At 35.7% G+C, this 72,089-nt stretch overlaps 1 protein-coding gene and 1 long non-coding RNA gene across 2 annotated transcripts; both read left to right on the top strand.

Annotated features, from left to right (window-relative positions):
* Window positions 1-3,823: 3,823 nt before the first annotated feature.
* On the top strand, window positions 3,824-7,745 carry LOC120089190 (uncharacterized). The gene has a single exon (XM_039046602.2). It carries the CDS (start codon window positions 4,224-4,226, stop codon window positions 7,422-7,424), a length of 3,201 nt encoding a protein of 1,066 aa, XP_038902530.2. The 5' UTR covers window positions 3,824-4,223; the 3' UTR covers window positions 7,425-7,745.
* A 49,431-nt stretch (window positions 7,746-57,176) lies between these two features.
* Window positions 57,177-58,726, top strand: LOC150033061 (uncharacterized). Its single transcript, XR_016523960.1, has 2 exons — window positions 57,177-57,485; window positions 58,342-58,726. It is a non-coding gene; the product is annotated as an uncharacterized LOC150033061 (long non-coding RNA).
* Window positions 58,727-72,089: the final 13,363 nt, after the last annotated feature.

Here is a 72,089-nt window from a genome sequence, read left to right as displayed (position 1 = left end):
AATGGTCCTAGTGCCATAAACATGTACTTGAAGTACTGGCCATCTTCAAGCTCAATTTCAAAAATGGTCCCAAAATTTTCTGTCCTTAACACTTCCACATAAGCATGCAGCAAAGTGTACGATTCCTCAGAAATCCTACTCGCAAGACCGAAAGCAGTTTTTCCCGCACACCACACCTTATCGTAGCTTATATTCACCCCATATTTTTGTCGTGTGTCCTCAATTATATCGCACAATTTCTCGATACGACCAACCCTAAACTTTTCCTTAATTAATTGGCCTACAACAAATGCACTGGCCTGTCAAATGGTCATGATTCAAAACTTTAATGGAACACGTATGCACAACCGTAACTTTTGTAATCTTGAATATGTCACATCCCTCCATGTTCATTACACGGACTGTCCACTTACATGTATCGTGGATACACCACACATAATATAGTTTTTATTTGATTTTCGAACATGCATCTCAAAAATTTCCTTGATGGCTAGTATTAACATCCACATCTTCACATCATTCTTAGAGAAGAATATTTGCCCTACATCTACATTCATACCAGAAAAAGACTTTAGCTACATGACCAAGTCACTCCGAACATTGCTCTCAGATGGTCTACCTGTTGAAGAGCCACACTCAGTTGTTGTATCAAGCTTTCACGGCATATTGCCACACAATGATCAAAATCATTACGAAGGATTGGAGTTTCTTGTCGTGTATCGAAATTAGCAAGCTGGCTTGGAGTTCGATGAAGTTCACTTGTCGCATTGTTCCCATACTGATCAACAATATTTCCGATCCCAATGTCATTCCCAAAATCCCCAACAATGTCATGATAATCATTTTCCACAACTATGTCAAACACATCATTATGAACTCAGTTTTTACTAGTATACTGGTATGTCGTTTGTGAATCCCATGGGTTGATGTCGTCTTTTTCCATAGATATAATAGATGAAAATATTTTAGGCTCAAACAAAGGTTCATGTTCTATCTCAACGTCATATGCATTTCTGTCTTTGTATATCTTCTCAACACTGAATATTTGAGGTCTATTACGATCTAGCTCAAGAAGCAGACACTTACTTCGTCACTGTCCATTAGACATACTATAGGACCATCTAAGTCAAACTTATACGAACCCTCATTACAATGTTAAACTCTGAAGAATTAACTATTGCAATTTCATAAACTCGATCCCTTCATTCAGCATGCCTCAATACCTTCGATGCCACGATGCCCTTCAAATGACTTAACCTTGTTTACTGTCATTCCATTTTCACTGTGTCAAATGAATAATTGCTTCTCATAAATCCTTCGAAATAATACAAAAAAAAGACCATTTAAATCAAATCTCACTCCCGTTCCTCGTTTCCACCCCCATCTCGTTCCTCGTTTCTATTTCTTGATCCTGTTCCCTGTTTCCATCACTTGATCCCAGCCCCCATTCCTATCCCTCATCTGTTCCTCACCTGTTACCATATTTCATCTTGTTAGTGGTTGTCTATCTTGTTACATATCTCGACACTCACTCATTTTTATTAATAGCATGTCACATACATCGTTTACGTCTTATAAAATGTGATATATCTTATAAATTAAAAAAAAAATCAACTACAAAACAAAGCATATGAAGTTCTGCATTTACTTACTTGTGTGCAACAACTTATATTTGGTGATTCAATATAATGTTGATTCTCTATTTGTTGGGGATGCTAGTTGCAGCTTGGTCGGACGTATGGGTTATTCACAAAATTTGGAGATAATGCTTCTTTGTTAAAAATGTATAAAAAAAATATTTTGTGTTCTCCGAACTTCGAACAATGCTTCTTAAACAAGTTTAACTAAGTAATTGGGAACGAGAATCGAGATCGTGATTAAGAAAGAGGATCGAGAATGGAGGGAGTATCGGGAACAGGAATCAAGATCGATTTTAATGAACTGACATGTAGTCTGACGTGAATCGGGATTGGGGAATGGGAATCAAGAACGAAAAACAGGATTTGGAAGCGTGGAGTTGGACTGCTAATCGAGATCAAGGATCGATAGAAGAGAATAGGAAACATGATCGAGAATCGAGGCTAGGACGTTGGGGGGCCAATCGAGCACATCTTCGAGGGCAGTTGGGTAATTTCACATGCGACTTATTTAAGCAAAAGACCAAATTCTAGTGATTTCCTCAATGCGGGCCATTTTTCAGTTGGATACCCCAAAATTTAAGTTGATGAACTTTTGATAGTTCAAGAGTAAAAATGGAACTTTTGAAATTGATGAACTCAAGTGAAATCCACCAAAATTTAAGGGTTTTTTTTTAAAAAAAAAACAATTTCACTCAACATTTTGAGAAAGATCAATTCTAAATCCAAGTGAAGTAAGTTATTAAATAATACATGGTCAATTAAATATAGAAGAAAAGTTATTTTTTTCATCTTTAGGTTGGACCTAATTTCAATTTGGTCCATAACTCAAAAAAGTTTTAATTTGAAGTTTGAATTTAATTTTCATTTGATCTCTAAGTTTCAAGATCTACACTTTAATCTTGGTGTTAAATGTTCATTTATTAATCTAAAAAAATAAATTAATTATAAATAATTTATTCTTCTTAAAAAATAGAAACAAAAATTAAATTTTCCCAAAATATTATTAGATTTTAAATAGTAAATAAATAAATACACAAAAATCATTCCAAGAAACTCATTCTTACCACTATATACCATCAATATTTATTTAGAGAACAAAAGTGTTGGCTTCATGCAAGAAAAATCCATATATTACTGACAAATATTAAAACTACGTTCACATAATTTTATCAAGAGTTCATCCAAAAAAAAAAATAAAGAAGAAGAAAAATGTATAAAGAAAAAGGGTAATTATTTCAAATAGTAAAATTGCTAAAATATTTTTAAATATAGCAAAATGTTACTGTCTATTAATGATAGACATGCATCGATCGATAGACACTGGTAGATATCTATCCACGTTTATCACTAATACTGATAAATGTCTATCAGAGTCTATAATTGTCTATCACTAATAGACAATGATATTTTATTATATTGTAAATAAGCCGTATCATTTTTTTATATTTGAAAATCGCTCAAAAAGAAATAGATAAGTTTTTTGAGTTAATATATTTTCATAAAAAGATAACAAATGTGTTGGTATATGAACAAACAAAATAAACTGCGTAAGTTGAAGGAATAGAAGAACAATATAGTTTAAAAGAACAAACAAAACAAAACCAAAGCATAAGTTAAGACAGGTATGCTACAAGAGACAATGCCTCAAAATAAAAAATCTTAATTTTTCTTTAAAAAAAATATTATTAAGTCAACGATTTATTTTTAAAAAAAAATATGTGGAATAAATATAATGTAATTAAGATAAAAGAATTACCAAAAGTCAAGAGAGACCAATTTAATTAAAAAAACATAATTATATCACCGACATCTGAAAAATTAAAGCAAAATTTCATTTATGGTTTATGTAAATATTTTTGCACCGATGACATTGTCTTTCATAACCCTCAATCTACTAAAGAACAAAGATAAGCTTAGAACGTGCATTATTTATTCTCTTAAATTAAGGCTCAAAATACATTTGTCCAGCCGATTGCATCTCCATCTTCTTAGTAGTTGATAACCATAAAGTTTCAAACTCAATATTCAATTAAAATTTGCAAAAAGTCAGATCTTCAATGAAGCAAAACTGAATTAAAAACTCTTCTTTGAAAATGGGTTGTGGTAGATCAAAAGAACTTGATAATTTCAGTCTCATAAAGTTTTCACATTTGGATCATCAAAGTATTGATTCGATGCACAATATTACTAGAATTAGTTACGTAGTAATTAAAGAGCTTCTCTTTCGAAATGAATACAACTTCTACATTTTTGTTCTAAAATCGAAACAAACAATTCTGGACCAAACTCTTGCTTTTAGAATATAAAAGCTTTTAAAGCTAGCATTAATAAAATTAAGTTGAACATTTAATTTATATGTGTGTGAAGAAAACTTTTTAAAAACTAAAAATATATAAAAATACTAATTTGAAGGAGTCAGATGTGATACTCTTCTCTACGTGGAATAAATTATGATAATGTTTGTCAATCAAGAAGGCATTGATGAGTAGTATATAAAGGATTGGAAGTGTACCTTAAAATGCAATGAAACTCGACAACAATCAAGTGTTGTATTAGAAAAAATAGCTTTCCCATTGCTGGAAGATGGGGACTATGAAACCTTTGAGGCATTGGCCTAAGTTGCTCTCGGTGGTGGTAATGTGCCTCATTGCCACCACTGTTGTTGCTGCTCAACTCGACGATGCTTTGCTGCCTATCAAAAAGCCTGAACTTGGTGATGATTTACCAAAACATCAACATCAGAGAACTTTTTCACCAAGGAATAATCATCACGCATCCCCACCGTTGCTAAAATATCACCACCACCACAAGCCGCCGCCACCGAAGTATAAGCACCACAAGCCGCCACCACCACCAAAATATAAGCACCATAAATCTCCACCACCATCATATGTTTACAAGTCTCCACCACCACCATCTCCTTATATCTATAAATCTCCACCGCCACCTCCTTACGTCTACAAGTCACCGCCACCACCATCTCCATCGCCACCCTCACCTTACGTCTACAGCTCTCCTCCACCACCATCTCCATCCCCACCCCCACCTTACATCTACACCTCTCCTCCACCACCATCTCCATCACCACCACCTCCCTATATTTACCACTCCCCTCCTCCACCATCCCCCTCCCCACCACCTCCCTATGTCTATAAATCACCACCACCTCCATCACCATCACCACCTCCCCCTTATGCCTATAAGTCTCCTCCACCACCATCGCCCTCTCCACCACCTCCCTATGTTTACAAGTCTCCCCCACCACCATCTCCATCACCACCACCTCCCTATGTTTACAAATCACCTCCTCCACCATCCCCTTCTCCACCGCCTCCTTATGTCTATAAATCACCACCACCTCCATCACCATCACCACCTCCACCTTATGTATACATGTCTCCTCCACCACCATCTCCATCGCCACCGCCTCCCTACGTCTATAGATCTCCTCCACCACCATCTCCATCTCCACCTCCTCCTTACGTCTACAAGTCTCCTCCTCCACCATCCCCCTCTCCACCACCTCCATATGTCTATAAATCACCACCACCTCCATCACCATCACCACCTCCACCTTATGTCTATAAGTCTCCTCCACCACCATCTCCATCGCCACCGCCTCCCTACGTCTATAGATCTCCTCCACCACCATCTCCATCTCCACCTCCTCCTTACGTCTACAAGTCTCCTCCTCCACCATCCCCCTCTCCACCACCTCCATATGTCTATAAATCACCACCACCTCCATCACCATCACCACCTCCACCTTATGTCTATAAGTCTCCTCCACCACCATCTCCATCGCCACCGCCTCCCTACGTCTATAGATCTCCTCCACCACCATCTCCATCTCCACCTCCTCCTTACGTCTACAAGTCTCCTCCTCCACCATCCCCCTCTCCACCACCTCCCTATGTCTATAAATCACCACCACCTCCATCACCATCACCACCTCCACCTTATGTCTATAAATCTCCTCCACCACCATCTCCCTCTCCACCACCTCCTTATGTCTACAAGTCTCCCCCACCACCATCTCCATCGCCACCACCTCCCTATGTTTACAAATCACCTCCTCCACCATCCTCCTCTCCACCACCTCCCTATGTCTATAAATCACCACCACCTCCGTCACCATCACCACCTCCACCTTATGTCTATAAGTCTCCTCCTCCACCATCTCCCTCTCCACCGCCTCCTTATGTCTACAAGTCTCCCCCACCACCATCTCCATCGCCACCACCTCCCTATGTTTACAAATCACCTCCTCCACCATCCCCCTCTCCACCACCTCCCTATGTCTATAGATCACCACCACCTCCGTCACCATCACCACCTCCACCTTATGTTTATAAGTCTCCTCCACCACCATCTCCCTCTCCACCACCTCCTTATGTCTACAAGTCTCCCCCACCACCATCTCCATCGCCACCGCCTCCCTATGTTTACAAATCACCTCCTCCACCATCCCCTTCTCCGCCACCCCCTTATGTCTATAAATCACCACCACCCCCATCACCATCACCACCTCCACCTTATGTCTATAAATCTCCTCCACCACCATCTCCCTCTCCACCGCCTCCTTATGTCTACAAGTCTCCCCCACCACCATCTCCATCGCCACCGCCTCCCTATGTTTACAAATCACCTCCTCCACCATTCCCCTCTCCACCACCTCCCTATGTCTATAAATCACCACCACCCCCATCACCATCACCACCTCCACCTTATGTTTATAAGTCCCCTCCACCACCATCTCCCTCTCCACCACCTCCCTATGTTTACAAGTCTCCACCACCACCATCTCCATCACCACCACCTCCCTACATCTATAAATCACCACCACCTCCATCACCATCACCACCTCCACCTTATGTTTACAAGTCTCCCCCACCACCATCTCTATCACCACCGCCTCCCTATGTTTACAAATCACCTCCTCCACCATCCCCATCTCCACCACCTCCTTATGTCTATAAATCACCACCACCTCCATCACCGTCACCACCTCCACCTTATGTCTATAAGTCACCTCCACCACCATCTCCCTCTCCACCACCTCCCTATGTTTACAAGTCCCCTCCACCACCATCTCCATCACCACCACCTCCCTACATCTATAAATCACCACCACCTCCATCACCATCACCACCACCTCCTTATCTTTACAAGTCTCCCCCACCGCCATCTCCATCACCACCACCTCCATATATTTATAAATCACCTCCTCCACCATCTCTCTCTCCACCACCTCCTTATGTCTATAAATCACCACCACCTCCATCACCATCACCACCTCCACCTTATGTCTATAAGTCACCTCCACCGCCATCTCCCTCTCCACCACCTCCTTACGTCTATAAGTCTCCCCCACCACCGTCTCCATCACCACCACCTCCCTATGTTTACAAATCACCTCCTCCACCGTCCCCCTCTCCACCACCTCCCTATGTCTATAAATCACCACCACCTCCATCCCCGTCTCCTCCCCCTCCTTATATCTATAAATCACCACCTCCACCATCTCTATCACCACCTACTCCATATATTTACAAATCTCCACCTCCACCATCTCCATCACCTCCTCCACTTTATTATTATAAGTCACCTCCACCCCCCTTACGGTCACCACCACCTCCTTACTATTACAGGTCCCCTCCACCTCCATTGAAATCTCCACCACCACCATATTATTATAAATCTCCACCACCACCATCTCCATTACCACCAACTACCTATTACTACAAATCACCACCTCCACCATACAAACATCATCCACACTAGTTCATCTCGCCCCCACCTCAAAAGTCCACTAAGTGATGGCATTTAAATTATATAAAATTGCACAAATAATATTAGCCAACTTCCCATACATAAGGTGAAGTTCGAGTTGATCAAGTTATTTAATGATTTGATTGTTACTAGATCTCTTTCGAACAAATCATTTCGAAAGAGTTGTATTATTTTTTGGCCTCCAAGATCCGGATGCTAAAGATTTGAATTTATCCATTGTTGTATTTTATTTATGCATTGATGCCTTATTTATGATGATGAGATTGTAATATTTATGAAAATGATGTATTTTAATGTTGAAGTTTCGAAATAGATTTGTAAGCTTTCTCCCATAATTCCAAATGCTAAACTTACTGTTAGTTTTTGTCAGTGAGCTAGAAGGAAATTCAAATCAACAAAAGTGTGCTAAATAAAGAAAAATATGAAAAGAAAATGCATTTGAAAGGAGAAATGACCTTATAATATATATAATAGAAAACTATTGATAAAAATTAAATACATTACAAACCTATTCTTTTGAGTCCCTTAGGAAGTGTTAGGACCAAGAAGTTCTAGGAGTAGGGGTTAGAAGTGTGGAATTGTAAACTCCACTCCTTGTTTGGGTCTTTGGCCAAGGAATTCATTGGCAATTATATGTCTTATTAACTTCTTACACTATGCGTCCCAAGGATTCACCTCCCCAAATTTCATAGATCTTGAACTCCACTCCTTATCTTAGACACTCTCTTTAGTGATTTAATATGGTATCTTGATGAAAGACTATGATTATAGAACTTTTACAATATTATTTCCAACTATCTTCATTATACTTTAGTTGTGGAAGTGTTTAGTCCTAACCTATCCACTTAAAGTGATTTAATAGTACCATGATATTATCAATCTAATGCTCGAATCATCAAAGACATGATTAAAGACTGGTTAGAAGTATACGTTTATCTATTATCTATAATAGCGATGTCTCTCATATGATAACGTCGTGAATGCAATTCTTCATGTGCAATAAACTTGGCAGAGAAAAGTAAAAGGTTCTATGTAGTTTATTGAAAAAAAATTTGTCTCAAATTGCAGAATTTGATGCTCAATATAATTTTTTTGGCCATTCAGATAATCCACTTCTAAAAATCAAATCTATTTTAATAGAAAATTTGAATTTATATATAACAAGTTAAGGTACAATTTTGGCCTTCGAACATTTGGCTTTGTCCTATTTTAGGTGCCTAATGTCAGTGCCTTTTATGTTTCATCTACGAAATAAATTATTCATTAATACAAAGGTCACGTACTGTTGCAGTTGGGAGATTTATATCATACGCTAAGTTTTCTTTACTTTTGAAAATCTAACCAGAGATCAGAAAGTTGTTACGTGATGATTTTTCTTTTTCTATGAATTTTTAATTTGAAAGGAGATTGAAGAGTTAAAATTAATAATCTATTAAAGTTGATGATGGAAGGAACTAATACTTACCGCTGCTTATAGTAACTTCTCAAAGAAGGTGTTTTGTTTTGAATTGGTAACGTCTTGTACATCTAATCAAAGATTGGACATAAAGTCGTTCATATTTGGTTCGATATACCATTTGCAGAAAAATTGACGACTTGTTCATCTAATAGGATGTTCTTGAAACAAATAAATAAAGATGGCAAAGAGGATTGAACTTTTACAGTTGGGATCCTACTAGCTGGAGATAAGGTGGTGACCCAAATAACATTTAACTATTTAAGGGAGTAATGGTAACTGACAAGAATTAAGATGGGTTTGTCCTCATTGAAATTTAATACATTTTGTTATTACAAAAGTAATATTTGTTTTATTTGTACGGTAGAATGAGGATCTGAAGAGAAGCTAAGGGAGGCGTCTTCTAGTGATTAAGACTTTTTCAGGCCCAAACCAGTGAGTATTAACTGAAAATAGTGTCTAAGCAGCTGAAGCTTGTGATTGTTCCAGGGAAGATATCTGAACCAGAAATCCACCAAGAAGCTCCTTTTCATAATTGCCTTTTCATGACTAAAGGTGTTGAATGAGAATTTTCCATGGTATCTGCCAATCCCACTTTCACCAACCCCTCCAAGTAGGAGTGTCTCCACTGCATACTGAATTGACAACAAAAATGACAATAATCCTTTTTGAAGCAGCAGCAGCTCAAAATGGATAGTTTTACTTTTGATTTTGACCCCACTTGTAACAGCAAGTTTCTATGTCGTTTTCTCCAAATGAGACTATGGCCTCAAGTTATGAGGGTCAACCTTAAATTTGCTATTCGTTTGTATTCGTTAATTTTGATATATGAATTTTCTACCTAATCCTACCCACTTGTTAAAAAAAAAAAAAAAAAAGAAGAAAAAGAAAAAAAAGCTTCTAAACTTCTTAAAGAATACATACTTTAACCGATCATAAACTTGCAAACCAAATCATGTGAGGTAAATGCAAGTTTTTTAAAAGGTGAATTATGCTACATAATCTAAACATGGACCATATAAATTCAGATTCAAATTACTAATTAAGCTCAGACTAAGAGGGAAAGTGATGAAGTCCGGACCTGAATAATTGCATCATTAAATGTTAAGCTGCCGAACGTAGTTTCTGAGACGAGTCTTCTCTGGAGAGCTTTGTCTTCTGTGAAGGCATAAATGGCAAGAAGCTTAGGCCTTGAATTGACAAAATCTATACTGTCTTCAATCTTGTCAAGCTACCAAGAAAGAAAGTGAATAATGAATATAAGATCCATCCACTTTTTATAATCGACCAAAATGAAGGCACACAAGTATTATTGCTATAAATGAGGAAGGTAAATCTCACTCCAATTATGGAAAGGATTGGTCCAAAGATTTCATCTCTCATAATTTCTGCATTGTTTGGCGGATTCAACACAATAGTCGGCTCAACAAACCTGCGTAAAGATTGACGTTATATATATATATATATATATAATTTTTTTTTTCTTTTTTTTGACATTATTCACTCCAAGTTGTTTATGCACATGTTCAACTACTTAACTATAAACAACATTGTGAAATTGAGGAACGGAATACGGATATGGAAAAAATATAATATAATAATATATTTATATAATAATAATAAATAAATAAAATATAATTTAAAAAAAAATATCTAAAATCATAAAATAACTAAACTTATAAAATTGGATAATAGAAAATTTAGTAGAATTTGAAGTAGATTTCTTACCAATGAGTGTATGATTTTAAGATCCACCAAATGCCACTATAGGTAACATGAATACTAAACACGAATAACTACAAGACACATAGACAATATGAAGGGTGACATATGGTTTTTGGGATACTAAACAATGGAAATTTTTATTATTATAATATTCGTGATATTCTCTCTTAGATGCTCATATATATATATATTAAATATGCATTGTTAAAACCTTACTAGGAAAAACCCAATGGGAAAAAACCCTAGCAAAGGAAAAAGAGTACATATGAACATGTAATATATACTCCTAAAAGAATACAATATATTTACTCCCCTCATGAAAACATTACTTAAGATTTCCGAGTCGCCACATTCCAATGTTGTGCACCAATTTTTCAAAAGTTTCGATTGGTAATGTCTTTGTAAATAAGTCTACTAGGTTATCCTTCAAACATGTTGTACAGTGATGTCGCCATTTTCTTCAAAATCATGAGCGTAGAAAAGTTTAAGTGAAATATGATTTGTTCTATCTCCTTTAATATATCATCCTTTGATTTGGGTTATGCAAGTTGTGTTGTCTTCGTATAATATTGTTGGAAGATTTTTATTAGAAGACAAGCGACACATTTCCCGAATGTGTTGAGTCATTGACCTTAACCATACACATTCTCGACTAGTCTCGTGAATTGCAAGAATTTCAACATGATTTGAGGAAGTGGCCGTTATGGTCTGTTTTACTGATCACCATGATATAGCAGTTCCTCCACATGCGAACAGATAACCTGTTTGAGATCTAGCTTTGTGTGGATCAGATAAATATCCAGAATCTACATAACCAACTAGATCAAAATTTGATTTATTTGAATAAAACAAACTCATATCGATTGTTCCTTGGAGATAACGAAGTACATGCTTAATTTCGTTCCAATGTCTTTTTGTAGGAGAAAACTATATCTAGTTAATAAATTTACTGAAAATGTAATATATGGTCTTGTATTATTAACAAGATACTAAGTATACCAATTGCACTAAGATATGGTACTTCAGGACCAATAAGTTCTTCATTATCTTCTTATTGTCAAAATATATCTTTCTTTATATCCAATGAACAAACTTCCATTGGAATATTTAATGGATGTGATATGTCAAAATATTTTCAAAATTTTTCCTGTATAAGTTGACTGATGAATAAATATTCCATATGCTAAATGCTCAATTTGCAAACCAAGAAAAAATTTTATCTTTTCGAAATCTTTCATCTCAAATTCTTTTTAAAGATATTCTATTGTCTTTGAAAGCTGGAGTTTCAATTATATTCAAGTCATCAACATATATAGTTATAATAATAAATCCTGATTGTGATTTTTTTATAATGGACATATTGAATTATTTTGATTTCCTTCTTTCAATAAATATCAACTCAGGCGATTGTACCACATCTATCCTAATTGTTTCAATCCATATAGTGACCTCTATAACTTTATTAAATACTATTCCTGGGAATTTGATATATATATGTTTTAGGTACCTTAAATCCTTCTGGGATTTTCATATAAATATCATTATCAAGAGATCTATATAAATATACTGTGACTACATCCATAAGATGCATATCCAGACTTTTATACACAGTCAAACCAATTAAATATCTTAGTGTAATTGCATCCACCACTGGAGAATATGTCTCCTCATAATTAATACCAGGTCTTTGTGAAAACCTTTGTGCAACTAGTTTTGCTTGATATCTTGTGACCTCATCATTTTCATTTCTTTTTCTCATAAATACTCATTTGTATCCCACAGGTTTAACACCTTCTGGTGTTCGGACTATTGGTCCAAAAACCTGACGTTTTGAAAGCGAGTTTAATTCTGCCTCAATTGCTTCTTTCCACTGACAATATTTTCTATGTCGACATTCTTCAACATATCTTGGTTCAGGATCCTTATTTTTAGATATAATATTAAGAGCAATATTATACGTAAATATGTTGTCAATAATTACATTAGTACGATTCTATCTTTTTCCTAACATGACCTAGTTTATTGAAATCGCATTATTATCTTTAGGTATTTCACCTTCCTCACTAGTCTTGTCGATGATTTCTTCATGGTTATTTACATCTTCAACCAAATCTTTTTCACTATTAATTATTTTTCGTTTTCGAGGATTTTATCTTTGAATTCCACTGGTCTACCATGTTTCTGACATGTTCTAGACTCATTAGTGACAACTTGTTGTATTAGGATATCAATTTTTGATGCAACATTTGCAGCTGGTATATGTGACTTAGTTACTTTCTTTATATCTATAAATGCATCTGGTAATTGATTTGCTATATTTTATAAATGAATTATTTTCTAAACTTTAAGTTCACATTGATCTGTACGAGGATCTAAATGAGACAATAACGATGCATTCCATGTAATTTCTTTTTCCAACTTCTTAATTTCTCCCCCTAATATTGGAAAATTTGTCTCATTAAAATGACAATCAACAAATCATGCAGTAAATACATTATCCGTTAGAGTTCAAGATAATAATTTATGGGAAATTATATCCAACATATATTCTTAACCTCTCTTGAGGACTCATCTTAGTGGGAGCAATTGGAACATATACTACACATCCGAAAATTCTCAGATGGGAAATATTTGGCTCATGACCAGAATATAATTGTAATGACGAGTACTTATGATACTGACCTAATGTGTACAAGTGACGCTGCATGCAAAATAGCATGTCCCCATACAGATGAAGGAAGCTTAGCTCTCATAAGTAATGATCTTGCAATTATAAATGATTATGCTAAATCATTTTGTGTATGAACATGAGCTACATGATGTTCAACACTTATCCCAATTGACATACAATAATTATCAAAAGATTAGGATGTAAATTCACCAGCATTATCAAGATGAATGGTTTTAATTATATAATAAAGAAATTGTGTGACCATCTACTGGATGCATCTATTAATACCATAAAATATTTAAATGGTCTACTTGGTGGGTTAATAGATCCACATATATCACCGTGACTTCGTTCTAAAAATGTAGGTGATCATGGAGTCCCCACTTCCTTTGCTATATTTAGTAGAGTAAGGCACAAAAATTAATTTGGTGTGATATGACCTAGCATTTACCATAGCTGTCTATACATTTTGATAGAAGGTTACTCGGAATTGTGAGGAGTCATTCACGGAAGGTACAGAACATGAGTTAATATCTGTGCTTTTATATTTCTATGGATTAAATGGATTAACTTGAAATGAACTACTAATCTGCACTGATTGGAGACAAAAAGACGGGAGGCAAATGGCAATGGCAAATGGAAAAAGTCAATATTTGAAAAGGAAATCCCAACCCTATTAGACCTCCAATACAATATAAAACCAGTATTATAGGATTAAAAGGAATGGTCACCACATTTCGTTGGAGAGACCAACTAGGTGACTTGCTTCATATTGTACAGATACCGCCCAATGATGCAAAGAAATATATCTCATGAGGGATATCGGTTCCACATTCAAACAAGCCTGTATTTATGAAAACCTAAATCTGGTGCAATTTGCATTTTGATTGTTCAATAAAACACGTTATAGATCAGATACCCTTACTTCTATATCCTATATTTCATGATTTATGGCTTTGTATAACCTAAAAATAAAATGGTAGGTTCCACAAGCTTAGGTTTAGTAGCCCATGGGATAAGTAACGTTATAGCCAGTGTTGCGCAAACTTGCACATGAAACAACAGTCAAGTTCGAAAGGTCAAGTTTTTTTTTTAATTAGAAAAAAATAACTCAAACTTTCCTGGTTACTCAAAGATTTTTAACCTGTATGTCATCCGAATTTTCCAAATTCTGGACCTTGTAATTTGTCTAAACAAAATTTTGTTGCCAAAAGAAATTCTTTAGTGATTCCACACATAAGTTATCAAGACCCATGTGCTTAAACATTGCTGCAAGAGCACGAAGCCAAGTTGTTCATAAATACTTCTCACTAATATGCAATGCAAACCCATGCTCCCTTTCTATGCGTACAACAGACCTGAAACCATCCAGAAAATGCAAATCATCAAAGGAAGGTAATTTCAAAACCAGCGACTGGAAAAGACTCGAAAGCACTTTAGCCGAGCCATCCCATTCCCCCACAATCCTGCACAAAAGGCTTGTGAAATAGGGTGGTCGATAATTTAAAAGAAAATTAATGAGGAAAACTGATAATAAAAGAGTAAACAAATTTGCATATATAACTCTGGACTACTAAAATTTATATGCACCTTTTGTGGGGTAGTAGTCACTACTGATGAACATATATCATCAAGTTTAAAGAAACACCTGTTAGCTATGTCTTTCTTCAAGAGTAGAATATCAAGAACAGAGCTTAATAATGAGAATGAGTTCTTTTCTTTACAAATCATAACATAGGGCGAGCTAGATGTATGGTACTCGATAGACTTCTTTTTTTTCTTCATATCTGCCACACTGCCAACAAAATCTTCACATTTCAACATGTACGCCAGCACCCGGCTGATGGTGGAGGAGGCAATCTACAATATTGAATTAGATACAATATTAGGTTCTCTATAGTGTAGTATCACGATGTTGCATCTGAAGTATATGTCTAAAAAATACTATAAGATTGATAAATCAGAAAAAACATATGATAAGCAAATGTATTAGCTTCTCATATCGTTTGCCTAGATGCACAACTTGTAAAATGCAAATTTTTGAAGTACATGATTCCATACATCTCGTACGGTCTTACCTTGACTCCTTAATATTTGAAGTATGAATAAAAACAAATATTCAGTACCACCACAAATTATAACAAAATGTTGGAAGAAGTAACATCGACATTTTTTTAATGAAAAAACTTGACTTTCATCAAGAGAAAAATGAAAAAAATACATAGGTTTACAAAAAATGATGATCCCACAAAATGGAGCCATATTACAATGGACTCCAGTCAAAGAAATGCAACTAATAAAAACTAGGTTCTTTTCCTTTATCTCTCTATTTTTGTTTCTAACAGATTGAGAAATGAAATGATAATAAAATGCAGGAAGAAACAGACAACTGAAATCACTAACTGATGAAAATTTTATAGTCCAACAAACAATAAAATAAAATACAATCTTACTTTTGATAAGTATGATTTTTTTTTTTTTTTAAATATCAAATACAACTTTCTTTTAAAAAATATGACTTAGTTTTTTCTTTTTTTTTCCCTTCTTTTTCATAAAAGGAAACCAGCCTCTTCATAATGATGCTCTAAGTATAAAATATAGATACAATGAGCAAGAAAGAAGCTTGAGGATCAAGAGATGCATCCAGGAATCTCAACTAGGATGACACTTCCTTAACATCCTCATCAAATCCATACAAAAAAATGAAAACAACAAAAAAAATCTTCCAACATCCGAGGAAAACAAAAAGAAAACAAGCTGTCCAAACGATAACAATACAATGCAAATACAAAACTTAGGCTGGGAAAATAAAAGCATGAAGAAGCATTCCAAGAAGCCTTGGCTTTTCTAATCAGCAAAATGTTACCGAATTAATCTATCATGTAATTTTAATTCAAATCAACTATGTATAATGGGTAATGAGCATACTGTCTAGAAGGGGAAAATAATAATTTAAGTTGCAACAATGGAGTTTAAGGATAAGGTCATGGCATCATTCATATTGTCATCACCAAAAGACAACAACAAATTAAAATATAAGTATGCCATTACCATACTAGTTTCATGGTCCAGGTTAGTACTATTAATGCTAAGTCCAGGCTAACAATCTTTGAAATCCTTCCAGAAGAATTCTCTCTCAACAAACAAAAACTTCCTTTATAATATGATTCTATAAAATTAAAAACATTAAAAAAAAATAATGCTATCAGGAAGATACAAAGGCCAGGAGGCAAGGACAAATGTCTCGACTCTTGTCACATCTCCTGTCCAAGGGACAATATTCTTTTTATTTACGATTGTTTCGTTCTTATTTTTATGCTGAAAAGGAGATTGATTATTGTTGTAATACAGAACTTTTTCTATATTTCTTGTGATGATTTTACCAGAGGGAGCATCCCTTATATATACAACTATGATGGCTAATTAAGGAAAAACTTATAACAGTAAAAAAATATACATATGGAAAGAATAAAAGTAAACCCAAATTACAGGGAATAAAATCATATGTATAAGGTAAGAGGTGATTTTCCATATTCAACACTCCCCCTCAAGCTGGGCAATATATGTTGATTAAGTCCAGCTTGATTTTTAAGTCTTCAAACATATTCTTGGAAAGGGCCTTTGTTAGTATGTCAGCAATTTGCCTCTTGGTAGGTATGTAGTTGAGTGAGATGTTTTTGTTTTCAATTTTTCTTTAATAAAGTGTCGATCAATGTCCACATGTTTTATGCGATCATGGTGGACTGGATCTTTGGCGATACTGATAGTAGCTTGATTATCACAGTGTACCTCCATTGGTTCTTCTGATTTGATTTTAAGTTCAGATAGAATGCTTTTGAGCCACATTCCTTCACATATTCCTCGAGCTAGAACTCTTAGTTCTGCTTCGGCACTGCTTCTGGATACTACAGATTGTTTCTTGCTTCGCTAGGTGACTAAATTTCCCCAAACAAAGGTGCAATATCCAGAAGTTGACCTTCTGTTTATTTTTGAGCTTGCCCAATCGACAGCTGTGAAGATTTCGATGTTTCTTCTCTTAGATTTCTTGAAGTATAATCCCTCTCCTGGAGTTCCTTTCAAGTACCTGAGTATTCTATATACAGCTTGCATATTGTCTTCTGTTGGACTGTTCATAAATAGACTTACAAAGCTAACTGCAAAACAGATATCAGGTCTTGTGTGAGTTAGGTAAATCAATTCCAACTAGCCTTTGATACTGATATTTGTTAACCAGTTTGTGATTGTTTTCTTTGATTATGTGATTGTTTGTGTCAATGGGAGTATTAGTAGGCTTGCATCCAAGCATTCCAGTTTCCTTTAACAGGTCAAGGACATATTTTTTTTGAGAAATGCTCAAGCCTATTTTTGAGTGGACCATTTCCATTCCTAGGAAGTATTTAACGTTGCCTAAGTCCTTTACTTCGAATTCCTTGGCTAAGAGAAGTTTTAGATTTCTTATTTCTTCTTCATGGTCTCCAGTAAGGATAATGTCATCTACATAGATAATGATAATTGCTATTTTACTTGTGCAAGAATCTTTTACGAAGAGAGTATGGTCAGATTGACATTGTGAGTACCTGTTTTCCTTTACCACTCTTGAGAATTTATCAAACCACGCCCTAGGGGATTGTTTTAGGCCATATAGGGATTTTTTGAGTTTGCATACCTTATTTATGGTTTGAGAAGATTCTACATCGGCCAGTATATCCATATACATTTCTTCTTCTAAGTCTCCATTAAGGAAGACATTCTTTATGCCTAATTGGTGAAGAATCCAATCATTATTCACAGCTAGGGAAAATAGGACACAAATAGAATTTAATTTTGCTACCGGGGCTGTTTCTTGATAGTCAATGCCATAAGACTGGGTAAATCCTTTGGCGATGAGTCTAACTTTGAACCTATCTATTTCTCCATTAGCCTTGTACTTGATGGTAAAGATCCATTTGCATCCTACTGTTTTCTTTCCTGGAGGTAGGTTTGTTATTTCCCATATGTGATTCTTTTCCAAAGCCTTTATTTCATCTAATATAACTTGCTTCCAATTAATGTCATTGAGGGCTTCATAGACATTTTTCGAAATGTAAACTTGGGATAGTGTAGTTGTGAAGGCTTTAAACTTGGGAGAGAGGTTTTTGTAGGACAAGTAGTTTTGGATGGGATGCATCGTACAAGATTTTACCCCTTTCCGTTTTGCAATAGGAAGACCAATGTCTTCAGTAAGTGTTTCAGCTGTGGAGTTGGAGACATGATTTTCCTGTATTTCGGTTGGGTTTTGATTGAGTATTGGTGCATGTTCAAGGGTGTTCTTCTTTCTAGTATAGACTATAAGATCTTTCCTACTTTCTGGTGGGCCTTGATTGGGAATATCTATTTCATGTATATAAGGAACATATGGAGCACTCTCTTCAAAGAGATCTAGTTTTTGGGTTCCTTCGCTTTCCAGAAGTTTTTCGTTTTCTATGAGGGTGGAAGGTTCAATGGTGTCTTGCTTTTTGAAGTAAGGTTGGGTTTCAAAGAAGGTTACATCCATGGATGTATAGAACCTTTTTGTAGTTGGTGAGTAGCATTTGTATCCTTTTTGGCTTGGAGCATAACCGAGAAAGATGCATTTTATTGCCTTAGGATCTAACTTACTCCTATTGGGTCTATGATCTTGGACAAAGACTGTGCAACTAAATATTTTTAAAGGGACTTGAGAAAATAATCTATCATGTGGAAATACTTCCTTAAGTTTTTGTAAGAGAGTTTTGAAGCCTAATATTCGAGAGGGAATTCTATTAATAAGGTAGGTGGTTGTTAGGACCACTTCTCCCCAAAAAAGGTGGGGGTGTTAGCGTGACACGTTAAAGCTCTAAAAACTTCTAGGAGGTGTCTGTTTTTTCTCTCCACAATTCCATTTTGCTGAGGAGTGTTAGGACATGTACTCAGGTGGGCAATACCTTTTTCGTTTAAAATTTTTTTCAAGAAAGTGTTAAAATAATCCTTAGCATTGTCAATGTGAAGAATTTGGATTTGGTGCTAAAGAGATTGAGAATTATGGCAAACAGATTCTGGAATATGGAAGTAACTTCATATTTTTCTTTCATTAAAAACACCCAAGTAAGTCTAGTGTGATCATCGATAAATTAAACAAACCATTTAGCTCCTGTTACATTCTGAACTCTACTAGGTCCCTAAACATCACTATGCATCATCGAAAAGGGATAAGAGGGTTTATATGCGCTTACCAGATATGAGGATTGAGCCAATTTTGCCATTTCACAAAACTCACATACACCTGAGAACTTTTATTGAAAATATCTGGAAACATTCGTTTTAAATATAGAAAATTGGGATGTCCTAAAGATTATGCCATAACATTATTGTACTATCATAATTGTCTTTAGAAGCAACAAAAGTAGATGTACTAATATAATCATCTTTAGAGATAATAAAATTAGATGAACTAGATGTACTATCGTAATAGTCTTTAGAAATAAAACGAGATTTTCTAAGACCTAACTTCTTGACTTGTGGCTTAAGAGCATTTAGTATGTAGAGACCCGAGGTTTCCTTAGCATTGCCAATCATCTTCCCCGAATTCAAATCCTGAAATATGCAATTATGTGAATAGAAAGTTGCACTGCAGTTTTTCATAAACGTTAGTTTGCTTATGGAAAGAAGATTGCATTTAAGATTTGGGACATGCAACACATTTTCTAATACTAGATCTTTAGATACAAACACATTGCCAGTTCCCATTACTTTAGAATAGGTATCATTGGCAATTTTTATAGTAATTTGACTGTTACAGTGTGTGTAGTTAGTTAAAAGTGAGATGTCACCTGTCATGTGATCTGATGCATCGAGTCAATAATTCAAGTACTACAATTTTCTTTGGTTGCATTAAGGGCCCAAAGAAAGTTACCTGATTGTACAATTGTTACTACGCTGGTTTCTGATGTTTTTTTAGTAGGTTTCGATTGGCCTAATAGTTTTTGGAGAAGATCCAACTGCTCCTTAGTAAACACATTATATTCAGGGTTGACGTTACCTTCTAATGATGTACTTGCTTGATAGGCCTTTTCACGTCTGTCTTCTGTACCTTTGTTGGGCTTCAAATCTGGAGGTTTTCCATGAATATCCCAACATACTTCTTTAGTATGTCCTGGTTATAGTGTTCGCACCATGGTCTTGGTTTTCGTTGCTGATTCTCAGTTCATGTGTAGTTCTGGTTTCGATTGTAACGGTTATCATGAGTATTTGTACGTACCTCATTACCAAGGTTTCGAGCAAGTAAGGTTGATCCTTCAGATTCTGAACTGGCAGTCACTCCTAACATTAGTTTCTACCTACTTTCTTCTCTTCTCACTTCTGCAAAAACTTCTCTGATGTTAGGTAATGGTTTAATAGCTAAGATTCTACCACGAGTTCTTTATTAAGGCCAAGCAGAAATTTGAACACTCGTTTCTTCTCAACTATCTTTTTGAATGTAGCTTCATCTGCAACGCATTCTCACTTATGGCTTTCAAATACGTTCAGTTGCTGCCAAAGTCGAGATAATTGAGTAAAATAGTGAGTGACTTGCATATCCCCTTGCCATAGCTCATGAATTTTGCCTTCAATTTCAAATGACTCTACAGTATTTTCTTGGTCAGAATAAGTTTCACAAGCTGCTTCCTAGATTTTGCTTGCAGTTGAGAAGAGTAAAAAATCTTCACCAATCTTTGTCGTCATGGAGTTGATTAGCCATGACATAACCATATTATTTTCCGCTTTCTATATCTTGTATCTTTGATCAGCTTGGTCTGGGATAGGATTTTTGCTTGACAGGTAATCTTCCTTTCCTTTTCCACATATGAACATCATAACTGATTGTGACCAATGTAGGTAATTCCTTCCATTTAATTTTTTATTAGTAATTTGAAGTATGGTCCCTTCAGTATTGTTAGAATTTATGGATGCCATAAAAAATTGTTGATTGGAAAAATAATTAATTAAGTAGGAAATAGGAAAAATGGGAAAAAAAAAGATAAAAAACTGATAAAAAATTGTCCAGACCCGATTCCAGATTCAGCTCACGGTCCAGACCCGTGATTTCACCCGATCCGACTCAGAAGACTCAGACCCGGTTTGACTCGACTTCGTTCACGTGACCCGTGCAGTTTTTAACCCGTTCATTGGCAGTTTCGTCAACCCGATCTGACCTAGAAGACTGACTCGGTTTTTACTCGACTTCGTTCGCGTGACCCAACACAACTTAACCTGTTCCCTCGAGGTTTCGTCGATGATTATGGCTACCGCGATTTCATTTTCCACCCACGGTCTGTGAATCTTCACGACCGGAGATGATATTTTGGGAATCGGCATCCAAGTATTCTTGGTCGTCGGTCGATAACTTCCAGTTGAAGAACGTGTTCTTGGTCGTTGGTCGAAGACTGTGTTTCAACTGTGTTTCATCGGTCAAAGACTTTGTTCTTCAGATTTTCAGATTGTTGGTTGGGTTTGATGCGTTTTTCTTCGGACGTGAAGCTTCATGCAAGGAATTGATGGTGGTTTCTTCTGGTGCACTGATTCTAGCTACTAGGTATGTTTGAGGTTTTCTGATTTCTTTTCTAGGGTTTCGGACGTGAAACCTATAGAAAAGATTCATAGAGTTGGCTCTGATACCATGTTGTAACACAAAACTTTTTCTATATTTCTTGTAATGATTTTACAAGAGGGAGCATCCCTTATATATACAACTATGATAGCTAATTAAGGAAAAACTTATAACAATAAAAAAAATGTACATATGGAAAGAATAAAAGTAAACCCAAATTACAGGGAATAAAATCATATGTATAAGGTAAGAGGTGATTTTCCATATTCAACAATTATTATACTAAAGGCCATAGTTGGTTTAAAGAAAGAGTATGGGTCTGATGATTTTACCATCAATCTCAAATTGGATTTTTTTAATCATGAGAGATCTTGAGATGAAATGCTCAGTTACTAAGTTTGTACATATTTTATGAGTGCATCCTCAAATCTGATGCCTAGAACAAAATCAAACAGCACCTGCATATAAAAGATTTTATAAAGATGTAACGTCATGATCCAAAATAAAATATAGAAAAATACAACTTAACATGATTAAATGTCAGTTGAACTTGAAGAAGTTCAAAAAGAAAACACCATAGTCTAAATTACCAAAACCTAATATTGCAAATCACAGAAACATCAACTTGAGAAGCCCATACATATGCAATCAAATAAAATAAAGTTGATTTTTTTAATAGAAATAATGAATTTGAGGAAAAAAAAATACAAAGGCATAAAAAAAAAAAAAACATAGACAGAAAAACCCCTAGAGAAGTGGTTTCCAACTAAGTAAGATGTTGCCTAGAGAATAATTATAAAAGTCTTCGAAATTGAAGCCCAAACAGAAACATGGAACATTATCAAGGACCAAACCTTACTAAGGTCCCTATCCACACCCTTAAACATTCTATTTTCATTTCCTCTAAAGATCCACAAAAAAACGGCTGACGCGAGCCACAAAAAAAAAAAACTTCTCGTTGTGACACTGCCCTGCCTCGAACGCATGTCCACCTTCATGTTCGTAGCGTTGCAACGCTACATGTAGTGTTGCAACGCTGTCCTGTTTCTTCACGAAATAGGCAGTTTCTGCCTTATAGCAACCCGCAACGCTCGTTTTGAGCGTTTCAACGCTCCGTTCAGAGGCATTTTCATCCGTTCACATCTTTTTAAAGCTTAATTGCTCAAATTAGCTCCCAATTGCTCCAAATTAATCCCGAACAGCTTGTAACGACTGATTCTACCTCCAAGATGCTCAATACCTATAAAATCACTAAATAAACATATTAAACATAGTAACGACCTATTATTAAGAAGAGAAAAATAACACATTTTTGTTCTATCACTCATTAATACTCCATTTACATTTATGAGTATTATAGCATATCTTAAGCTGAGTTGAATTGTGTAGAAAGAAAGATAACTACCAGATGTACGAGTAAATTTTAATTTAACTCGATATCAATTCCCCTTAATTTGCCTGCGAGATTGCACATTTCCACAATGTACCTCCTTATGTTCTCATTGCACTTATACCTCATGGAAGTTAAGGAAGTCAAAAGGCTACTTGCTTTCCTTTTTTCAATTTTAGCAAAATAGTTCTCAATTTGAATAAAAAACGTATTGACATTTTTACTTTTCATGATAGAGCCCCAAAAAGACTCTGGAATGGAGTGTTTAATGATCATCAAACACATGCGATTTGACCGTTCTCACTTCAAAATATTAGCCGTATTCAACTGTTCCTCAGTAGGTTTATCTGTCCTTAATGCAAGGTTCAAATCCATACATCCAAGAAGTATCTCAAGCTTTCCTTCCAAATCTTGAAGTTCAATCCGTTCAACTTAAGAATTGAATACAAATTTCCAGATTTTTGAGTAAAACCAATTGAAACAATAAACAACAAAACATATACTCGCAATTAAAATATAACAAAACAATTTCTCATATGTGATAGGCTCCTCTAATAAGATACATAGCACAACATTGATATTTAACCTTTGGGCAAAAACACCAACTATAAATAATCCTCTCAATACAGATATCAAAATACTGACAATAACTTTGTCAAAAAATAGCCTTTCTTTGGACGAGTTATTTTTCACATGAGTAATATCCTTATAATTGTCAAATACTCATTACCACATGCATATCCATAATTTGACCAAACAATTATCTTCTTTTAGACCGATAATTATCCGTATAAATTCATGATTATGCACATCTTATATTTTAATTAAATTAATCTAGATAACATAAGGATACTTTGGTAACATATTATTTTGACCAATTTTCCAAAATATAAGACACCATAATATAATAATATTATTGTACAAAAATAATAGAAGAAAAACATCATATAGTATTTACAAAAATTCATCCAATAATTGCATATACATAATACAATTAAAGCAACATAAACATGTGAAATATCTCCAAATATCATTAATCAAATTTAAATCTAAATTCACCAAAATATCAATCAAATTTCAATTTAAATTTTGCCACGTTATCAATCACATTTAAATTTAAATTCACCAAATATCAATCAAATTTAAATTTACAAGATGATCAATCAAACTTGAAAAATCCACAACATGATTAATCAAATTTAAATTTATATTTACAAGATTATCAATTAAAGTCTAGATTTTAATTTTACTTAATTATAAAAAATTAGATTTTATAAAATACTAAGCTCCATTTGGTAACTTTTTTTTTTTTTTTTTTTTTTTAAATTAAGTTTATTTCATCTATCTCTTACAATAATTTGCATCCGTTTCAAATACAATCGTTGAATTTTTAGCCAAATTCCAAAAACAAAAACAAACTTTTAAAAATTAGTTTTTTTAGTTATCAAAATTTAGCTTGATTTTTAAAACTATTGATGAAAAGTTGATAGCAAAGGAAGAAATTTGGATGTATAAGTAGTATGGCTTAATTTTAAAAATCAAGAACAACAAATAAAATGGTTACCAAATGAGGTCTAAATTTTCAATCTATTTTAATTTAATTTTCCATCAAATTTAAAACAGATTCACAAAAATTAACAACCCAACAAATCAAAAAACACCTGCACTATCGGTACTTTCCGAGAAAAACTTCAATTGCACGCAAAATTTCAACCCAGAAACACCGACAAACCTTTAACCGGCAAGCTTGTGCAATCTGTATGCCAATAATTGCACAATCTGTGCATGTTTATTTGATTGTATATATATATAATTTTTAAATTCATTAACCATCTTTACCGAAACAAAAATTGAATCACAATCTCAACGAAAACAAAAATAAACTAATAATGCAACTTAAAATTCATATTCTGATACCACTTGTTAACATAATTACTTTGAATCTATATCGAATAGATTAACTCTAAGATCATTTTTTCCAAATTGTTAGGAATAATATACTCGATTCCATTTAAAATTTGATGGTAGATATAGGATGACATTATTTTCCTCAACCAAAACTCCGAATACCTTAGTAAGATCCCTCTCTAGATGGGATTCGACAAAGACTTAGTACATATTCCCAAGGTCTCTTTATATGCTAATTCAAATTTCCATTAAAACCTAATTAACCAAGAACAAACTTCTATCATTAACTCCATATTCAATTAGGAATCTAAAGCCTTAATTAATTAGATCAACCCAATCTAATAAAATAATCCAAATTAATTATTAGTCCACCTCATACTTTAATTAAACTTATGTTTACTATTTGTATTACATATAGTTAATGTTTAACACAAAAAGGTTGAAGAAAAGGGAAAGAAAATATAATAGCAGAGAAACAGCAGAAGGCAACAATATTCAGACCTTTGGTCCAACGGCTATATTGATATTCAGAAGGCAATCGTATTTCCCCTATGCAATAGGTATTCACTTACATTCTCTTTTAATATACAAACCCTAGAATCAAAGGGCAAAATAATAAATTGAACATATGGATAATAGAGTACACATGGCATAAGACTATAGGTGAATTAATCTATTCACATAACAAAAATGGTTGGCTAAATCATCTGCTGACTGTCCTTCCAGGTAGGGTGATTTTTCCATCTGCTTTGCTGACGTGTGCACTGCTGTCTTTGTCCTCAATATCCTCCCTCAAATGAGGCGGTAGTTCAACTACTCCGAGTTTACGTCGTAAAGTAAAGAATTGACTATGTGTAAGAGTTTTAGTAAGACAGTCAGCTACTTGATCTATAGAAGGAACGTACCGAACATCTAGAAGACCTTAGAGAACCCTATCACGGATAAAGTAGATGTCAATCTCAATATGCTTCGTTCTGGTATGGAACAAAGGATTAACTGCCAAAGAACCTGCACTCAAGTTATCACACCACAATATTGGTTTGCTACATTGGGGAATTCCAATCTCCTCAAGAAGTTGTTGGATCCATATTATCTCCGCCGAAGCATGAGCAAGTGCCCTGTACTCTGACTCAATGCTAGAACAGGCTACAACTGACTGCTTTTTCGACGATCAAGATACAAGTGTGCCGCTAATAAAGACACAGTAAGCAGCGATAGAAATCCGGTCGTCTATGTTTGCTGCCCAGTCAGCATCAGAAAAAGCTGAAATGGACAGATCAGAGGTTGGTTGTATATAGATGCCATAGTGCTTGGTGCCGCTAAGATACCGAAGGAGTCGTTTTTCAGCAATCCCATGGGTGTCGGTAGAACATTTCAGGAATTGACTAAGTTGGTTTACCATGAATGTTATGTCCGGCCGAGTGTTGGTGAGATATTGAAAGGCCCCGATGGTGCTACGATATAAGAAAGGGTCGGTAAGGGGAGTGCCACTGCTGAGAAACAATTGTTTGTTCATTACGCTTGGTGAAGGGGCAGCCTTGAGGTCGGACATGGTGAGCTTGTGTAGAAGATCTTCAACATATTTTTCTTGGCTAAGTATGATCCCTTGTTCCAAATACTTAATCTATACACCAAGGAAATAGTGAAAAAGACCGAGGTCCTTAAGAGCAAAGCAATTATCTAGCAAAGTAACCAGCCGTTGTATAAGAGCGGTATCATTTCCAGTTAGAATCACATCATCCACATATACTAACAATAAAATTACAGTAGGTCCTTGTCTGAAAATGAAAAGAGAAGTATCTGACCTTGCGTTCTTAAAGTCCCAAGACAAAAGCTCGTCTTTAAGAGTGTTGTTCCAAGCCATAAGGGCTTGTTTGAGGCCATAAATAGCCTTATTCAGCTTGCACACATGTTGAGGATATTGAGGGTCAACATACCCGGGTGGTTGGCTCATGTATACATCCTCGTGTAACTTGCCATTCAGAAAGGTGTTGTTGAAATCAAGCTATCTCATTTTCCATACATAGGCAACCGCAAGAATGAGCACTACACGAATGGTTGAAGCTTTGACAACTGAACTAAACGTTTCAAAGAAATCCACGCCTGGAGTCTGATGGAATCCTTTAGCTACCAACCGTGCCTTGTAACGTTGGATCATGCCATCGGGATGTCTTTTTATTTTGAAGACCCACTTGGCACCTACAACATTCAAAGATGGAGAATAAGGAACAAGACTCCATGTACCACTTTTCATTAGAGCTGCATACTCTTCATCCATTGCACCTTTCCACTGAGGTGTATTGAGTGCATCAGTTACCCGTGTAGGCTCGGTAATTGACCAATATTTATTCGACTGAATGGTTAGTATCCGAGGTTTGAAAATCCCAGCCTTCCCTCTAGTTATCATAGGATGAGTAGGGAGAGGAATTGAAGGTGGTGGATGAGTAGTATCGGGTGATGGTTTAGTTGTAGAAGGTAGGGATGGGTTGGTTGTATCTGGTACAGCAGGGGGCAGTGGGGATGAAGAAGGTGATGTTTGTTCACTTGGCTGGTTGGAAGGCATGATGTACTGTGGGGAAGGCATATAGGTAGTCGTAGGGGTTGCTGGTGAGTAGATATTTGCGGCTGGGACAGAGATCGATAGGGTGAGAGAAATTGGTGTGCATATTGATGTAGGAACACTGGCACATGGGTAAGGAGATGGAGCAGAGACACTAGTGAAAGGGGCATGGACAGTAAATGATGGAGCAGGGACTGTGGGCGATGGAGCAGGGGCAGTGGGCGGTTGAGTAGGGGCAGTACGTAGCCAAGGCATAGGGGCAGCAGGCAAGAAGGAAGGAGTAGTCTATTGTGTTGCTGTTGCTGTTGTACCTACAAATGATACTGAAAAGGGAAGTCATCTTCATTAAAAATCATATTTCTAGAAACAAATATCCTCCCAGACATGTTAAGACATTTGTACCCTTTATGCTGAAGACTCGGCCCAAGATAGACACATTTATCCGTACGATAACTCAATTTATGGTTGTTATACGGTCTTAAACAAGGAAAATAGGCACACCTAAACACTTTCAACTCTTCAAATGCTAAACGTGTACCAGTCAATACCTCAATAGGAAACTTACCTTGTATTACCGAAGTTGGCATACCATTTATGCGGTAAGTAACATATGCAAAGGCTTCCCACTAATAAGTAAGTGGTATGAAGGCTTGAGCTAGCATAGTCAGCCCCTTTTCAACAATATCTCTATGTTTCCGTTCAGCCCTGCCATTTTGAGTCGATGTATAGGGACACGAGAATCTTGAGAGAGTACCTTCTTTTCCACATACCTGATGTACTTTTACAAACTCACCCCCATTATCTAATTGAAGTACTTTAACAGCTCTATTATACTGTTGTTTAATTATGTTGGTGAAGTGTTGATAAGCTGCCACAATATCACTTTTTAATCGCAAGGGGTAAATCCAAGTGTACCTACTATAGTCATCTACAAATATAGTATAATAACGATAACCTTCAGAAGATAAGATAGGTGCAGGCCCCCATAGATCAGTGTGAACTAAATCAAACATGGCAGTGGATTTTGATTCAGAATTTGAAAATGCAAGTGCATGAGATTTTCCATATTGACAAAAGTCACAAAATTGAACTTTATCATTAATAGTAGTAGGGAGATTACACTATTTAATGACAAGTTCTAAAGTTCTCAAGGCAGAATGACCAAGTCGTTTGTGCCATACATTTTTGGATACTCTCATCCTAGGGGACTGACTCAACTTTGACAAATTCAAAACAGACAGATGATTATTTATGTGCATTGGATGCTTTCGACCGGACTCTTCAGTGGAACTTCCACTCGAACAAACTTTAACATCCTCAAGTTGGTACAGACCATCTCTAAACTGCCCCTTTAGCATGACTAGCCCCGTGTCCTTGTCCTTAATGAGACAGAAACCATTGTGAAACTCAATAAGTATATTGTTATCCTTAGTAAGTTTGGACACACTCACAAGATTCTTGGTAATGTTAGGTACACACATCACATCTTTCAAGTTCAGCTTAATATATTCATTCACAAGAGATGTATCACCTATTTGAGAGATCTTAAGACTGTCACAATTTGCAATTATAACGGATTCCTTACCTCTAAATTCATTCGGGTTCCCCAAGTTAGTGTAGTCAGCTGTTACATGGCTTGTTGCACCACTGTCTGCATACTAGCTTGGATTAGTAAGAATTTTGGGACTAGCTATGTATGGTTGATGATAACTGGCAGAAATGCCAGTTATTATAAGCCTTTTATTTAGAATTATGAGGGCTAACAGGTAGAAAACGTGGTGATAATACTTAGAATTTGTAAAAAGTTGAGTTTTGCGTTGATTAGCACCTAAATCCTCACTGACCTAATATTATGCGTTATTCCGTGTCAAAGTGTCTATTTTTGTAGCTATCACAGGAATTAAACGCATGCATTGGAAATAAGCAATCACAATCAAACGCATGCGCTGAAGCCAGGCGACCGCAAAGACAAACGCAGAGGACAACTTCCATGCGTCCAACGCATGGAAATTGCAGTGATCAAATGGAGATTACGGCCACGGAGTGATAGCCATAATAGAAGATCGCAAGATGGGTAGAACGCGTTGATAACTTCAGCTAAATTAAGCTTGGACGCATACCTTGGGAGTATCAACAAGATAAGGCGATGTGACAATGCCCATACCGTGACAAAAGCAGCAGTGAGCCATAACGTCGTCATTATAGCTGTCGGTGTCTAAACTCTATAAATAGCCCTTGGAACCTTCATTTTAAGACATCCAAACTTCTGACTCAAGGCAGAGGTTTGCAATCACAGATGAGAGCTTGAGCAAGATTTTCAGTGAGAATTCTTCACCTCCACAAACCAAACCGAGTGACGACCGGAGCTTTCGCCGGAGATAGAGCTCGAGAGAGACATCTCCACCATTCAACCAGGGCATCACCGGTAGCCTTGACGCAGAGTCTTCATTTCTCTTCTAACCTCTGTATTGTATTACATTTTAGCGTAAGATATTAAGTCAATTTGAAATCAATGCATCTCTTGATTCCTTCATTGTCATCTTCTTCATCATCTTCATCTCTATCATAGTTTACCTTCAGCATTTGTTTATCAAAGGCGATCGCATGCTTAATCGTGTAGCCTAGAGATAGGACGCATGTAGCAGCCCACCGAAAGGTGTGTGTTGTGTGAGTATAATGAGTTAATCCTCTTTGCTTGGTGAAAAGCTGTAGCAACGCTTGTCTGTGGGATGTTGCATTGCTTGTCTATAAGTTAAATAGCTGCGTCTAACTGCCTGAGAAGGTAAAAGATGGAACGCACCAAAGCAAAGTTCGCATTATTCCTAGATGTAGGCACAATCTTATGCTCGACGCAACCATGCACTATAGAGATATAGTCATGCGGCTGACCACCGAGAGGTGTGTGATGCGTTAGTGCAATGAGCTGGGATTACTCGGGCGATTTAAGATAATAAACATTACTATGCGTTAATGGTTGTTGTGTATCTACCTATTCTCATTGCAAGTCTTCTCTTGCTTAATCTGTTTAGTTAGGAGTAAAAATAGTGTATAAATCCATTAAACTTCTTCTTTTTATTTTTTATTCATCGCCTCAAATGCATTGCTTCACAACATTATTGAGTGACAAGTCCCTGTGTCTGACCTCGGATTACCTGAGAAACTTGCATTCGCGTTATACTTGGTGCGAGCGTAAGAAAACTTATGATAGGAACGTGTGGTCATTGCATACTAGATTAACGCATTTTCATTCTGACACATGACCTCAGACGCATGGGTGCAAATGCTTAAGCCATGTATAACGCATGATTGCATGTATAACCCCATCCGTTCCTAATAATAATAAATTTCTCTTTCCCAATTCCTAAATCAACAGTTGAGGAGCATGGGAGGTCACAAGAGCATATTGATTTTGTTTAAGAGGCACATTGTTTTGCTGCGGATTAATGTGACCTCCCCTGTTTTGTGAGAAGTTTGGTGGTGCAAGTTCTTTGTTGTAGGGACCATAGCAATAATAGGCCATGTGACCAACTCGACCGCACACTTGGCAGGTTGGTTTATTTCTTCTTCCCCTGCCTCGACCTCTGTTGCCTCCATTCCCTCTCTGATTTCTCCCAGTGCTGTTATTATTGTTTCCTTGAGGTCTTGGAGCTGAGTTAAAAGGAGAGCCTCTTGTGTTTGTCAGATTAACAGAGGCATTATGATTGAACCCAGTTGTCACTTTGTGCATAGCTTGATGATCCAACCTCTTTTCAAACAGAAGCAACTTTGATTGCATACTAACCATGACACATTTTCTTTGCTTTGAATGGTTGCTACAACAACATTGTATTCCTCATCCAATCCAAGGAGAACCCGTGACACCAAAGCCCTAGTATGAACGGGACTACCCGCTTGTTCAAGGTTATCAAAATTTCTTTTCATAACTCGTAAATATTCCTCCATTTTTAACCTTCCTTTTCGAGTAGATTGAAACACTTGCCTGAGATAATCTTCTTTTGCACGTGATTGGATACCAAAAAGCTTGTTGATGCTATCTCACAACGTTCTAGCACTCTTACATCCCATGACTTGAACAACAACTTTAAGGGTCATGGAATTATATAGCCACCCAAGTAGCAGCTGGTCGACTAACATCCAGGCTTCAAACTGAGCGTTGACTTCAGTAACTAAGGTCAAGCTTAAACCTCCTGCACTTCCACTTGAGCATCCATTAGATGTGGAGACTCCGACAGCAGCTTCGCCGAACAAAGCAGCACCTGATACATTTGCATCTCCACCTGCCGGTTGAAGATACATTCCAATGAGATGTCCTTCAAGACGATAACTCCTTAGAATCGGTAGAGCCAGATTCTTCCATAGCAAGAAATTGCTCCGGTCGAGCTTGATAGAGGTGATTTGGTTAAGGAGTTGATTTAGTGGTGGGCTGCTGAAGACGGTGTTCGAAGTGTTAAAAGAGAGGCTTGTATTGGAATTAGCGTTGGCCATAATGTAGGCTCTGATACCAAGTTAATGTTTAACACAAAAAGGTTGAAGAAAAGGGAAAGAAAACAGAGTAGCAGAGACAGAGCAGAAGGCAACAATATTCAGACTTTTGGTCCAGCGACTATATTGATATTCAGAAAGCAATCGTATTTTCCCTATGCAATAGCTATTCACTTACATTCTCTTTTAATATACAAACCCTAGAATCAAAGGGCAAAATAATAAATTGAACATATGGATAATAGAGTACACATGACATAAGCCTATAGGTGAATTAATCTATTCACATAATAGAAATGGTTGGCCAAATCATCTGCTGACTGTCCTTCCAGGTAGGCTGATTTTTCCATCTACTTTGCTGACGTGTGCACTGTTGTCTTTGTCCTCAATACATATCTGTATAATTTTGCCGTTTTTCTTTTTATATAGAATGGAGATATCAAACTACAAGAAACTCGATTATACAAAATGCTTGCTACTTCTAAAAGCTCTATGCGAAATTCGAGCAAATGTAGAGAAATTATTTCAAATGACAAAATTGTTAAAAATATTTACAAGATATAGCAAAATTTTAAAACTATTAATGATAGACGTTGATATCTATCATTGATAGTTCTAAAATTTTACTATATTTTCTAAATATTTTGATTTATTTTTCTATATTTAAAAACAACCCGCAAATGTACTGTTTTGTATCTTTCTTCATTTTCATTGCATACTTTATGACCATTCATTCCTCATTACCACTATACTTCTGACCTTTGAATTTAGGTATGCATTTGAAGACTAAATTATATGTGAACTATTTTGGATTAGGCTCTGTATTTGTTTTTTGTTTTTTTTGCCTATTAAAATATTTTTATGGCACTTTTGTTTTTGTCTTTTTTCATCTAAAACTTATCAAAATATCCTAGCACTATGAGATCTTCATGAACTTTAAAATCTTGAAGGAAAAAAAGAAAAAGAAAAAGGAAAAGAAGTTAGACTGGTGGACCTTTTGTGGTTTCCACATTTAGAAAAAGCATGGTATTATTCATGAATGTTTATTACACAAATGCAAAAGCAGAACAGAAAATTTCACAACAAAATAATTGACTCTTCCATCAGTTTCTATTCCTAACGTCCATGCAGCCCTCCACATGCTGAGAGATGTTCTTTGCGTGTGCCATAACTTTTACAAAGCTTACAATGCACGCGTGGACTGATCCAAGTTCTAAATCCAAAGTATCCATAATACTCGTTACCAATGAAAGCTGCATTCGTAAATTGTCTGCCTCATTTCTCATTTTGCTAAGTTTTCCTCGCATATTCTTCATTAATATATCGTAGGTCTTCGTTAAATCCCCTTCTATTTTTGCAAGGCACTGAGTAGTACTAGATGAAATCGTGGCAGGGTTCCTTTCCAGAAATGCACTCCTTAATAAGTGCCAACAAACTTGCTCGGTCACGTTAGAACTCGAAACAATCTCATCTATTTCATCCATATTGTCGTCATCCATTACTTCTCCTTCCCGGGCGTCTTCCATCCCTTCCAAGGTGCCCCTGGTGCACTAGAAACAACCTCTCTTAGGTGTAAACTAAATAGGTTATGGCACTCATCCCCCAAAAAAGAAGGAATAGAGAATGATTAACTGTAGAAAGAAAAATCCATAACAAACGTAAAATCAGATCATAATCTTGAAGAAATTCAAAGAAATTGAGTTTTAAAGCTCAAAAGAAACTAAACTTGAAGAATTTCAAGAATTATACTGGAACCGAGGTGAATCGAAAAAGAAAAAAATGTACAGATCATTGTAAAAAAATCTTTAGGAATTTTAAGAATTGTAGTTAGAAAGGCATAAATTTTGCAAGTCAAAAAATGGAAAAGGAATTGGGTTTTGAGGGTGACGCCACTTAGAAAATATATCGTCCTTATGTTATATATATATTGTTTGGAGCCCCAAATTGCGGCCCATTTTCATTTCCTTCATGCTTAACCCATAAGCATGGTATCTCATTGGTTAATTGGGAGGTGAATGTTAATTGAAGAAGGCTTTTGGTGGACATTATTATATAAAAATAATCAGTAGGGGTGTTAATGGGTTGGGTTGGGTTGGGTTGAGTTAGGTTGAAAGACTTTTTAGATCCAACTCCTTTGTTCGGGTTATAAATTTCTTCAATCCAAATAACCCTTATTAAAAAATGAACCCAACCTAACCCAACCATGAAATATTTGGGTTGGGTTGGTTCGGGTTAATCGGGTCATTTATTTAAAATTATATTCTAAAAAGAAGTAAATCATAAACATGTTAAAATCTAATTTAATTATTTTCATATATTGAATTAAAATTAACCACTCAATTTCAATTTATATAGTGAAATTTGTTTTTCTAAAGTGCAAAGAAACTACTTTTAAGAATAGTTGAAGAATAAATTATTCAAAAAAATGGAATTAAATAATGTTTCAGGCCTATGGAGCTTGTTTAAGGCCATAAATTGCCTTATTTTATTTGCATGGTGTGGAAGGTGGGGATTTACAAAGCCTTGTGGTTGACACATATAAACCTCCTCATCAAGGAGTCCATTTAAGAAAGCGTTGTTAAAGTCTAGTTGACATAGTTTCCATCCTTCTAAAACAACTAAGTTGATAACAACACGAATAGTGGATGCTTTAACTACCGAGCTGAACGTCTCAAAGAAATCAATGTCAGGATTCTGATGAAAGCCTTTAGCTACAAGCCATGCCTTATAACACTGGACAGAGCCATTTGGATTCCTTTTGATTTTGAAGATCCACTTATTTCAATAACAATCATGGATGGTGAAGGAGGAACTAATGTCCATGTGTTGTTTATGAGAGTTATGTATTCAGCATCCATTGCCTATTTCTATTGAGTGGTCTTCAAAGCATCACTTACTCTTGTAGGTTTAGTAATAGACCAATAATTTGATTGATTGGAAGCCAATGTTTTAGGCTTGATTATGCTTGCCTTTGCACGAGTAACCATGGGGTGAGTAAGTAGTTGTAGTCCAGATCGTGGGTATGGGATAGCCACTGCTGTGGGGGAAGGGGTTGGGCATAGTTAATGGTGGGCAAGAGTGAGTTATGGGGAGGTTGTAAGTGAAGGTTGTTGACACTAAGATGACTCATGGAAAGGGGATATGTTGGTTGGGTCTGAACAACTTGGCAGGGGTGAGGTTGATGTAATTGGAGAGTTCAGACTATTGTTTGCTAGTTGTGGTGTTGAGGGATGGCTTGCAATAGGAGAGGGAGGTAGGATGGATGAGTTTGGTACTAAGACAGTGGGTGGTATGTGTGGGATTGAGGGAAGCCAACTGATAGGGCTCATTGGTTGAAAGGCCATCTGTGACTTGTTTGTCCTGTTGTCTACAAAAGAAGTCTTAAAAGGGAATTCTGTTTCATTGAACACCACATGGTGAGAAATAAACACCCTACTAGTAGAGCTCAAGCATTTATATCCTTTTTTATTCATACTAGGCCCTAGATAAGCACACTTTTCAGTATGATAGCTCAATTTATGGGAGTTATATGGTATCAAACAAGGGAAACAAGCACAGTCAAAGATTCTCAAATTCTCAAACTCAAGTTTCTTTTTTAACATTAATTCAGTAGGTGATTGACCTTGTAGTAATGGTGTGGGAAGATCGTTAATGAGAAATGTAGAGTACATGAAGGCATCCCATCCGTGGCACAACGGGAGGGATGCTTGCGCAAGCATGGTGAGGCTAGTGTCCATAATATGCCTATGTTTTCGTTCAACCCTCCATTTTGGGCAGAAGTGTATGGCTAGGAGTACCATGAAGAGATTCTTTATTGATGACATGCCTGATGTACCTTTACATATTCTCCACCATTGTCTGACTGCAATGACTTGATTGTGGCATTAAATGAGTTTTTACCATGGTAAGAAAATTTTGAAAGGCAGCTAGGGTATCACTTTTCAACCATAGAGGGTAAATCTAGGTGTACCTGCTATGATCATCCACAAATATCACATAGTATTTATAGCCATCGGTCGATAACAAGGGGGCAGGACCCCATAAGTCAGTATGTATAAGATCGAATAGTGTAGAGACTCTTGAGTTAGAATTAGGAAAGTCTAGAGAGTGTGTCTTACCATATCTACACGAGTCACAAAACTGAAGATCTTCATTAACCATTATAGGAAGATTACATTGCTTGACAATAAAGTCTAATGTTCTTAGTGATGGGTGATCAAGATGTCTATACCAAATAGTTTTAGATACCCTGTTCCTATTAGATAAGGCAAGTGCACACAAATTGTTATTTTTGTGCACTAACTGCAAAGAAACTCTACTCTCTATAGCCTTCTTACTCGAACCAACTTCTGCATCTTCTAATTGATATAGCCCATCTTTAAGCATTCCCTTCAGTATGGTTTAACTCGTACCCTTGCCCTTAACAAGACAACAATTACTATGAAGCTCAATAAAAACATTATTATCTTTCGTAAGGTTAGAGATGCTGACTAGATGTTTCATAATGGCAGGTACACAGAGCATATCACCAAGTTTAAGGGTACATTCATCATTAGACAAGTAGGCATTTCCAAAATGAGAAATTTTTAAAGTCTCACCATTAGCCACTGTTACAGAATCATTACCTCCATATTCACTGGGGTTGGCAAGGTTGTTGAATCAGATGTGACATGGCTGGATGCTCCACTATCAGCATACTAACTAGCATCAACAACGGTTTCATGGCTTGGTGGGAACTGATTATTCCCTTAAGCAGTGGCTAGAGCAGCTGGACTTTGGGGCATACCTCTGTTCTGACTATTATTGAAGTTTCCCCTTGTTTTGAGGATGATTTGGAACAAAATCTCAATTGTACCTATTAAAACAGAAGTAGGCTATATGTCCGATTTTTCCACATACTTGAGAAATTGGTTTGTTACCTCTGCCTCTGCCACGGCCTCTACCATGACCTCCACCTCTTTGTCCTCTACCAGACGCTTGATTGTTGTTGTTGGAGGTAGATTTTTTATTGTTATTATTGTTGGTGTTTTTGGTATTGGTCATATTGACAGATGTGTTGCCCATTTGATTAAACCCGACTATAGTTTTTTGATTTGTCTGGTATTCAAGTCTTTTTTCATATAGAAGTAGTTTCGACTGTATATCTAACCACGAGATATCAATTCGTCCTTGGATTGTGGCCACAATTGCGTTGTATTCTTCATCAAGTCCCAGCAAAACCTGTGAAATAAGAGCTCTAGGAGGAACTGGACTACCAACCTATTCGAGATTATCAACATTGACTTTCATAATTCGTAAGTATTCTTCCATATTCAAGATATCTTACCTTGTCATATGAAACACATGCCAAAGGTAGTCTTCTTTAGCCCTGGACTGTACACCAAATAGCTGTTGAATGCTTGTCTACAGGTCCCTTGCACACTCACACCCCATCACATGGATTGCTACCTCTGGTGCCATAGAGTGGTATAGCCAGCCAAGGAGTAGTTGATCTACTGCCATCCACATTTCATATTGAGGACTTACCTCAGGAATAGTCGATAAGCTTGAAATCCCACTGTCGGAACTCCCTTCTGAGCTAAATGCTCCAATTACTGCTTTAGTCACTCCTATTGGACTTGTTGGTTCGATTTCATCGATTGTTGACTGCAAAAACATTGGTGGACATACCTTTTGTTCGGTCAAGTGCCCTTCAAGCCTATAGTTGTGAAAGATTGGAAGCATAAGGTTCTTCCAGAGTAAAAAGTTGTTGCGATCAAGTTTGATGGAGGTTATTTGGTTGAGAAATTGGTATAGCCAGCCAAGGAGTAGTTGATCTACTGCCATCCACATTTCATATTGAGGACTTACCTCAGGAACAGTCGACAAGCTTGAAATCCCACTGTCGGAACTCCCTTTTGAGCTAGATGCTCCAACTACTACTCTAGTCACTCCTATTGGACTTGTTGGTTCGATTTCATCGATTGTTGACTGCAAAAACATTGATGGACATACCTTTTGTTCGGTCAAGTGCCCTTCAAGCCTATAGTTGTGAAAGATTGGAAGCATAAGGTTCTTCTAGAGTAAAAAGTTGTTGCGATCAAGTTTGATGGAGGTTATTTGGTTGAGAAATTGGTTTAGGGGTGGATTGCTGAAGTTGACCGCGCCAAGATTCAGACCTGAGCTGCCTGTGGAATTGACGTTGATCATATTGAAGCTTTGATACTAAGTTAGGAAAAGAAGAATAAGAGGAAGACGAATGAGTGCTCTGTGATTTTTCCTGTGTATTCATTATGAAAAGGATCCCTTATTTATACAAAGATATCCCTAATTCATGGGATGAGAAAATAATGAAATAATATATTTACAACATAGATGGATGGTGATTGGTCTAACTATAACAAATAAGATTCCTTTTTGTTATATGATTATTCTGGAATGTTGATGACATGTCCCTGCTCGTATTTGATTTGGTGACTTGGCAGTCCACTTGGTCTTCCTTAATAAAGGGACGTAAGAGGAGAATGACCCTTAATCAAATTGGCACTGAACTATGATCAAGTTCATCATTAATCAAATTGTTGATAATCGAAACTTAATTTTAGTGGATGCAATTTGTGTACTTTTTCTTTAAGCAAAACCCCAAATTTTGAACATCTCCATTCTCCACCATATGAAACTTTTTGCCCTTGATTCCAATAATTGGTTTCAAGCTTCCGCCTTGCAGCTTCTACTGCTCTTCCACTCGTTATCAGAACCCATCACCGTCTTTCGTTACCGAAATTTTGAACCCCGATTCTTGAAATTTTCTTTCTAGTTGTTATGGCTTTTTGGGTTTTCTGCAGATCAGTCATCTATATCACTAATTAGGGAGTTTCTTCAACTAATTAAGAACCCCTATTCATGCATTTTGAATGGTTAGAATTAAGAGTATAAACGATCAAATTAGTAAGATCTCTTCAACTAAAAACACAAATGTTCCAAATTCTCTCTGTGAAATGAAATATTCATTTAAAGATATTATGGGATTTGAAATATTGAAAAGTTGATTACATGGATGCTAAATCATAATCTTAATTTGATACTTATTGTAATTCCCTATATCAAAAATTCAAAAACTTAACAAAATAGTTCTAATCACTACAACAAATATACCTATTAATAACATTTTAGAATAGCTTTACTGTTAAAATATTACTAAAAAAGGCAGAATGTTGTGAAATTAGGGCGCACATTCTTCCCCCTCAAATTTTAGATTAGTAATATCACGCTTTTTCTCCTTCATTTGTGTATGTCTCCCTATTAGTATTTCCCTTCGTTCTTTCCATCGTCATTTGAGGAGTTTGATTCGAGCAGTTTCATTCGTCACAGTAGGTGCAAGCACATAAGATTGATCACCCTGAGCAAGCATGCCCAAGTTTACAGTGGAGCCCTATGCCATGAGACTACTCCATGGGAGGGTATCCTAGTTATATGGACGACGATTTCCAAGTGCCCACATGGGAGGAGTCCTATGACTATGGAAGCCTAGGATGGGACCAGTTCCACTATGATTCACCCTTTGCCACATCTGACATGTCGAAGCATGCTCACACTGCTGACTCAGGTATGTCATTAGAAGATGTGATTAGACAACTTACTATTAATAGTGTTGTATTTAAGCAGGAAATGCGTGACCTCCAAGAAAGCTTTAGCTTTCAGACTGAGATTGGAACTGATCTTCAAAATTTGAGAGACACAGTCACTCAATCTTCTGATTCAGTTGAGAGAGGATGCGAACCCTTGTTACACACATCTTATGACAACACCACAGCGTGAGGCGATGGGGTAATCTATGTTGACATTAAGGATGAGTTGGAGGATAGCATGCCATGTTTAGAACCAATTTGTGAGGACAATGGAGAATTTGAGCCTAAACTCCTCGATTACTCGATAATGGAGTTAGAGGTTGAAAAACCTCGCCCAGTGCCGTCGTCTAGTATATCGTATATTTTTTAGTTTTGTTCTTCTTATTCTTAAGAGTCAGTTGAGTCGGAGTCTTTGTTTTCTGCAGAGTTAGTCCCATAGTCTTTTATTTTATTTCCTTTTATAAATATGAAAAATACTAAATTCGACCGGTCTGGTTCTCTTCAAAAAATGAGGAGCCTTATAGTCTTACCGGGCTATATCGACTCATCCAAGAAGAGACCATAGAAATACGAGAATTTCTTTGTACCTTGATAGGGGACAGGTCACGTCAAGCAATCAACGTTAAAAATTTTCCCTTCATGGAGGGGGCCAGGTGAAATTTTTTAATTTGTTTTCTAGATTAGGTTTCTTTTTGTCTTTGTTTTGTAGGGACGACCTAAAGGAGAGGAGCATCTTTTTTTAGAAGCGCTTTCAGATGATCATGCCTATGCCCAAAAATCCAGGGGAGTTTTTCTGTTCTTTTTTTTTCCCCTTTTTTTTCTTTTTGTCCTTAGCATGAAATATACATTGAAGACAATGTATATTTTTAAGTTGGGGGTGGGGTACCTGTTTGGTAGTATGTTGTGTGCTTTGATTGCCTTGCTTGTTGTTTACTCTGTTGTTATTATGATAGTTTATGACGCATTCTTCCTGTAATAAAATTTGCATGAAGGAATGTTAGGACAGCATGATAATGATTTTTTTTAGCCCAAATTAAAAAATTTTCTCATCTATCATGCATCTTTAAGTCATTATTTTGCGAAATTAAACTCTTGCATGCTTAGAATTGAGTTATCTGGTTTGTATTTCTGTTGTCACCCCGAAAGGTCCACCTTTGACTTAAGAGTAACCACACTTGTGATAGAGCAAAACTAGACAAAGTGGGTAAAATATGACCTACTGTGAATAAAAAAAGAGAGAAAAAAATAAAGAAAAGAAAATTAGTTGCAATTCTGAAAAAAAAAATAGAAAAAGAAAAAAAATAAGGCATAATCGATGTGCCTACAAAAGAATAATGTGTGTGTGTGTGCATGGATAGAGGTGAAAAGAGCTACCTCTGCCATGTCTAGTTAGGACCCACGAGAAAAGAGTGGTAGGTTCCTGGCGGTGGGGTGTGAAAGCTAGCCCTCTAAGTAAAATAAATACCCTTTATGTTTTGTGTGTGTGTTTAGGAACCCTTCTCTTAGTGTTGCCTTGATTATGCAAGTTAGTATGTCCGAGGTTGATAATCGAGCCAGTGTAAAAGGAAAACGGGATGAGGACCTTATAAAACTCTTCCAGGCTGTGCAAGCTTAACTAGCAAAACTCTAGGCTCAATTATGCATGAATAGATTGAGAATCATTCTTAAATTTGTGCTTCATTGATTGATCATAATTGAATTCCATTCTTGATTACAAATTTCATTTTAACTGACTGTTGAAACTGAAGTAAAAACTTTGTGAATTAAGCTAGCATGTCTTTGATTATCTTATATTTTATTTGTGATTGTGTGTTTCTACCTTGGGACGAGCAAGAATTAAGCTGGGGGTGTTTGTTAGCTCTAAAAAAGAGCTATTATTCCTAGCTTAATTCGTGCTTGTTATCAGATTTTATGTGTTTATTTTCCTTATTTTGTAGGTATCATGCACCGATGAGGTAGAACCAAGAAATCGGAGTCAAATGGGACTGATTTAAAGCAATTTGAAGGTGATTTTAGCATCCAGGCTTCAAAACAATAAAAATTACGAAATTGCCATTGTCATAGGGTTGCAACGCTAGCATTACGACGCTGCGACCATTCCTATAAATACTCCCCTTCGTCTTTAGGTCAAAATATGCCGATTTTTGGAGGCCAAATCGATGGAGGCCGAAGTTAATCTTCATTCTTCTTCCTTTTCCCTCAATTTTCAGTATCTTTAGGTTAGTTTTTATTATGTTTTGGGTTGTAATCGATGGATTGGAGGTTCATTCTTGATTTGTCTATGAATTGAGAGGTAATCTCTATCTAATTTATTTGAGCAAGAGCCTTATGTTAATTTCTTGAATGTTTTCTAATTAATTTAACTGTACTCTTGTGAATTCTTTGGATGAATTTGTTTTAATATTAATAGAATTTTGATAAATTCTTCTGACAAATTAATTTGTTGAAATTCTTGTTTGCAAAATCATTCTAGCCTATGCATCATTGATTGACTTAGTTGCACGTATTAAGATCGCATGTTTAGGGTCTAGACTTTTTTGGCCAAACTCATGTATGCCCTAGTATAATCTTTCCAAATAAATCATACTATAAGATATGACATTCTGGCTTGTTGTATGTCTCAACAATTGGACCCTTTCTTATTACTTTTCAGTTTTAACTTGTATGTCGCTAAGAAGGAAGAGTTATAAATTGAATTAGGGCTAATTTGATTTAATATTGAATTTGGCTAATTGGGCTATTAGATTTTCTAATACGCTGAGGGATTGATAGATTCAGTGTAATTAATTGGTACCTAATGAAAGAAATTGCATAGGAACTCTCCCTTGCTCTAGAAATTAGATAGACTCCTATCCTAGATTACATTTACCCTTTTATTTTAATTTCATACATTTATCTCTTGTCCACACAAAACCCCCCATTTATCGCTCTAGTTAGAAAACTAACTCAACGAAACCAATCGCACTTCTCTGCGGATCGACTCAGACTTACCACTGTTACTACGTCTTTGTAGTAATAGGAGTAGTTCGATATTTACAAATTTTCTTTTGCTTCAGTTTGGAGTTGAATTAACAACATTGATTCTCGATCCGAACAATTCCCAACCTTGCATATATGTCGTCTGGTTTCATCAAAATAATACCTTTTGAGGTAGTAGTTCGTGTCTACTATCAAGACTTGTCTCAATCTCCTTAGACCTTTTTGTTCCTCAAATTTAGAGGTATCATTAAAGAACCTACTTGGAATATTTGTTGTCTGGGGAATGGTTTTCCAGTGGCCATAGTTTAATGTCAAAGTTTACATAAACTGTATCTTCGTTTTATGTGATAGGTGTGCAACTTGGCATGGTCTAAGAATGTTAATAAACTTGTCAGTACTCATGGGTTCTCCCAAAACCAAATAATAGTCTGGAGATATCCAACTATGTCTAAGGTTCGTCAGTTTTTTTTGTCCCTTCTCTCAGCCATGATCATATTAGGTCATTTTCTAGTCTAAATTTAATATATGCTCTTATGCAGTTGGCAACATTGACTGCTTAGTAACTAACATTCTCTTTTTTTGTTGTCTTTTAAATTTTAGCAGTGAATCTTGATTTCTTCAAGGTTACTCTCTTTTGGCTTGTATTATGTCTTAATTGAAGCAAGCTTGAGTTGATTCCTGATCTAGAGTGAGTTGGCTTTTAATTTGGAGTTGGTTGTTGATTAACGATTGAAATATTTATGCTTTAAACACTTTTGAATTTTAGTTTTTGTAAAAGACTAAGTCAAGTTTGGCTTTAGGTAGTTTAACAAAATATTAATCATAATAATTCAAACATGAGTGGATATTGGATTTGTTCAAATTAGCTTACAAGCATTTAGAAATGAATAATTTATGGTTAATTTGGTTTCGTATATTTTAAGTTTCCATTGTTGTATGGTATTAATCTCTTCAAACTACACTCTAACTAAGATTGCAAAGCTTTAAGGTGAGTTTTGAGATTTATTAGCGTGAATAATTTGCTCTCAGTCCAAATGAACATGTATCTATTTTCGAAGGTTAGAATAATTTTTGGAAAAGTGGAGTTGTTATCTTCAATTTGTTGAGATGGTGGGATCCATGTCATTTCTTTTCTTTTATTTCTGTTTTGTTTTGTTTTTTTTTTTTAATGTTTGACATGAATTAGTAATCATGTGTTTTTTTTTTAAATAAGTGATATTATTATACAACAACAAGATGGATCCCACAGTCGGGGATCAAGGCATCAAAGCAACAAAGCACAAGCAAAACAGAACTCTACCGAAATAAAGTCAAAACAAAAGCAAACAACACCATCCACTTAGGAGAAAAACAAAGAAAAGGAAACAAAACCCCACAACTTGGGGCCAATAGCAAAACAAAGAGCAACGACAAGAACAAAAAGAGGAAAAATGTCCGTAAACACATTAGATAAGACCAAGAGATCATCTTAGGTCTTTTACTTAGAATTATGAAGACTGATAAGCGGAATATGCGGCAATTATGATAGGAATTCATGAGAAAATGAGCTTGCGGCGTTCAGCATTAAGAATCTCAACTAACCCATTGTTATGCGTTATTATGCATTCAATTGTCTATTTTTGTAGCTAACACAGGAAGTGGACGCAACGTGAAACCGGACGACCGCATGCGGAGAAACTCTCCATCACAAAGGCGAATGAGTTCGATCAACGCATGAGTGTTGCGGTAATCAGCCGCATGCGTCCATCGCGTGGGAGTTGCGCTCGTTAAGCGATTGCGGTCATCGTGTAAAAGTTGCAGTATTAAGCAAATGCGGTCATTGCATGATGGTGGCTACACGATAACGAATGATAAAGAGATCAACGCAAGGTTGGTGGAATGAACATATCAACGCAACTACCTCGGGAAAATCAAAAGATGATATTGAAATTTCACCTACCACGCCATTAGCAGCAGAGATTCAGAAATGACTAAACGCGCTGCGAATGTCAGAATCAGTACAGTCCATTAATGCTGTCGGCGATCCAAGCTCTATATAAAGAATCTAATGAGCAGAATTTCAACTTATCCAAGGTTTTCGCCTTAGGGCGGATCCTTGTGATCCAGAAAAATGCATGAGAAGAAAGCTTGAGAGTTCTTCATCTCCTTCATCCATTACGAATGACGACCGGAGTTAGATCTCGAGAGAGTCAGCTCCACCGCCCATCCATGGCACCACCGGCAGCCTTGACGCACATCCGCTAGAAGCAAGTCATTGCTTCCAGCCAGTCATTTTATTTTCTCTTCTTTTCTTATATTGTATTGTATGACATTTTGTAATTAAGGAATTACTACATTATGTATTCAATGCATTTCTATGTTTCCTTCGATTCCATCTCCATCTTCTTTACTTAGCTTCTTTACCTTCATTGCATCACTTAGTGAGATTGCTTGAGTATCGCATACTTAGTCATATGGATTAGGGATATGAAGCATGTAGCAAACCACCGAGAGGTGTGCTTGGGTGAGTGTGTGAGTAAACCTTATTTGCTTAGTGTGAAGCTAACACAACGCTTGTCTATGAGTAAAGTTAACAACAACTAACTGCCTGGGAGTGTAAGTGGTTGGTCGCATTAAGCAATGTAAGTTATTGTTCATTAGAGATAGAAATAATCTTATGTCAGCAAAATTTATGCGGTTACCTTGTCTTATGAGTGCTTCATTCATCATTTAGACATACTTGAGAGAGTAGACTAAAATCCAAATCTAAGACTCGAGAGAGCGGATTGGATCACATAAGCAAGAATGAGGAACTTAGAGATAAGCTCCGTTTGCTATCACACAGCCTATGCACCCTACGGAGAGGATATTACATGCGTCCAGTAAGCAGGATACGGTGGTATGCGGCCATCATGCTCATGCGGCAAGAGCACGTGAGTTGGTTATGGAGGTTTAGGCAGGCATAGGCTTCTCGGCATTATCGCAGATACATCGCATACGTCCTAGATTTAGGCTTTTAGTGTGTGTAGCATGATCACATGGCTTGCGTTGACTAAGGTTGTCCTTGCGGTCACTCTTGAGGGTTGCAATGAAGACATCTCCACATTTTATCTATTTTCCCATTCATTTGTTTCAAGTCAAGAGTTGTCGTGTCTCTACCTCTCATTCATACTCTCATTGCGTTGTCTGTTACTTAGGAGTAGGAATAATGTTAGCATAGAAACCTCCCATCCATTCTTTTATTCAACTGCCGCATGCACATCACCGCATACGTCTAGCTACAAGTCCCTGAGTTTGACCTCGGATCACCTGAGAAACTTGTATTCGCATTATACTTGGCATGAGTGTAAGAAAACTCGTGACAGGACGCATGGTCATCACATACATTTGTGTGCATAGTCATTCCAACGCATGACCATCGACGCATGATAATCAACGCATACCTTAAGAACATGCATCGCATATTGCGTCCACGGAATTTTAGTTGTCGAGTAATTGACATCTAATTTCCCATCATCCGAAGGCAACCACAACCGCAATCTTTCAGCTAGGACCTTCGAGATACATTTATACACAACATTGCAATAAGATATAGGACGAAAGTCCTCCATACGTTTAGCTCCCCGCCTCTTTGGAATAAGAGTAATAGTAGTATAGTTAACTCCACCCGGTAGATAACAGACTAAAAAAAATTCAGAATTGCATCACAAAAATCATCCCAACCATACTCCAAGCAGCTCTGTAAATATCCACCGAAAACCCATCAAGCCCAGGAGCCTTCCCAGACTTCAACAAGAATAAAGCCTTCTGAATCTTATCCCGACTCATTGGGTGACCAAGCGCCTCCACCCCCTCTGCGGACCATGCACAATATCCCCAATCCAAACAGAGACCCCAAACTACTATAAAAGTCCATTGCCACCCCCGACCTTCTGTCATGCACCATCTGGCGAGTCCCCCCAGCATCCACAACTGAGAATAAACCACTGCAACTACGGCGAGAGCGAACACAACGATGGAAAAACACCGTATTCATATCACTTAACTCCAGCCACCTCAACCTAGCCTTCTGACGGAGAGACGCCTTCTACAATCTAGCCACTAACCAGAACACCTCAGTGGCCTGAGCTACCTCCGCACACAACTCTGAAAAAGGATCCCTCTCCAACTCGGCCTGAGTAGCCTCCATAACCTGCTTAGCAAAATGTAACTCATCAGATAACATAGAGATACACCTAACAAACGAGGTACGTAAAACTCGCTTCACTACCTTCAAATTTCGCACAAAGCTAAACATAGGGGACACATCCTCATACCTTCTCCACACTGACTTGATAGTATCAATAAAACCACCTACCTCCGCCCAATGAGTAAAATAGCGGAAAGTAAGAGGCGGCCTACTACTTGTCTCCCCTGTAGACACAGAAGAGGGCTATGATCAGTAATCCCCCACTGCCCAACCGTAACCTCCATATACGGAAAAGCCATCTTCCAAGCCTTATTAGTCAAATAGCGATTCAGCCGATGCAAGATACCATTCCCCTTAACTTTACTAGTCCAGGTAAACCAGTTACTTATCACACCCATCTCAACCAGATTTGCCTCCAACAACGCCCGATCAAACTCCCCCATCTTTCTTAAGCTAGGGCAACCACCAAGATCCTCCAAACTATTAAGAATAGCATTAAAATCACCCATAATAACTCTAGGAAGCTGCCACGAGGCACATACATCAATCAACTGGGTCCACAAGTTCCACCTATCACTCACGTGATTAGAGGCATACACAACACCAATATGTACCTTAGCACTAGATACAATATCCACCAAAGTTCTAGAAATGAGTTGATCCCCACTGACATCCAGAATAAAATCATAGACACTCTTCCACCACATCACCCAGATCCTCCCAACTCCCCTCACACCGTAGCTATTCACACAACTCTAGGCATCACCAAACCTACCCACCACTATACTAAAGTTTTTGTGGTGAACCCTCATCTCAAGCAAACAGCAGAAAGTAACAGAGGAGGAGGACAGAAAATCCGCCACCACCCTACACTTGACTGGGTCATTCAACCCCCTAACATTCCAGGAACACCAGATCATGAAACTTGCAAGAAGTCACACCTACCACTTCCCACTAGGCTTTTGCTTGAACTTCCAACCCTCCCATCCAAAATAGACAATGGATCAGGATCAGACTGCACTAATGCCAATGCCAATGATTTACCTCTCTCATCACTCAGTACGTCAAACTGATTACGATCATCAATATGCTTAACAACCCCTAAACTACTCTACTGCTCAAGGGCATCAATCCTGATAACCCACTGCCACCCCTAAGTCCTACACCTCCTCTATCACGTCGGCGACGACTAACCATAGTAAACTCGTCATTACACCCTACACTCATATTCCCAACCACTGGGCTAACTCCCCTCCCACCAATACTCAACTCCTAACCCTTCCTTACATTCTTAAGGCTGCACTTCTCCCCTAAACACCCCTTATTAACCGCCACAATACTAAAATCCTGATCCTTTGCCACACCTTGTTTCTCACACATAGCCCCAGTATGCCCAAAAGAGCCACAACAAGCACATTTACAAGGCTTCCACTTATACACTACTGGAATGATAAACTCCTGACCTCGCATTCCAACAGTGACTGAAGGGGGCAATAATGAATCACCATCCACCTGAACACAAACTCTCGCTTACGATAACCGACGTCGCTCTTTAGTTGTAACATCAAACGAAATAGGCTTACCCACGACACTAGCCAACACTGTTAAAACCCTATCTGTCCACAACTCCAAGGGAACACGCTCCAATTTAATCCAAATAGGGACAGAATAAAAAAAAGGTTTTAGGAACAATACCTGGTGACCACTGTTGTAATAAGATGAGCTTGCCACCCAAGTGCCACGAACCATTCTCTAGCACCCAGTCCCGTGACTCTGCCTTTTAAAATTTAAAGATAATTAATCCGTTCTCCAGCAAGGTAATAGTTGGCATCTCTACGTGTTCTCAGATTCTCTGAATAAGGTGACAAATAACAGAATACGAGAGTTTTGCATCTACAAATTGACCCACAAAATATTTCTCCCATAAACAAACACCCGAATCAAGAACCTCCTCACAAGGCTCAACAATCACTTTATCATTTTCAATCAATAGGGGGGCAAACTCTAAATTTCCCCTCAAATTGGACCCAAAAAGGGCCGCCCATGAGTTTTCCCCTTTTAAACCGGAACGGGATCCTACAGAACCAAACCGCTCCCCTATTGAACCTAACTAGTTCGTCTTTGAACCACACCCCACAGTTGAACCGACGTTGGTTTGAACCGGCTCCCCCCTTTCATCCGTAGAAATCGGACGCTCAACACTCCCCACAAACCCAATCCTATTTACCTCTCATGGTCCAGTTTCAGCCCCCCCGTGACCCTCGTCTCCGACCCAACACCTCTCAACCCACCTACCATAACACCCAAGCCATCTATCATTCTCACCTGTTCCTCCTTTTCCAGCCCACTCCCATCTCGCAGCCCACTTAGCCCACTCTCATCAGGCCCACCCCCATCTCGCATACCACCCAACATCTTAGCCACACTTTCCCTAACTCCCTCAAAGCCCAACCCAGACACATCTCTCACAACCTGTGCCCCAACTTCACTAGAGCCCAGACTCCCCTGCCCACCACCTGACCCAATACCCAGCCCACCCAGATCAGCCAAATCCTGGATCTCCCCAATTTGGATTGATTCTGGTTCTAGGTTAGAGGACAGAGACGACTTCATCCCTTCGAGCTCCGTCGGAACACCAATCGACAAACTTCCTAGCCCAACTCCGGCAACACTCCCCGCACCAGACTCTTCACCCTCCTCAGAACGACCATCAGTCACCCCAAACTCCTTCACCTCCGAACAAGCCACCAATCTCGATTCAACCTCCGGTTTAAGAAGACGAAAGGGTTTTCATGCCATGCGAGCTCCATTCTTCTCCTTCAGTCTTAAAGGCGACCGTTTACGCACCATCCTCCCAAATCCAAACCTGATTAGAACTACCCAACACCCAACCGATTTAATTTCATGCCAATGACAACCTAAAGACCGAATGGTGAATGAAATCACCCAACACCCACCCGACATAATCACAGCGACTGAACTTACTTACCACCCAACACCCAACGGAGACAACAGCACGAGATCGCACGACCATTGGCAGACAAGGAACCTCAAGAGATCGTGCGGTAGACTGGAGACAACATCCAAGTCTCGTTGTGGTCGAAGGACGCACGTAGATGCGCAGCGACGAGAGGCAGCTAGGGTTCCCTCTGCCCGGCAACCGATTTCAGAGAAACGTTACCTCTATGCGGCATCGACCGAGAGGAAGCTAGGGTTCTCTGTGGGGCGACTCTCTAACTTTTTTATACACAATAATACTTACGATTTTCCATACACCTAACCATGTGTTTTTACTCCACTTGTTGATAGTATATTTATTACCAAAATAACATTAAGTTAAAAATAACTTTTGAGAACTTTCCAAGAAAGGTATTTGTCACACTTTTCTTCATTCTCAACTTATTTATTTTTTAAGTAAGTGGGTTCGCCATACATCAATTATATATTTTCTTTCTTAAGTAATCGTGATGGTTCTCTCTTTTTCCATAGTAAACTTGGGAAATTGAGATGGGCATTTAGATTGTATGTATTTCGAGCTATGTATTTGTATTTTCCTATGCAATTTAGTTTCATCCAATTAAGGAAAAAAACTTATTTTAGATAGCTTCTAGTGCTTCGAGGTAATTATGCTGACACTACAACAAAATATAGATTGAAACTCTCTTGAAGGGCTTTAGTTTCGCAAGTATTGCCTTCTAGGATTTTTTTTATTCCTTTTTCTCTCCCTACTGTTCCATTTCAAAGTAATAGTGAGTTTGCATTCCTGAAAACCGTAAATTAAACTTTTCTTCAAGATCGAATAAGTGTCAGTTGCTTTTTTTTTTTTTTTTTTTTTTTTTTTTTTTTTTTTTGTTCTTACTGGATTATGACGACTTAAACCCTCTTTTCTTGTGTGACCTACACCCAAGTTACAAAATTTAGAATGTCTACAAAACTAAATTTGTCCACAATAATTTGCTCAGTTTCTTCAAACTGAAAGCTTCTTTAAGGTTGGCTCTTTAGTAGCTTGAAGTGGTTGGATGAAGTCATTGCCAACGCCCCATATGCAATTACTGAGCAATTCATAAACAAACTCTTTAATGAACATAAGATTGACTATATAATTTCATAGAGATGATCCATGCCTACTTCCAGATGAAACTAATGCTTATGCCTTAGCTAAGAAAGTCGGCTGGTACAAGCAGATGAAGTGTATTGAAAGAGTCCCCAGCATTGATATTCTAGAATTTAACTTCTTGTTGTATGAGTTTGTAAATTTTTCTAGATATGCTAGAATGATGCATCATACAACTTTGGATTTTGTTTGATATTGAATGGGCTCGTTATCTTTTTGATATGTGTAAATTAAAGCATATTGAATGGGAAATGGTGCTTGTTACTTTTCCCAGAACCCAATTTATGTTCGATTAATATTGATGCATTTTATTTTGATCTCAAAATTTGTCTCCAATTTTAGAGTACTTGATACCACTTTTCCGATTGTTTGAAAATACCACTTTTAGAATACATAAATTGAGATTCTATTTTTTTTTCCTTTTACAGCTGCATTTCATATTCTTTCATGTTTTTTAACTTTTTTAATGCAGAGTATATTTGTTTATATGCAGTTCTTGTGTTTGTTTCAGATTTACTATCGCTTGTAGTCGATGGTAAACTAAACCGTAATCAATCTCAGTTTAGGCTTGCTGCTATGTTGTTTCATGCTCTGCCATTAAATTTTAGAGGAGAGATGACTCACTCTATACACCTCAGCATGGTCTAGCTTTTCTATTGCTCTCTTTGGTTATTGGTACCAATTGATGAACCTGTTTAGGAGTTTACTTTTGTATGTCATATTATTCATTAAGTGAGAGGGGAAAAAGTGGTATAAGACTTCTCTCACTAATATTTTCTTCTATTCACAATCTACATTTATTGATTATCATTCTCTATTATAGTTTTAGTTTTTTCTGGATGAAAGTGTGAAATCACATCAAAGTTTGTAATTTTAGCTTAATGTTTTGAAGAATGTAGTAAATGGCCATTTTTTGGCCACCCTTTCAGAAATGAGAATAAAGTTCTATGGTTTCAATTTATCTAGTTATTCTTCCTCTTGTGTGGCTTGAAAGGAATGAATTTTTTCAATAACAAAAAAATTTCAGAAACTCTTTAGAAACTCACTTTAGAAGCTAACTCATTTGAGCAATAATGAAATGATTGAGTGAAGCTACACAAGAGAAAGACTTGATTTGTCATTTATGTTACTGTGTTCTAGAAAGAGTTGATTTGAAGAAATCTCTCATGATTTTTCTTCTACAGTTAAACAGAATCATGTTTCTCTCAAAAGTATTTAACTATATTTTGTCTTCATTTCACTATTACTATAATGATCATTTTCCTTCTTTTGTCTATTTCACAAAGTTCGATAACCTATTTTTATTTTTGTTTTCTTCAGGAACATTTGGGCAAGTTTTAGAATGTTTGGATTGTGAGAAAAAGAGGTTGCAGCTATTAAGTAAAATAAAGAGTACCACGGCTAGGTAAGTAAAAAGAAGCCTCTTTCTTATTTGTTATTTGTTATAATGTTGCTCTATATTAATTTTTTGTGATGAAAAGAAAGTAAAATCAATAAATTTCTATAATTTACTTCATCTTTTCCTTCGCATCACAAATTTTGGTGGGAATGTCAATTGATATTTAGATAATAGAAAGGAAATATTTAGTATTAATAGGCTTTAGATTTGTATTTATGGTTGTTTTGCATTTCATCACTATATCTACATTGTTCTTGAAAATTCATATAGGAGAAATGATAAAGTGCACAAATGCATGTTTCTCCATGATTCTTAATTCTGTTTGTATAGTTATTTTCATCTCAATATTGGAAAAAGAATAATTATAAATAAAACTCATAGTGGAAGTTTTTGAATAACTGGTTTTTTAGCTATGGGGTTCTCTTTTTTCCATTTTTTCCCTTCTGATATTTGTATTTGGTATATAATGGCATGCAAGTGTAAAAGAGAAAGCAGTTAATGTGTTTTACATTGTTGTGCTTTGCAGAGTTGGTGGAATAGGCTTAAATATTTAGGATTTGGACAAACGCTTGGAATCTTCTTAGTTTAAAACTTCCAATTTGTAAGATAGTTTAGTTGTTAAGAATCACCTTTATTACTTAAAATTAAAATAAATATATTACTTTTAGTATTGAATTTGGAAGCTGGCTATGCTTTAGAGCATATTTGGATTGACTTTTCAAGCACTTAAAAATACTTTCTTTGTACTTCGAAATACTTATTTAAACACTTAAAAAGTCAATCTATATAACACCTTAATTTATGAGTAGAAATGTGCATAATTCATTACTTATAGCCTATAACACTTCTAGTTCACCTCATGGTTTCTCAATTTTGTCTTTCATATTAGTTTTCAACGTTAAAGTAAAGTCTATGTCCCAAACTCCCATTTCCGATCTTCATATCTCATTTAGATGTTGGATTTTTGCAAGACTTGCATTCAGTCGAGGAGGAATGCTAGGCTTAAATGGAGATGCACATATCACTCACCATATTTGTGTAAGTTTAATTTTGTATTCATTTTGTTTTTAATGTTGGAAATTCTTAATTTTACATTTAGATTTATAAATTGTTTGTTTAACCAAATATCTAGTGCTAAAGGCTTTGACTTTTCTTTAGGTATTAATCTATGTTTTCAAGAATAGATCTTTAAATGTGTTTTCTTTAATCTTCTTGTTATGTCAAATAACTTTATAAACCCTTGATATTATAGGTTTCTTAAATCGAAGGTAAAGAGTGTGATTTCTCTATTTTTGAACTTTGGTATATGGTCTCTTTAGTTGTATGCAGTATTTTTTCCCCTCATATTTATGTTTTACAATTTTAGTTTCACATCATGTTCAACACTTTATTGTAAAAAAATATTGTCACATTTGATCAATGAGTTTTGAGTTTGATGGTAAAAATTATTCTTTTTGCAGTAAGTAGGGCAAAGAGGTGAATACTAATGAATGCATCATTTTAAAAAGGTGGAGACTAAAGAATACTTACTTGTCTTGAAGAAACCAGAAAGTTGAGATTGCATTGTTTTTTTTATATATATTTTAATGTAATTTGTAAAACATGTTGACCTCACAAAAAATATAATTATTTTCATGGAATGGTGTGTTGTTTGAAGCATCCTATTACGAGCGATATTTATACTATTGAAAATTTATTTTGATGTAAATGCATTTGCATACAATATTAAATATTTATATTATTACGGATGATTTTATAACTTCATTTGTAATAATTTGAACATTAAAATTATGTAATAAAAAATGAATATTTTTTTTTATAGCATTGAAAAACGAAACGTTTTCATAACATTAAATATGTGCTATCAGAAATTGATATTTGAAAAATCTTAAGTTCACTTTTTTAAAGAAAGTACATCAGAAATTTATGATTAATGAGGCAGAAGATATCTCCATCTTCGCAGCATTTGACGAATTTAAAGCAGGTATAATGAGATGGCACCACCCAATTTATTGATAGGTCCTTAATAACTAATTCTGTTGCCCATGAATCTTCCCTTCCACAATTTTGCAACCTCCACACTTCAATCTTATAACATGGATGGTCATTGAAAAGAAAACTTGCATAAATACTACCATTAAATGCCTCCAAGTTGGCCCGTTTAGAAAGAACACCTACATCTACCGGAACAGAACTTACTTTAATGCTCTCATTTTCAAGATCGAAACGACATAGGACATACTCAGACTCATAGAATCCTCTGATACAAATCCAATACAAAACTCCATTAAAATAAACGCCATTCATATCAAGATAAAAAGGTATGTCTTCTACATATCTCCATTGATTATTGCTTCCACCAAATGTGAATTTCCCGTAGGAAGGCTCGTGTACTCTAGCCAGTTTGTATCGTTTTGTCTTAAGGCTAAAACCAAATCCGTAAAAATGAGGTGGATGTAAAAAAGGTATATGATCCTCGTATGAAACTTCGTCAAGAAGTTTAAAATATTCATTCGTCATCGGATTTAATATGCCCAAATGCTACTTTTTATTCGTCATCCGATCTAATATCTCCGATTGGGGACTCCTATAAATTAACAGCAGTCCATTGCAATAACACAAAACAGAGAACGTCAAGTAAAAATGGTCCTCAGAATCAATTGAGGCCACAAAGTTGATCCGTCCCAAATAATTTTGGTTAAAGTCGATGCAATACATCTTGTGAGCACGCATGCAGAGAAATAGAGTGTGTGGAATATTGATTTTAGAAGATGAAGAAGATGAAGAAACGTAATTTAAAATTAATTCATTCAAATTCAGCCGCCTTCTCCATCTTTATTCTTTGATGTTATTTCAATTTCTAGTGAGACAAGTCCCAAGGATAAAACAGATCGGCCTGGACTAAATTTCTCAAATTATCTAACGATATATATGTGTGTGTATGGACACAGTACCCTAATTTACAACATCTTTCATAAATAATCAATTTAAAATTTAATATAACAATAAATAAATTATAAATGAATACTCAAATTCAGTTCTAGCTTTACGTATTATTCAACTAAATATTTTTCAGATATTATCAACTGAAAATACGATTTAGAAAGGGAAGAAAAGATTGAATAGGTTGGCCAAGTCAAATCAATTCCATCACTAAAAACATTACCAACAAGGTACAGTGAATTTACTATTGCTTTCAATTTTTTTTTTCTTTGCCTTTTTTTCTTTTTGTTAATTGTTTTCCCTTCCACTATATTTTTATTTATTTCATCATTAGATTACTATATTGGAGTTGTCTTTAATAATATAATGATACTTCTTTTTATGAAAGTTAAATAGTTAACTTTTGAGTCCTTAATATTCTCATTTAAAAATTGACTAGTTAAAATATTATCCTCGACCTAAAAATCACATATATGTGAATGAAATAGTTTCTGATAAATATGTTAGTGAGTATGTATTGAAAATAATGTAGTAATCAAAGTCAACAATAAATATAATAATAGTAGACAATAAACTCTGTCAAAGAGTAGCCTTTCTTTAGATCGATTATTTTTCACCTGAGTAATCCTTATAACTGTCATCTACTCATTAACACATGAATACCCATAATTTGGCCAAATAAATATGGTCGACAATCATTCGCATAAATTAATGAATATGTATTGCTACATGAGAAATTTTGGAGAACCACAAGTTGTCACATCGCCATCAACGAAAGCCTGGGCCCTCAAGTCCAATATTTGGCCCAACAACAAATGAGCCCAACCCACTTAAAGCCCATGGGAATCCTCTGTATATAGAGGCTCTCACCTTTCATTTGAAAAAAAAAAAGATAGAGGTTGGAAGCTCTACAGGTTGAAGCTCTTAAGTTCTCAAACTTTGAAGAACTAAAGATTGAGGCTCTCAAGTCCTAAAGAACTCAATACTGAAGCTCCCAAGTTCTAAAGATCTGATGCCCGAAGACTTAAGAGACTAAGACTCCAAGTTCCTGAAGACTTCTAAGTTGACATTACACGAAAACACTATTCATTTTAAGCTTCAATTTGTCAGAAAATGGTAAAAAACGTGTCATGAGATCAACTCTTAATGATTTTCGGGAGTTTGGTCGGGAAATAATCGTTGGGAGAACATCTCTCGACGATTAAAGGCCTACCTCAGAAGTTATGAAAAACCCCTGACACCTATATATGTCGTTGGGAGATAGAAACTCCCGAGGCTGTTGATACTTCATCGGTGGTTAACTATCTCCTGATGATGTCTAAGGTCGTCGGGAGTTTGGTTCAACAAGTCAATTTCTGAAATTAAACTCCCGAAAAAGTACTAGCTGTCGGAAGATAGCTGAACTCCTGACGGAGTATCAACTAGGGGTGAACAGAGATGACCGAAAAATTAAGTCGAATGACCGAAACTGGCCGAATTGAGTGTTGGAGGCCCATTTTTTCAAAAAAAACAATCGAGGGCGATTTTATTGAATTCTAGTTTTAAACCGACCCAACCCGACCAAAAATTTGACTGAACCTATTATATAATTATTATAATTTATTTTATAACATTTATAATTTATTAATAATAATATGCTTTTATTATAAATAATAAAATTCAAATATCTTAAAATATTTTTTTATGTTATTAAATATTAATATATCAAATCAAATTAAATAATAATTATTACTTTTTCACTTTTCCCAATTTCCCAACCTCCAAAGTCCAAAGTCAAGGTCTTTCTTGTCTAGTTGTCTTTTCATTTTCTTCTTCTCTTCTTCTCCAATCTTCCTTCCTAGTTCCGAGTTTAGTTCCTTCCCTGTTCGAATGTTGGGTGATTTTCTTCTTCACCTTCCTCAACAAGTGCACACATCTTCTTCTTCAATCTTCATAGTGCCTCCTCACGCCCCGACCACGGACAACAATCTTCATCGGCGCCTCCTCCAGCCACGCAGCATACACCACACGCCGTCGGGCGTCGACCACGCACATCAACTTTACACCCACGGGCAGCGGCAACCACGGTTTGTTTTGAATTTTTTTTTTTTTTTTTTGTAAGTTTTCGTATTTTTTTATGTAGGTTTTTTTTTTCGTAAGTTTACATATTCTAACCGTTCAAATATAATCCAACCTTCAAGATTGAATTTAAAAAGTTTTGATTTTTTTTTTTTTTGGTGATCTAATAGTGGGCACATATATGTTTGTAACATTCAAGTGAATATTAATAGTTGAAATATAATCCAACCTTCGAGTTAGAATTTAAAAGGTTTGATTTTTTTTTTTTCAAATTTTACTTTAATTTTTGGTAATCTAATAGTGGACACATGTATGTTTGTAACATTCAAGTGATTGTTAATAGTTGAAATATAATCCAACTTTCAAGTTAGAATTTAAAAAGTTTTGATTTTTTTTTTTTAAGTTTTGATTTCTTTTTCCAATTTTTTCTTTAATTTCTGATAATCTAATAGTGGACACATGTATATTTGTAACATTCAAGTGAATACTAATAGTTAATACAACCCAATCTTCAAGTTAGAATTTAAAAAGTCTTGGTTTTTCTTCTTTAAGTTTTCATTTTTTTTTTTTTCCAATTTTTGCTTTAATTTTTGGTAATCTAATAGTGGACACATGTATGTTTGTAACATTAAAGAGAATGTTAATAGTTGAAATATAATCCAACCTTCAAGTTAGAATTTAAAAAGTTTTGTTTTTTTTTCTTTTTTTGTAAGTTTTCATTTTTTTTCAATTTTTGCTTTAATTTTTGGTAATCTAATACTAGACCCGTGTATGTTTGTAACATTCAAGTGAATTTTAATAATTGAAATATAATCCAACCTTCAAATTAGAATTTAAAAAGTTTATATTATGATATTTTTGTAGGTTGGATATGGAAAAAGAAAAGGAAAAAACTATCAATCCAATGGAAAAGATAGACAATGAGATGACCGTCAATGTTGATGGAGATGAAGAAGTCACTGAAAATCCAACAAAAAGGCGTAAGAATAATAAAACATCCATAGTTTGGGAACATTTTGAGCGTTTAAAGGTGATCCTAATAATCCTTATGCTAGGTGTAAATATTGTGGAGCTACTTATGCATGTCATTCAAAGCATAATGATACTAGAACGATGAAACATCGCTTAGATATTTGTAAGAAATACCCATATCAAAGGAAGAGAGATCTAACACAAAAGAGCTTAGTTGGTTTCGGTCCCGACCAGTCAATTTATAGAACAAGTGGCAGTTTTGGAACTTTTCAAACCTAATATCCCTGTTTAGGCGATAGATTTCATGGAAACACCCCACCCCACCCCTTTCCATACATATATATATTAATTTTGATCTCAATAACATAAAATTAAAAACATTATTAAGCAAATCAAATAAATCAACAAACAAAAGTGGATGGATATATAGTATTTTTTATTATATAAAAGAGAGAAAAGTTTAAAAGACGGTCTACAAAAAAAGTATGTCTTCAAGAAGACGTAGAACAAAGTGTGATGATATCTCCAAACGGCATCTCCAACAACATCTTCAAATGACATTTCCAAACAACATTTCCGAAACAGTAATTTACCTACAATTACATAATTAGAACACATTACTATATATATCAAGATTAATGTACGAAATATTGAGGGATAAGTCCTAAAACTCGTAGTTTGTAAACATCATACATATTCAATTTACAATAAAATTATTATTAAGGTTTATTTAATAAAATTGTTATTGAACACGTGAATTGCATTTATAGATTCCTAAATCCAATAAATTAACGAACCCATGACTATAACATGAATATTTAAACTTTATGTATAGACATAAAAGATGATTAAGTTTTAGTATATAGCCAAAGTGATATGTAGATATATGGATAGGGTTGGGTATTTTATCTTAAAAACACCATGGATGCGACTCGCTTTGTATATTAGTACAAACGATGTGATCCCAAAGTCATTCATGCAAAAGATATTTGCGTAAGATCGGACCACGAAATAGTCACTTTTCTTCACAACAACTGTTTACTGTTAAAACTAATTATTTCAATTTGATGACTTAAGGTAACTCGATCTCAATCCTAAGCTAACTCGAACTTTTGTTTATTCGGGATTATCCTTTAATCTACATGGGTGAGAGTGGCTCAACATCACCGCTCAATAAGCCTCTCATTTTAGGGGTAGGACCAGATAGATAACTGAGAGGGGTAAAATGGTAACTTTGATTGGAGACTTAAGAGCAAGATGTATTATAAGGGGTAAAATAGTACCTTTGACCCAGTTGTAAATACGAATAACCTGTGAAGGATCGACTTATTGATTATGGTTAAATCAAGTGGGCAAAAATATATCTGCAGTGAGGATAGTTCAACTACTGAGTTATAGTATAGTGTCTCGATAGTTAATGAATATTGATTAATTCGATTAAAGAAATTTAGTCAATTAATCTCATATCGTTGGAGTTCATGATTTGTGCCCCTCTACTAGCTCTTAAAAGGATTAAACCTTAGAATAATGTGTTGAGAGAATTTGAAATGTTTAAATTCAATTTGGGGTTTGAATCATTATATTCGATATAATTAATGTTTAATTAATGAATTAAACGATTTTGGAGAGTTAAAAATATTTGAATATGATTTAAATATTAATTACATGAATAGGGATTCATGTTTCGATTAGGTGTTTTATTAATTTAATATTTGATATTAAATTAATTAGTTAAATTTGTTTAATTAATTATTTAATATAAATTATTTGAAATTTATTTCATTTTAAAAAATTCAAATTCATATTTATTAATTTTTTTTTAAATATAATTTGATTTTATAAATAAATTGAATTAATTTAAAAGAAAAATTATGGAAAGTGGGATTTTTCCACTTTTTCCATAAGTATTACTCACACCTAATCCACTAAAATGGTGGGATATTGAGTATCAATCTCATATCTCAACTATTTTGCATGTCTAATTTGCATAAATACAAGCTTAATCTCAGAGAATCAGAGTATGCAAATTGAATTTTGAAGAGAAAATTCTTTTCTGTCAAATTTTCTCTTTCTAACTCTCCAACTTCACCTCAAAACTCTCTCAATTTGGATTCTACAATCCAATCTAAGGCCTGAGAATAGTAGATAAAACTCTTGTGGTTGTCCACAATGTGTTGGCAAGGTGAAATCAGTTGAAGATTGGAGCAATTGAGGATTCATTAAAGGTATTCTCTTGAAACCCTAAAATCTGGAAAAACCATGAACATGCATGTTAATCTACTAAAATTGATGTAATTAGAGTGCTTAGGATCCTAATAGCTTCTGTTGGTTGAATGTCAATTCCATCATGAAGAACTCTCAACTGGCCCTCATTTGAAAACTAATCTCAGCCCATCCTGCACAATATTCAAACTTTCATGATAAACCTCTACAAACACACAAAAAATACCATAAGTTGAACTCCAAATAAGTTTAACTAATCTCAACCCACCCCACACAACATTCAAACTTCATAAACCTCCCAAACACACAAAAACTTCAAGTTGAACTAGGTCAACTATATATGTAGTGAGTCAGTATAGATATATGTTGTTGGGATTGATGCCCTAAAGTCTCATGTCCTGTAGTTTGTATACAGTTTGTACGAACGCTTGTGTTGTTAATATATGATATTTACTTCACATTTTGTATTTTTTTCTCATTGTTTTATTTGTTTTACCACAAACCAATAAACATAAAATCTCTGGTTATCAGTATGTGACTCAAGCATATATGTGGTGACACACAAGTGGATCATGTCTTGAGTGATAACCAAAATGGTCTGTAGTATATGGATATAGGAGGAAAACCTTATCCTGGTAACGCTACGGATGCGGCCCACTTTGTGGAATGGTCACAAGTGTTGTGACTTGTCACAGATGGTCTGATCCTGACCATTCGTGTTGGGGACATACAAACGGGGGTGTCCTATACAAAGAGTTTGTATAAGACCTGACCACAAAGTGTTAACGTCTCGTTATATAACACCGTTCATGACAGAGACTTCACTTCACTAGGATGACCATAGGTAACATGACCTCAATCCTGAGTGAGTTGGGAACTCCTGTCATTGAGGGCGGTCCTTTGATTTTTATGGGTGCGAGTGGCCAGGTCGTCGATTCAAACCTACCATTTTGGGGATTTGTCTGATTTGAGAGTTGGGAACTCAGCTACACAAAATGGAATTCACTTCTTCCTCGAGGTAGGAGTAAGTAGATAAATGACTCCCTTAAGGGCTGATTTCTATGCTTGAACGATGTGGCGCCACACACCTTCTCTTGGCCCGAGAGGTGTTCACACATAGTTGGACTATGTTGTATTGTTCATTAGAGGAATCAGTAGTACTTAAGGAGTGAGATATAACTACAAGGGCAAAACGGTAAATTGGCCCAGTTGTACTTACGAGCATCTGTGAAGGGTCATCGTACTCATGATTGGTTATATCTGATGGACACAGAAATATATCTGTGGTAAGAAGAGTTCAGTTATTGGTCTTTAGTGGAATACCTAATAGTTAACGGATGGTGGATCTCGTGGCTAAAGAGTTTAGTCAGCTATTCACGTACCATTGGAGCTTCGAGTCACAGGTCCATTAGGTCCCTTGAGTAGCTTGGATAAAGTTGAGAACCAGTATTTGGGTTAATTTGAAATGTTCAAATTGACAAGAAAAAGTTCGATTATATATATATAATTGGCAAATGTATGAGATACATTATTTTGGAGGAAATTAGATATAAATATGATTTATATCAAGTATAGGAGAAAATACTATAGTAGATATGTGATATCAACTATAGGATATAAAAAAATATAATATGATTATATTTATTAATTAATTAATTGATTAATTATATGATAATTAATCCTAATATGACGTTTGGACGTGGGTTAGTGGGCAACGTCGGTTATGGTAACCGATGGGTTAAAATGAAAAATGTTTTCATTTTTGAGTCGTGCAATCGATAATCCGTAAGTCGCCCAAAATATTGTGAAGCGCGCGTTGGTGAAAGAAAACGATCGCTCAAGAGCCTATACAATAGTCGCTTCTTCGTCTAAACGATCGACCATCTCGTGCTAAACGATCGCACACTTTCGCTTACACGATCGGATAACTTTTTAAAACGATCGTATAGTGTGTCGATTTAACTAAACGATCATACACCTTTTTCTAAATGATCGTTCAACAAATCCTATACAATCGTGTAGCTCCTCTATGCGATAAGCACTTCTGCTATGTGATAGCGTTGTTTTCTCTTTCACTTGCTTATCGCCTAGACTACTCGTTTTTCCTCCGTCCTCTACCAAATTCACCAAAGCCCACCCTTTCGGTTTTCACTCCGAGAATACCCGGGGCTCATTAGTGGTGGTGTTGTCCCCGTTGCGGTCGTGAGTTCACGTTGATCGTGTTGCTGCAGTCGACGTTCCTATCGGGTGTTGGTAGATCTGTTGGAGGGTTCCGCTGCGTTAGGATTCTGAAGTTTGAAGATAGTCTTCAATTGGTATGGAACTCTATTTCCTTGTCATTTATCTTGTTCTGAGCATGCCGATAATTAGATTTATTTGCATAACTGTATGTGTTGAATGTATAATATTGTATTTCGGTCACAGTGAGATCGGAGCGATCCGAACGCACTCATGGAACTCATCGATATGAGATCCTTCAGTGTTGACCTACTTCAACTTGATTGATATGTAGTTTTAATGTTTTGAGTTTTAAGGTTTTCTCTAATGAAAAAATCTAGTAGATGACAGAGTCTCATCACCATCTTTTGCAATTCTTGAATCAGGGTTGCATGTTAAGAACATTCAGGTAAGTTTAATCATCTTTCTTGTAGAGTGTTCGAACTTGGAGTAAAGAACTAGTTCTCCTTATCTCTTGGTGTTTGATCAAAAGGTAATTCAACTCTAATCCGATAATGATGATTGGGGGTTTTAGAATTTGATTGCACCTCTATAAGTTCATAGGCATAGGGGACGTGCTCGAGTAGAAGAAGATGACCTTGATGAGGTTGACCACAACATGGAAGAATTACTTCCTATGATGCTGACACAGAGCCAGACTGGTTATACTAGTCCGGTGATAAGGATCTCAGCCTTTGGTTCAAGATATTATGGTTCAGAAGTTGGTTCATCGTCTTCATACATGCATAGGCATAGGCGCAGTCGTGGAAAGCATAATGAATATTTACACTATGAAGCGTTTGCAGAGGTACCAGAGCCACCTGAAGATCAAGAGGAACTTGAGCAACCTAGACTTCAAAGTCGGCGACGATAATCAGCTCATAATCGACTACGTCTGCCTTATAGGACATATTGATTTATTATTATTATTATTTTAATTGAATGTGATGTATTGATATGAACATTTTAGTTTACATTATATTATTTTTCCATTATGAACAATAGTTTAAATATAGAAGAAAAAAAGATTGAGAGTTTGTTATTTTCTATAATGTCCCCACGAACACTAATGGTCATATCTAGTAACTCTGAGTAGGGTTCTTCTTCACGAAGGTCCCATTACATATATCATACATGTGGAAGTGCAACAAGTATCTTAAACAACCATATTATTTAGGGGTGCAACAAGTACCTTAAACAACCATATTATTTAGGGGTGCAAAAAAAATTGAAAAATCGAAAACCAAACCAATCCAAATCGATCCAATGGTTTGGTTTGCTTATTCACTATTTCGTTAGTATGATTTCCACACTTCAAGTTTGTTTTTGAATTTGACTAAGAATTCAAGTGTAGTTTTATTTGATGTTTTAATGTTTTAAAAATTTGTTTTTGAATTTGACTAAGAATTCAAATGTGTTTTTATTTGAAAAATGTGAAAGTAACATGGTACACATATTTAAGGAAATTACATGATAAAATTCAGTGACAAAAAAAAAAAAAACTAAAAATGAAATTGTTATCAAACAGAGTCTTGATTATTGAACTTTTGGGGTTTTATAGCTATTTGATCTCTAAAGTTTAAAAAGTGTCAATTAATTCAATCTACAAATGTTTTAATTTTATGTTGAAAGATCAATGAACTTTAAAACCTATTTAATAGATCCCATGAATTTCAATGTTGTATCCAATAGATTCACGATTCAATTTTGTATCTAATAGATTCTTGACCTATTTGATATATTTTCTAAAAATTTACCAAACTATTAGACATAAAATTGAAAGTATATAGATCTATTAGATATAAAATTCAAATTTATATTTTATTAATTAATTATTAAGATTTTCAAATATGTCAATGACTAATAATAGACACAATTAAAAATTCAAGAAGCTATCAATTAGATATAAAATTAATTAATCTTGAGGTTGGGGTTCAAATTTGCACGCCCATGTTTGTTTTATTAAAATAAACTTAAAGGCTTCATAATCTAAATTTATCAAAACAATGAGATAATTAAACATTCCATGAAAGATCCCAAACACCCTTGAATTATTTAAAAATGTTTCAATAACGGTCTATGTAACGACCCAAATTTCTAATATGTTTCTAGAACGCTATTTCATGCATGCATAGGCTTGCAATACATTTTCTCAAAGAATAATAAAATAAAAGAGATAAAATTTTTATTTAATTAAATAATGCTCAAATAAGCAAAGAAGAGAAAACCTAAAAAAAATACCGTTCCGGGTACCCTAATCCAACTTTAAAATAAATAACAATTAAATAAAGTCAATGAATATTTCATAAGATTTTAAAATGCCTAACTCCTAAACCAGACTCTAGTGCATAAAACCTAAGTGTGGAAGCAGTAAATCGTCCAAATGTCCAGGTCACGGATCTCTTTGTCATGCGCCAGTCTATCTTTACCCTTACCTTAAAAAATATGAAAAGAAAAGATGAGTATAAAAGTATACTCAATAAGTGGCCCACTACTAAGCTCACTCAGTAATCTGTTAGGGATCAAAGTGCACAAGGGCATCATAGGCGTAGGCATAGGCATAGGCATAAGAGGCAAACCCAAAGGCACGCTTTCATAAGTAGTGACACTAGAGGTCACAAACATAAACATAAGTGGTGGTCCCAAAAGGACACCGTACAAAAACATAGGGTGTGGGCTCGAAAGCTCACAACATGCGATGTGGATAGCCTAATGACAACACTAACAGTCACTAAAATCTCATACAGACATAAGCATACAAACAAGGTCATAAATCATGCTAAGATCACCCAACAGTTCACAATTTATCCATCCATCAAACTTTGCGACAACATACAACATCGACATACAGTGACATAAGCGTAAGCTTCCAAAATTTTCATCTGACATATCAAAATATTTGACATAAGCGTAAGCTTCCAAAATTTTCATCTGACATATCAAAATATTTTATTCCAACTTAGGAACCAATACGTAACACATGCATGGGTTCGAGGGCAAACCGGTAGTAAACCACTCACTCACAAAAATCCACGCAAATAATTCTTTAAAACCTTTGGAAAACTTGAATCAACCTAAAGTTGTGGCTTGGTACAAGACAAATTCCAAAACTTGATTCAATTAGCCAATCTGATCAAGAATTAAATCCAAAATCAATAGCTTAATTTTTCCACTATTACTATCAATCCAAAAGAATAACCAACCAACAACTTACCCAAAACTTACAATCTTTACCAATTTTCTGCAAAACGAAAAATGGTCTCTAGCTTGACGGTCAATGCCTCAAAACTTCCAATCTTGAATCTAAGTTTCACGCCAAAGAGAGGTTACTAATTTAACCCAAAATCAAATGGATGAATTTCACCTCCCAAATTATAAGGAAAATAAGTCTTACCCAAGGTTTTTCTCAACATTCTGGCAAAGATTGGGCAGTGGTGGCTGATGGCGCGTCAGATCGTGACTACCGTAGATAGGCAGCGAGTGTTGCTGTCAGACGGCAAAAATTGTTTAGGCTAGCGGCTGGTAGTGAGAGTCTTGCATGAGGAGGGTTTGCGAGTGAGAGATAAGGGGAATTTCTAATTTTACAGATTTTATTCAGCAGCGATTACGAACAAACTAGAGCTTCAAATAACGATCCAACCGTTCAAAATGAAATTCTATATGTCTCAAATAGACTGACCAAATTTTAGCACGATCCAATGGTTCAAAGTTTGAAAATCGACAATTTTATGTAAGCTATCGTTGGAAAACCAAATTGTTTTCTCCCCAATTTTTTGTCTCTTTTCACTCTCATTTAATTTCGAAAAAGTCTCAATTCTTTTATTTTTTTTCAAATTTTGAAAATATAAATAAAAAATTTTATCAGAATATCTCCAAAATCTCCAAAGATTCAATTAACTTAATAATTAATTAACTTTTCAAATTATCTTAATTTAGGCTTCAAAAACAAAAATTAAATGGCATAAGATCCATCAATTTGATACAAATGAAATCCTTCCAAATATTTAAATCAATTCAAAACTACATGAAATTAATTATCTCTTTAATTTTTTTTAAGTTGGCCCTAAAATCCAAAATTAGAGGGAAGCAAAATTTAATATTTTCAAGATAATTAGTTCGAATATCTAATCAATTAAATTCAGTTTAACCAATAAAATTTTTTCAATTATTTCAATTTAATCCGAATTTTCCAAATGAAAGAGAAATTAAACTCAATAATTTTAGATAATTAACTTAAATTTTCCTTAAATTCGGGATGTTATATTCTTCCCTCCTTAAGAGACTTTGTCCTCGAAAGTTCAAGTCCTTAAAGGCTCATGATACTTAGTTCTTGTCTCATCCTCATGTTTCCAAATCGCTTCTCCAGACTGATAATACTACCAAAGAACTTTTAATTAGGCTAACTCCACATTTCAGAAAGTCTTCACCTCCTACCGTGAATTGTATAACTTATCTGAGACAATATCATGTTACTCTTTAATCTTAAAACAAACACATATCACCATTTAGACCCTCCTATGCACGAGTTTGAAAATCTCACTTAAATGAGGCTCTTGAAGTCCCCATATACTGTAGAGCATTTGTCATTCCAAAATGCATCACCATAACCTCATAATAGCTGTAACCATTACCTGATGCCAGTTTCTAAGATAAAGACCTTCATGATTGCATACATCTATATTGAGAATGTTCACACTCCATAGAGTGGGTCATTTCACTGTCCATGCAACAGAAAACATATTTCTCATGGCATCTCAAGTTCAGGATTTAGAATTCGGATTTGGCACCTAATTGCCCTGACAATCCCTTGTAACCGAGATACACTATCATATTCAATCCATAATAGTTGATACAAAGTCGTCTGAATCATCTTTCTTTCCTAATAAACAAAGTTGGTGTGCTCCAAGACAAAAAATTAAGGCACATATGAAACACTTTGCTAAATGGTTCTTGTATTAATGACTTAGGCTATTCCAAGTCTACTTTAGTCCTTCTATGAGGAGCCTTAAGGATAGAAGTTGCTCTCAACTCAAGTTCATCTCTAGTACTAGGGGTCATCTGGAAGATCAAATTTACTCAACCTTAATACTCATATAACTTGTTTCTTACTTGGAGCTAGATTACTTTCACCTTCAAATAAAATCGATGGCTTCATTTTCCTTGTTCTAGATATTCGTGTCCACAATCAAAACCTCTAAACCTTGCTAATACCTTTCAACGTCTTCCCCCTCTTTAACGAGGCCTTACCCCTTCCATTTCCATAGTTTCTAGCAACTATTGCTACTAAACATCATTTCATAAAATGTTATTTCCTCCAACTCTACTATAATTTGAAGAATATTGCTAAGCACTCTTCCAACGCGTGATAGTCTAGCTTAATCAAATTCTCATGCTAAAACTGAGTTCCATGACCAATAGCTTAGGCAAGATATCCATTCAACCAACAAATACTAAGATCCATAGTTCCAAATAGTAACGAGATTGTTTATACTAACTCAAAAGGTTCGTAAACACACATTTCCTATCTTGGACACCAAAACAAACCTTTGTTCTTAATCTCAAACATTAATTCCCCCCCTTACCTTCTCAAAACAACAAAATATTTCTCAAATCCTTTCATCTTCCTTTATCTTTTTCAAGACCAATAAATCCAAGATGCTCTATTTCATTTTCCTAGTGAAATATATCTATACCAAAACATGTGACTATTCAAATCCCCCTTCACAATCTACAATCCAACAACCTAAGCAAGCTATATTTTTTTTTTCGAACAATGCATACTGCAATGTAAAGTTTCAAATGGTAATGAGAGATTCTTATTTTACACCAAACCATACCTTGTATTCACCCATATCATGTCTTACAATCCAAACCGTTCTTAACTATTTGAGAATCTTGAACCCATTAATTTCCATATATCTCCCCAAATGAATAAAACCTTTCCTTAAATACTATTATTTTCTTCACATTTATCCTTGTTTAACCCAACAACTTGAAGATGCACTTTTCACTTTCCTAGTGAAACATAATCCCTAAACCAAAACATGTGACCCTTTATAACATTTTCCAGAAATCTAAAATTTCATTTCAAACTTGGAACTTTAGTAGGGTATCCCCACAAGATAACATTGCTTTTAAACTTTAAAATGTTTATCCTTCCTCTTGGTATCGTTAATTAAACTTCAACCTTTTCATCGCGACAAACACATAGTTCAAACCCAAGCACCTTAAGAATTTTTCAATCCAACAACTCGTTTTCTCCCATCTAAAGGCAACTATAATTTCAACCATTTTAGCATTCCTTGACCAATTCATCTTACCTAGATCTTGTAAAGAGTTCCTCATACTATCGCTTTATGCTCCATCTAGTAATTCTTCTTCCTTTTAGGCACGTTACATAAAGAACCAAAACATCATACATTACTCAGTCCACCAACTTTCATACCACGAAAGTGATCACGACCTATTAATACTTTCAAAATTTTTCTTGGAACATTTTGACTTTAATATCTAGTAATCTTAATAGAATTTATAGTCTCTTCTTCACCTCTTTCTTATCTTATAAAGAAACTTTAATCTCATAACTAAGAACGTGTGCCTTGTGATAAAGTTCCTTGTAGCACCACTAGTTTTATTCTTGTAATGCAAAACTTAATATTATTCCCCAGTGAATTTCCAATTCACCTACCTTATTCTATAGCTTAACCAAATACATCAATTTCTTTCTTTCATGTCATAAATGCATAACACTTCATAGTTCTATCAGGTTTCAATATCCCTGAACAAAAATATATGTCCGTTTCTAACCATCCTTCCATGAATTAAACTAACAACAAATGGCCTTATTATGATCCTCCTTTCTTTCCATAACACCAAAACAAAATAGTCATATCATATTAACTTCTTTCAGGTCATTAAACAATAACAATCAATCAATACATAAAGCTTAGACATGAAGACTTTTAAACACATTTTCCATAAAACATTTAATGAAAGAACATACCTGACAATGACGAAAGATCCATTTGTGACCATAAGGAGCAGTTTGGACTCACGATGTAAGTCAGTCTACAGAACCTACAACTTAAGCTCTGATACCAACTATAACGACCCAAATTTCTAATATGTTTCTAGGACGCTACTTTATGCATGCATAGGCTTGGTAATACATTTTCTCAAAGAATAATAAAATAAAATAGATAAATTTTTTATTTAATTAAATAATGCTCAAATAAGCAAAGAAGAGAAAACCTAAAAAAAATACAGTTTGGGGTACCCTAACCCAACTTTAAAATAAATCAATGAATATTTCATAAGATTTTAAAATGCCTAACTCCTAAACCAGACTCTAGTGCATGAAACCTAAGTGCGGAAGCAGTAAATCATCCAAATGGTCAGGTCATGGATCTCTCTTGTCATGCGTCGGTCTATCTTTACCCTTACCTGAAAAACATGAAAAGAAAAGGATGAGTATAAAAGTATACTCAGTAAGTGGGTCACTACTGGGCCTACTCAGTGATCTATTAGTCTTTCCATTGGGACCGAAGTGCACAAGGGCATCATAGGCGTAGGCATAGGTATAGGCATAAGAGGCGAACCCGAAAGCACACTTTCATAAGTAGTGACCCCAGATGTCACAAACATAAACATAAGTGGTGGTCCCAAAAGGACACCGTACATAAGCATAGGGTGTGGGCCTGAAGGCTCACAACATGCGATGTGCATAGCCCAATGACAATACTAACAGTCGCTAAAATCTCATACAAACAAGGTCATAAATCATGCTAAGATCATCCAACAATTCACAATTTATCCATCCGTCAAACTTTGCGACAACATACAACATCGATATACAATGACATAAGTGTAAGTTTCCAAAATTTTCATCTGACCAGCAGACATATCAAAATATTTTATTTCCAACATAGGAACCAATACGTAACACATGCTTGGGTTCGAGGGCAAACCGGTAGTAAACCACTTGCCTCAACTTGGTCACAAAAGTCCACGCAAATAATTCCTTAAAACATTTGGAAAACTTGAATCAACCCAAAGTTGTGGCTTGGTCCAAGACAAATTCTAAAACTCCGATTCAATTAGACAATCTGATCAAGAATTAAATCCAAAATCAATAACTTAATTTTCCCACTATTACTCTCAATCCAAAAGAATGCTTGATGGTCAATGCCTCAAAACTTCCAAATCTTGAACTAAGTTTCACACCAAAGAGAGGTTACTAATTTAACCTAAAATCAAATGGGTGAATTTCACCTCCCAAATTATAAGGAAAATAAGTCTTACCCAAGGTTTTTCTCAAGATTCCGGCAAAGATCAGGTAGTGGTGGCTGATGGCCCGTTGGATCGTGGCTACCATAGATAGGCCGCAGGTGTTGCTGTCAGATGGAAAAAATTGTTTAGGCTAGCGGCTGGTACTGAATGAGAAGGGTTTGCAAGAGTAAAGATAAAGGGGAATTTCTAGTTTTACAGATTTTATTCAGCAACGATTACGAACAAACTAAAGCTTTAAACAACGATCCAACCGTTCAAAATGAAACTCTATATGTCTCGAACAGAGACTGGCTAAATTTTAGCACGATCCAACGGTTCAAACTCCGACAATCGACAATTTTGTGGAAGCTGTCGCTGAAAAATCGAATTGCTTTCTCCTCAATTTTTGGCCTCTTTTCACTTTCATTTAATTTCGAAAAAGTCTCAATTCTTTTATTTTTTTCAAATTTTGAAAAGATAAATAAAATATTTTATCACAATATCTCTCAAATCTCCAAAGATTCTATTAACTTAATAATCGATTAACTTTTCAATTTATCTTAATTTAGCTTCAAAAACCAAAATTAGATGGCATAAGATCCATCAATTTGATACAAATTAAATCCTTCAAATATTTAAATTAATTCAAAACCACATGAAATTAATTATCTCTCAATTTAATCCCAATTTTCCAAATGAAAGGAAAATTAAACTCAATAATTTATAGATAATTAACTTAAATTTTCTTGAAATTTGGGATGTTACAACCTAAATTTACAATGATAAACACTATATTATGCTTTTTTAAAAATATATATTCATCTTAATCATCAAATAATGTTAATTGTTTTCAACTAATGACACTGACCGAAAATTTTAAAATTGTTCCATAATACCCCTTTGAATAATCTCTCAATTGCACTTAACAAATG

This window comes from Benincasa hispida, chromosome 10, assembly GCF_027475165.1.
Source record: "Benincasa hispida cultivar pf3 chromosome 10, pf3_genome.v1.1, whole genome shotgun sequence".
Classification (NCBI taxonomy): Eukaryota; Viridiplantae; Streptophyta; class Magnoliopsida; order Cucurbitales; family Cucurbitaceae; genus Benincasa; species Benincasa hispida.
The sequence above is the reverse complement of the archived record's forward strand: the minus strand, read 5'-3'. Positions and strand labels throughout refer to the sequence as shown.

Coding starts and splice junctions, on each gene's coding strand:
- LOC120089190 (XM_039046602.2), top strand. CDS start 4,224: ATGGGGACTATGAAACCTTTGAGGCATTGGCCTAAGTTGCTCTCGGTG.